We start from the raw sequence: 72,089 nt of genomic DNA, 5'->3' as shown, positions 1-72,089 counted from the left end.
TAGTGGGATTAAGATCATCAATAATCGCTGTTTACATGCTAGTTTCTTAATCAGAGTATCGTCTTAATCGGGTTATTGTGTCCATGTGAACGTACTGAGATTAACATGAGTTTGTAAGCAAGATACAGGACAAATTAAACCCTACAGGCTGCACAATTAACAGATGACACCAGTTTGTTCAGTCAATTCCAAGCAACATCAGGAAGAGAGAGAGAGAGAGAGAGAGAGAGAGAGAGAGAGAGAGAGAGAGATACCAACTATCTTAAATCAGCTATTAATACTTTTTTAACCTACGTTACAGTCATGGTGTCCAATGCTGAAAAAAAACCTAACATTTCCAACATGGCTGCACGTTTCCTCGAGTCGAGTCAGAGTACCTTTTAATGCCAGTTCGCATTAAAACGGAAAGTACGAGTCAGCTTTCACTATGACATCATGAAATCACCTTTCCGCCTCCCAAAGGCGTCTAAACAAAGTTCAGGCAAAGTATTTCGCCCTTTGTAAGGCACGTTTAACTCGAAACTGCAGAAACCAAACTGGTTTCTCCACAAGCAGACACTGCTACCAGCACTGGCACTCGAAGCAGCAAGCACCTGTCAAAATCAAGCTTCCTGGTGGAATAGGCGTGTGAATGTGTGTGTGTACCAAGTAATACGAGACATGACGGGTCAACGGTATTCGTTTCTATTTGTTACAAACTTTTCATTTTGCCCTTTGTTTGAGAAACATTCACAAGAGAGTGAAGCGAAACACAGTGTGTGAACTCGGTGCCTTTTTCCACATCATGCCCAGGTCCTTCGTAAACTATGCAATTATACCTCAGTTTACGACACCTAGAAGCCTTGATACAGCTTTATCTACAGAAAATGTTTCACAATGAAGTCTCAAAGGGCACTAAATGCCCTTTGAGAATGCTAATCATCTAGCTTTATTATGAGGATGTGGCTAGCTAAATTAGCTCTCGATGGGAATTCGTCATTTATACATGACTCCAGGAAAAGCTTTTCCCACCGAGAGTTTAACACATCCATTCCCAGTACTGTAACTGAAATGTAGCCGTGCCTCAGGGCCTTCAGGGTCACAATTACTGTACACTAATCAGAAGCGGTTTAGAACAATGTTAACAGCAAAGAGCCACTTCTCTTGCATCTGCACATATTTACGTCACGCGTTAAACGTGCGCTGTAAGAAAGCAGACCGTCGCTTCATTTCCTGTGAGAGTACTCTGCGTTATTCCTGTTGAATGCTGCGTGTGTGTGCGCGTGTGTGTACGTTCACGTCGACTCACAGATGTTCCTGCTTCCTGACAAGAGTTCCTGCGGGGCCTTCACTGATGTCGCGCAATGTCCTAATCACTTCTAATGGCAAATAATTGTCTCAATCACATCACCCAAAATAAACATTAAATGTTCCGTCATAGCATCGCAACCGTGATCACACTCCTAATGACATCAGTCACAGCAGGAGATTCAGCAAAACGGATGATATTTTATGATTTCATGGCACGGTCGTGTAAGATACGAGTTGCAGTGGCCAATGGGGGGGAAAAAAACAAAAAAACCCTAACCAACAAAATTTAATAATGATCTACGCACTAAAAAGCAATAAGTCCAATACAAACAAACATGTAGCTATTTAAGGCAAACGTGCAGTGGGAGCACTGATCAAGCCTGAGGATCTGTTATGGGATGTCCATTCTGCAGCCATAGGGGTGAATAAACAACATGCGCGCTCACACACACACACACACACACACCCTGCTGATAAAAATCTGCTGCACACTTGCATATCTAAATGGATTGTGACTATCCCTCAACACAAAGACCTGTGTAATCAGTAAGGATGAACCGAAATTTCAGCAAGGTTTTTAGTCAAAATAAGAAAAAAAGGCAGAAAACATGAGTCAAAAATATATGCCCCGCCCCTCAGTGCTCAGATTTCACTCTCGAACTAGCCGACGGTTATCACGCCGCTAGCCGGCAAAGGGGAGTCATGTCAGCGGTTTGGAAATACTTCAAAGTTTCTGATAAAGACCTCAAATCTGCCATCTGCAGTGTTCATTTCAGTATGCAGAGTACAGCAAAACAACAACAACAACAACAACAACAGAATAGAGGCCCTCTGCCATTCTGTGTTTGGCCTGCTGCTTTCATTAAAATGATTGTGTAGCATATTTAAACTTTCTGTATTTGCAGGATGCCTCGAGCTGCTGAGTTCATTACTGGACTGCCGTTTTGCAGATCATAATAGTTAACGTCACATTATTTGGATAATTGGATAAAAAACATCTTAAATTTGACTGTTACAGAACTGAATGAAGAATATTATTTAATATTGTTTTTGTTTGTTCATTTCAATAAAAATGTCATCGCTTTATTGGTTTGTAATTTTTCAATTCAGATTCATGAAACGAATTAAAAAGTCATCTTTATTCATTTTTGGTTTCCGGCTAAGTACGTCCTGAATTTTCGGGTTCGGCCCAGAAGTTTCCTTGCGGTGCATCGCTAATAAACCGGCAAATAACAGCCTACATGAGAATGTAGTGAGAGAATAAACCTAAGCTGCTTCATTCAAAGATCCCAAGCCACCCAAGCACAAAACCCTTCATTGTATACCCCACAACAGACTCTTTTAATAAACAAACGAAACTGAAAGAGAGAGATATTAAGTAAAATGTCCTATAATCAGATAGAGAAAGCAGCGTGTTTGAATCCTGAATTTAAAAAAAAAAACCATCTGGCTGAATTAACCAACTGCCTTTCTGTCGCCAAACGTGTTTCCAGCAACGAGCTCATGAGCACACGAGCACAGCAAACTGATGCTGTTAAAAACCCCTCCCCTCTAACCGCAAACTGATTTGCAGTGCTGCAATACCAGGAAATGGCAAGTTCAAAACAAGCCATGAGTCACAGGCAATCAATGGCACTAGGAGAATGCACGGGGCCTGGCACAGAGCCGGAGGGGAAGATTACCACACCTGTCCCAACGTACAGCCGTGGAAAATAAAAACACCCTGCCCTGTCAGTGCAATGTGGTGTGATATGACAAGGTCAAAGCGCTGCAAGATCTCTGTTGACACACTGGCCTGGTTTGGGTGAAATACAGCCATGGTGCCATGGGCGGCTGAGCAACATACTGTGATTTTCAACACGGAACGGTCACGGTGTAACTCCTGCACTACCCTGACGTCCTCCTCGGTACACGGCTCAATCCCACATACGTTTTATGAACCGCGGACGTCTTAGTTACCAACATTACCGTGTTGTAATACAAATGCAGAATTACGTGCAATTCAGTGACGGCCATCCCCGTAGATCTAGTAGCAATGTACTGGGTGTCTGAAAAGTCAGGGACAAATGAGAGCAAAGTATTTACAACCTTACACTCGAGGCATTTCCCCAGCTGCTGCATCGTGGTCCTGCGGATTTTACTCAAGATATTCTGGTCGAAATATTGGCTCGACGCATTTCCATTGGTTCCTGGCTTTTCGGACACCCTGTAGAATAAACGTTAGTGGTAGACATCGCATACACCAGCTAGACCACCAGGAAGTAAAAGTCCAGTCCCGCACTTTAGTTGCCTAAAAAACTGACTAGGCAAAAAATAAATAGCTAAAATAAACTAATATTATACCGTATGGTGATCTAGTTAGCTAGATAAGTGCATTAATAAAGGGAACAATGAAAACACAATCGTCACCCTCTTCGAACTAAACGTGTTTGAGCCCTTAACAAAACCAGCAAGTTATTGGTGAATGCTTTGACTGAACCATATCCATATCTCCAAATCGCATTTAAAAGAGATTATTCGAGTCTAGCTAGGGCCTTCATTTTCTGTCGACCGCACGGCGACTGCTGGCAGGAGAGATTTCTGCCACGTTTTACGCGTACGCTAGGAGCGGTGTCCTGTGCGCGTGACGCAAATTGCATCAGCAGCAGAATACGTGCGTATTCTGCGCTTTCCTTCCGATTTTCACACGCGCATTTAATTCTTTTGCACTACTTAGTTGTTCCACAAGGTGGCAACAGCGACCCAAGGTCATCGATTCCCAAGGTAGTTGAAGAAAAAAACAGACAAGATGGAAACACTCATCAACCGGATCACACCTCAGCCGATGTACGTAGTGCAGCAGGTCGTGGGATTCGGAAGCACACGCCGCCGTTACTGTCGAGCTGTATTAAGTTTAAACACCGCTATCCAAATATTCAACTTTTTTGGCATATCGGTGACCTCTGTAATAAAATACATTTTATTCTAATATTGTAACAATGCTGCCCCCCAACAAAAGGTTTAGCAATTACAATCATTTGAAAATATAATAAACACCACGTTCCTGTCCATCAGGGAAATCAGTGCGTTGGTGTTAGTATCCAAATCTCACATTTAGGTCATTGTTGTAATATAGAGAACGCAGATCAGACCAAAATCCTCCAGTGAAAATTCCCTTCTGTGCTTTGGATTTTTCTGCATGAAGCAATAAAACCCCCAACTCCCTTCTCGTCCCCAGAAAAGTGGGAACCTATAAATAACAGACAGGCATTAAGAGACGGCCGAGTGGCACGAATGGAAGGGAGGCACTTTAAGCCTTTGTGCTATGCACTCGGCAGAGAGCCGCTGAAAGACAATGGAGTGTCAGAGGCCTGCGGTGGCCGTGCTCCCTTTGCTCTTTGGTTAGGTGGGCTTTTCAGTCACGCACAGCGCCTGGGACCCCCATCCCCCCTTCCTGTCATCCGCGCATTTCAATGTAAATGGGCCGAATGAATGGCTGCAGCTGCCCCATCAAAAGGAGAGCCGTGCTAAAGGAGCCAGGGATTGAGAGTCAGCCAGGCCATGCTCGCCTTCTCCAAAATGCCCCAAACCCCCACACCTCATCAGGGGGGGGGGGGGGGGGGGAGGCCAAATCAACAGGAAATTCTGCTCTACGTTCTGCGTAATTATAAACCGTAATGCAGAGACAGGTCTGCGCTTTTACTTTGGTAGGGAGCTTGAATTTTCATGCCACTACACACTGTACATAGTCATATACAACTGAAAAAGCCTATATACCTGTGTAACTATACCCTGTAGTCAGTCCTGGGTTTGACACGATCATTACAGCAAATAAACCATCATTACTGTAGCTCTGGTGAGTTCTGCAGGATTTTGTAAACACCGTGCCAAAGCCAAAAAGCAAAGAGTTTAGAAGTAATAGAAAGGCCTTTCTCGGAGAGTTTGGCCTACACTGCAGTGAGAGGGGGGGGGGGGGGTTGGGGGGGGAGAACATGGCCGAAGCCACCTGTTCCTCTGCTGTAAAAACACACAATTCCTCTGTAATGTGTGTGTGTGTCTCTCTCTCTCTCTGTTATCAGCTCGCTTCAAACACCCAGAGAGCCACACATGGATAATATATCACTCCTCGCTCAGCACATCCAATCATAACAACTGCTGTCTCCAATCCTCCCTCCTCCTGCCCACTCACTTCAGCCCACACAAGTGAATCTGCAGTCTTTGGCTGTGGCGCGAGCACACACGCACGTACACACACAGCTAAGATTCATAGGATAAATGGAAATCTAAAGTACAAGAATACTAATATACTTTGCCCAACAATCACAAAATCTTTATATAGATCAATATACAATATATAGTTTAACATTCATATTATATATATATATATATATATATATATATATATATATATATATATATATATATATATATATATATACACACACACACACACACACACACACACACACACACACACACATACATATACACACACACGTATAATTTCGTTTTTGTGTGATCCAGTCCTCCGAGGCATAGTGTGATTCATTTCAAAAGGGCTTACTGCAAAAGATGAAAAGACACTGGGTGAAAGCATCTCAAGCAAAAACACTGCAGCAAACGCAGAGCAGAGCAGAGCAGAGAAGAGTATCTCTTTTTGATGCATAAAGATTCAGCGAGATATCAGCAGCACTGCAGTGGGAGCACATCCTGGGCCAGAGGGATGAGCATCCCCCTGTAAAACCCTTCACAAGTCCGAATCAAGTACAAATGACCACTGCAGCATCGGCGGTAGGAGTGAAAGACCCAGGCCGGGTTTATACCTGCTGTCGCATGCATCATGTGTGCATCCATGGTGCACGTCTGAAAATAAAACTGATGCTCAATGTATGCGTGATGCAATGACACATAACGTAAACGTGACATCCGCTACAGCCTGAACAAACTACAGAGCTGTATCTCAAACTCGAGAAGTTACTGTGTTTAGATTTGTTTATAAACCTCTGATGCAGCCATTAAATCTCCTACATCACCTGGCTGAGTGAAGACTTTTATAAAGTCACAGTTTTCGATTTGAGACACAGTTCATGACGAAACCGCAGCACAAAGAGAAACTAACCGAGCTCGACTGTGTGTTTCACGTGTTTTGTCTCGGCTCCGTCTAATGGATATTGTTCTTAATCCTCCAGATGTACATGAAGTAAACAGTATGTGAAGCATCAAATACGACCCCAACCTTTTGTGTGTGTTGGTTGCCAGGGAAAGACATTTCAAAGGGAGTTTAAATGGCATTTGGCTTCCAAGGAGGGGCCTATAAACCATTTAGACAGAAAGAGAGAAGCAAAACAGAGGCAGGAATGTTCCTGTTCACTGATGCACCAAACACACAGCGCTGAGGAAAGAGGATGGACAGAGGAACACACAATGACCAATACAAAAGACACCCTGCTCTGAACTGAATTGGTATGAAAAGGGAATAGAGCAGACATGCAGCTGACACACACACACACACACACACACAGTCTATAATCCATCCCTCCAGGATTTTCTCCATCGCAGAAATGAACGCAAAATTAAGCAAACTCTGTAATATTTGCAGTTTTGCAATTTTTCTAAATGACGGATTACAGATTTGGGCGGAGACGTGTCACGTGACGTCATCACGACGTGCATTCAGTCAACGCCATCGTCGATTCACGTGCGTCGAACAAGAGTACAGCTAAAAAGTCTCATTTACCAACAAACGTCACGGTGAAAGAGCGTGCAAAATGATTTCATCCAACCGCAATTTCACCAATTCAGGTAGTTTCCAGCAAAAATAAATAAATAAATAAATACATAAAACTTTTTAAAAGAGCCGCAGCAAAATCGAGCATTTTTGGCTGCAACAATCATAATACGACTCCACTAAACCCGTACAGACTGTACATATTCCCTGGCACATCACTTCACACATGATGAACAGTCCACATTTACCATTTTAGTGAAACCATCATCACTTATCTGACATTTAGGCCCCTCCTCCCAAAGCTGGAAGGCAGAACTGTAGAAGACAGCTGGAGGTGATCTAGAGACCTTCACACAGGTCCTGGTTCAACCTACAGACTGGAGCTCGTCTCAGGTGCGAGTCAAACAAGAAACAAAACTCGTCAGGAGCGCTCGGACACTAGACGGCCTCGGTGTGCTTCACCAGCGCATTTTACACACACAGACACACACACAAAAATCCCTCCAGGATTTATTTTTACAGAAAACATACAGGATTTCTGCTTAAATGAGTGCCGCGTGTAATGGAGGTCATTGTTACAAGACAGACTGTTATTGGATCTCTCACTAGCCATGCTACCAGTGTAACCGTGGCAACCAGCAGTGAGGTAATGACCAGTTGGTTTGGGGGGGGGGGACGCGCAACGACAATGCAAATTTCATTCTGGCAGAACTGTTTATCAAAACAGAAAGTCTAAGCATTTCGGGCTTTGAGGGACTTTTGTCCAGTGACCAAATGTTTGTTGTTGCTTTTGTCTGAGAATTTTACACACACACACACACACACACACACACATACACACATACACACATACACACATACACACATACACACATACACACACACACACACACACACACACACACACACACACACACACACACATACACCAGTTGATCCAAAATAAAGAACCCTAGAAAACAGTCCTCAACTGGAGCATGAGCAGTCTAGAAATGTTGCCGGTATAGTCATCCACCTTCTGGATGGAAAACTACATTAACAAAATGTCTCTCACACACACACACACACACACACACACACACACACACACACACACACACACTTCCACAGCTCTTGCTACAGGCATCAGGTTGGGGGTCATATCACATGCAGGGTAAAGACAAAATCCGACTCTAAGACGTAAACCCAAAACTGTAAAAACACGCTTCTTCCGCGGTGCGCGTCAACTCACACAACGAGATGCTTCTCGATGATATTCTCACAGCTGAACCACAAGCACTGAAGCTAGTGTGTGTTTAAAATCACAGATTTGCTCGATTTGACCACGAAACAATAAAGAGGTCAGCAAAACCGGCTGCCTATAGATATGACAAACAAATTCAACTTCCCACGACGGAAACCCGTAACCGTTACGAAACCTAACCCTCCCACCTTACAACTACCTTCTTTAAATACAAACTACATCCAAAACTATAAACCACAAACAGATGCTTTGTTTTTGTTCCCATTTAGAAAAATGAAAACATTTCACAAACTCTCAAAGCCTTTCTAGTTCAGTAAGAAGTAAATCCTGAGGATTGTTCCCATATCGCGCCACCTCGAAAACGTATCCAGAAACCCTTCCAGTCGTGTTCAGCTGAACCCCTCTGTCGCCTCCCACGCCAATGCTCACGTAGGATTACGCGTTTTCACAGGGCGCCGAGGTTTGATTTATACGTGATGCGGCTTCTGAGAGGAGCAGATAAAAACACGCGACTAACGTCGGGTTCACGTCTTCGCTACGCAGAGAAAAGGGAAAAAAACCTCAGACGTTTATCCAGCCATGAATCACAGGCTTCCAGGGATGATGTGCAGATTATTTTTCTTTGGAACCGGTCCAAGGAATCTGGCAGAATAAACGTTTCAACTTAATTAGAGAACCAGATGTCACCTGTTAAAATGGGCTGCGCCAGCGAAAGCGTTCTCTGTTGCATTTAATATCGTTCTCGGTAAAAACATCGATCTGTGTTAGCTAGTCTGTCTCGAGCTATTTACAGTCTGTGAAAAAGTTTGAGAGGAACTGGCCTCTGTGTGTGTGTGTGTGTGTGTGTGTGTGTCCCCTCCGAGGCTTCTCCCTGAATATTAGCAGCCTAATCATGTGAATTATTATGCTGCTTATTAGGCGTGTGCCAAATTCCAGTTTCACTGTTTCCATCGCTCCTCCTTAATGAAAACAGAGCTGGTGAAGTTAATAATATTGTTCTTAAACAAACAAACAAAAAAATCCTACAAAATACATCAACAATCCTATTTAGAAAAAAATCCGTAGAATAAATACAATAATAAAATGTTATGCAACAGTACATTCTGATTCTGTCACAACCGTGGGAAAGCACTCAATGGCTTAACTAGTTCAAATGTTATGCAATATCTACAGATCGCACGAGTCAGACGCTTACACACACACACACACACCTACACTGTCAAGCAAAAAAACAACGCCACAATCTCCAGACTGTTCTAGCATTAGTGTCACTGACCACGTCCACTTTCCAAATCAAAGAGGTACATTCCCTTGTTCAAATGTTTCAGTATTAAACGCTCACGTTTACTTTCGAATATTCATGTGCATGTGTTCTCTCTGAAGCGGGTCTTAACTATAAACGAACAGCAGCGCGGACGAATTTCACCAGAAAAGTAGACGTCCATCACCGTGTTGTACTCCGTTATGATCGCTACTAAGCTTCAGCAATTTCTGGACACACCGTCTCCGCTCTCACATTCAGAAAGCACGAATCAATAAAAGTGAGGTAAAGCCGGTGTGACGAGAAACTCCAGTCTTCAGTAACAGCTCATGACCCTGCAACCTTGACCAGGACTCCATTTCCTGTCTCTGCTTCACAACGTGGAACCAGACGACAAGACGGGCTCCATCTTGAACGTGACACACGGGAGGGACTGAGAAACGGACGCTTAAAAAAAACAGGAGACGCAACTGCCATGACACACATTGAGACAATATATGGACTCGACTTCCCTTTACACTAATAATCAGCGTAGATCTGAAGAACAGAAATATCGGTCTGCAAATAATAATAATCAATGCAATTACAGATCCTAAAGTCAGACTGCATGCTGGGGCGTAAACTATCCTCCAAATCATAGAATATAAACAGGATGTAAAAATGTAGACGTAGAAATGCACGAGGGGGAGAACAGAGAACGATTACAGTGGCAAAGTTTAAAGAGATTTCTGTCGATCGGATTTATGTGTATGTTACATATAAGCCAATACAAAAGTTCTGTGTGTCAGGAGCAAGGTTTAGCACCAGTGTTACCATAACAACAAGGATAGCTCGGGTCTGGTCGGCGCGTTCAGCTTGTGATCACGTTGCTCGAGTTTTACATTTCCATCACAACAAAACCTCGTCCGAGTGTGAATATTAAACACACAGCGCGAACAAGAGTTCCCATTTGCACCAAGTTCAGGAACGATTGGTGCACCGGTTGTTGAAAAGAACATGAAATGCACACCAACAGATTTACCACCGTGGTGTATAACACCTTTACTCCTGATCTTCTAGTGTAACAAAACATCAAAAAGCCACTCTTTGGGGGGGAAACCGGACAGGAAATAAAGGGTTGCACAAACCACGCGTATGTACCATGTCCTCGCTGACCGTCAGGTGAATTGCAAAAACCGGGTCAAACTCATACTGAACCACACATGTACTCAAAACCTTATTTTTAGTACCCACCCGACTGTACAATTCATTTAATATACATATACACACACATACACGCACACATTTCTTTTGCACAAGGAGAGCCTCATGAGCCAAATGCACAAGTGCAGATTCCTCACAGATGCCTACTACTCTTCTATTTAAAGCGCACCTATTATGGTTTTTGAAATGTGCCTAATTTTGTCTTAAAAGGTCTCATACAATAGATTTACATGCATCCAAAGTCCAAAACACTTTAACGTGCTGATGATTCGTTCTAAAGGATTCATTCCAAACAACTCCTTTCAGAGAGCATACTCTGCTCTGATTGGTCAGATGACCCATTCTGTTGCGATTGGTCTACCGCTGTCAGCGAGCAGCCAGTGAAGACCAGAGTCGGGGATTTTTGTTACAAACCTTCGTAGTTAGTACAGGACGTAAGCCTGGAATCACTAACGACTCGTTTCAGCCGTTCAGAATCGATTCCTTCTTTCGGGAGTCAATAACCGTTTGTCATGCGCTTTGATTTTTTTGAAACTTTGCAGACTTTTTACATTCGCAATGAGCTCTATAACACACTACATGAAAGGTAATATTTGAAAAAACATAATAGGTGCACTATACAATTAATATAATATATTGTAGCGCACAAGCATTACCCGCCAAATTTCCTTCCTCAATCGGATGACTATAATCCGCCAGTGGCGGTGGAGATGTAAAGATGAAGGTTTTTATCCTGATTAAGCTAGGTATATAATTGTTAACAGATTATTACACTGCATGCAGGTCTGTGGTGTGGTGTGGTATGTAGGTCCTGCTGATCTTCAGAAAGCTCCAAGGTTTTTCCAGGGCTTGAATATGTGCTGGGAATTACAGCAGGTATCTTCTCTGCAGTGCAGTGCACATTTCTGTTCACTGCACCAAGTGAAGCGTTCCCGTCCTCCAGTCCTCCCCGAGTGAAACCACCAAACCAGCACAGAAACTAATGAACCTCGTCTATTAAAGCGTGAAAACCGGACTGCCTCAGGCCATCATCTTCTACAGCAAAGCTCACTTGTAAAAACTCATTCACCCGGATTCATGAAATGCAATAAATCAGCAGGGAAAATGAGAACTCCATTTCATACAGCACTCCCCATCATACAACAACAACAACAACTCAATCCATGCAGCTGTTTGTGTACAAATGAATCAGTCGTTTGAGGAAGATCTAAAACACTTTTCAACCCATCACCAAGATCTCTGATGTAAAAATTTTTTTCAATTATTTATTTATTTGAGAGAAAGAACTGCACTGACCAGTAAACAGGAGTCATGTAGTGAATCTGTACAGCAAGCTTAATCACAAGAACATGCTCTCTTCTAAGCAACAAAACAGTCTACATATCTAATATTTCTAACTCATATTCTCAGAGGACCTCAGAAGGGATATCCACCTGAATAATCGAGGCTCGTTGTTAGTTTCTACTTTGTCTAGCTTTCTAAGCTAACCTAGCTAAAACAACAACAACAACAACAACGCGACTGAAAAACGGTGTATTCAGTTTACACTCTGCCCCGTTTTCACCAAGCCTTTCCCAGGTAATGTTGCTAGTTAAATACATATAATAACATATAGACATGAAGCAAAAACAGTCCAAAAAAAAACACACCAGGAAAACGACTCGCTTGCATGTAAAAGTGCACTGCGTGCTCAAGGGAAGAGAAAACAAACTCACATTAGCAGCTCTGCTAGCGTGTGTCCGTCCTTAACTTTAGCATTTAGCAAGGTCCTTAAACGCAGCTAGCGCTTACAGCAGAAAAGGAAATTTCGCAGACGATAAAGTGCATTGAGTTTTTAAATAATAATAATAATAATAATAATAATAATAATAATAATAATAAAAACAATAGAGCTTTACTGCTTACCTTCGTCCAAAATGTGAGCTACATCTACACAATTATACTTGATATTTCCCTCCCGACGCTTGATTTTCCCATTTGAGGCCTTCCCAATCAGCGGGCTAGAGTTCGAGGGTATCCGACAAAGGCGCAACACATCTCAGTCCCGGGCTCACGAGAAGCCGCGGTGCACACATACACAGAGAAAGAGGGTGAGAGCGAGCGAGAGAGAGAGAGCGAGAGAGAGAGAGACAGAAAGAGTGAGAAAGAATGAGAGAGAGAGAGAGAGAGAAACACGCACGCACACACACGCCAGTTAAAGATGAGGTAAAGTTAATTCCTCGCTTTCGATCCGACGAAAATGTTTCTCCAACTGACTCCAGCAGGCGACGGAGAAGAAAGATCATGAAAGCTCCATGATTTTGTCCAGGCGACCTGCTTATTACAGTAACCGCGTGTCGGTTTTCAGGTTCGGTTTAGAGATTCAGGGCAAATAAAATCCGCTCCGAGCCAAAATAAATCCCCCTAACGTCCGTCTTCTTTTACGAAAGCGTTTCAAGCGGCCTTTGACTCGCACTGCTGACGAAGAGAGGACGCAACCAGTTGAAACATGACCTGCGATAGGCTGCTGCAGATGGGCGGTCACTTGGGTGCTCCACTCAGGACGTGAGCTGTGTCCCAAAATGCCTCCCAGTCGGACATAGTGTGCACTAAGAAGGGTGTAGTAACCAAACATTCACTCCCTAAATAGTTTGGCTCTATAGGAAGTAGGAATCTATTGAGGATGCCGCCTGTGCACGCGCGCCATTACGGCGCATACGTGCAAAACATTTCTGAAGTCAGTAGCATTAACTGAGCCGTAATGGCATTGAGGGACCAGGTAAACATGCTCGAGAATTTTAAGCAGTTCATGATTTTATTAGAAATTATTTAGAACATACATCTTCTTATTAAAAATGATAGAAATGACAGAACAGCAGCTGTAGTATTTTATGATGCAATTCGAAAGATTAAGATTTCAATTTCGTTCAGCTCAGTATTTATTTATTTATTTTGTTTGTTTGTTTGTTTGTTATTCATTTATTTATTTATTTAAGCATAATGGCGGCATAACATTATTTTCACTTTAATTTATCCGTACCAGTGAAAAAGTGGGAAGGCTGTTCAGGACTTAAGCTCAATGTATATGTTTAGACTATTCATTGTTTTCGAATTTGAACACAAACTGGTCGTGCTCACGATTTTAAACATCTTAAGTTAAACGAATATATTCATAAAAACTTCCTACTGTCCTTATTAAACTACATCATTTTTGCTCGTGTTATTTATTGCTGCTGGAATGGCGCCATCTGCTGTACAGTGCATGAAGCACAACCTAACACTGAAGAACTACCTGTACAGTGCCCTCCACTAATATTTGAACCCTTGGTAAATATGAGCAAATTGTCTTTATTTACCAGTCCCCTGATTTGAAACCCATAGAAGACCTGTGTGGTGAACTGAAGAGGAGAGACCACCAGCGTGGACCTCAAAATGTGAAGGATCTGAAGAGATTCTCTATGGAGGAATGCTCTCAGATACCTTGCCATGTATTCTCCAACCTCATCAGGCATTATAGGAGAAGACTCAGAGCTGTTATCTTGGCAAAGGGAAGTAACACAAAGCATTGACTAAAAGGGTGACAATAATTTTTGCACACCTATATTTAACAAACCTGTGTACTGTTTGCAAATGTTTGATATCCATGAGAGCAGAGTATTTTTGTGATCTTTTTTAACAAAAGATCAAAAGACAATAAAGACAATTTTTCACAGGTGCCAATATTAGTAGCGGACACTTTATACCAATGTAAGTCTATGGAGAGATGCAGCTTTTCCCTGATTGATTTGCCTGTAACTCGCTTTGCGGTAATAAAAAAAAAAACTGTTTGTTGTTTTGGTTAATTGATATTTAATGATTCACAACCAAAATCTGCATATTAGAGGTCCTCATACGAAGTAGAAATATGCAATTTAAAAGTGTTTAAATTGAAAGTGGTACTGCTTAATATATTAATAACAACGTGGCGCCATCTGCTGTTCAGGGCGCAGGAAGTGCAACTTTGAGCAGTGCATTGGAGCCATAACCAAGGAATTCTTTCTCGAAATCACATACTGTAAAGGTTTTGAACGCTTATTTTGCAATAATGAAATTATTTACCTGCATTAGGTAACAATGTCCACAAACTGAAGGTGCGGGTGTGTTGTGGTTGTGTGTTTGCTCCGACATCACTTACCCCTGCTCTCTAGTGCAACACAGATGCAATATGCTGCACATACACATGTGCAACACATATGAAACAGTAGGAGTGGTGTGATTTTAATCTTAAAATTTTTAACAAAGTGATATTAACGGTGGGGGCAGGGTGCCTTAATGCTTAGTACATTTGCCTCGCACCTCCAGGGTTAGGGGTTAGAGTCCCTCCTCTGCCCTATGTGCATGGAGTGTGCTTGTTCTCCGTGTGCTTCAGGGGTTTCCTCCAGGTCCTCCAGTTTCCTACCCCCGGTCCAAAGACATGCGTTGTAGGCTCACTGGCATCTCTAAATGATCTGAGTGTGTGAGTGTGTCCTGTGATGGGTTGGCACCCCATTCAAGTTGTCCCTCGCCATATGCCCTGAGTTCCCTGTGATAGGCTCCAGGCTCCCCGTGACCCTGTGCAGGATACGCGGTACAGAAAATGGATGGATGGATGGATGGTATGAATGGTGTTTCTTGTAGAGAGTTTGATTTTCAGTTACTAAAGAAGTATTTTTTCATTCATTCATCTTCAGTAAGTGCTCAGGGTGGTGGTGGATTCCAGGGAACACTATGTGTGAGGAGGGAACACACCCTTCAGGGATGCCAGTCCATCACATGCATACACACATCCACACACTCAATCCACCTACTAGCATGTTTTTGGAGGTGGGAGGAAACCAGAGAACATGAGGAAACCCAAGTGAACATGGTGAGAGCATGCACAAAAATTCCACACAGACGGCCCAACTCAACCCCAACTCAGGATCGAACCGGGAACCCAATGCTACCTGCTGTGCAAAGCAAAAAAAAATAATAAATTCTTAAATCTCCTTTAAAAAAAATGTAATAGTCATTCTGAATACAAACATCTTGTGGACTAATACAGATACTTCAGTTTTGTACTCTGTATATGTATCACTGTTATTTGTATTCTTTTAGAGCCAGTCTGGCAAGGGATTTAAAAAGATCTCCAAATTATTTTAAATACATCTTTCCACTGTGAGGAAAATCATCTACAAGTGGCGCAGATTTCAAATGACTGCCAATTTGTCTAGGACTGTCCGTCCCAACAAATTCCGCCCAAGAGCAGATCATCTGACGCAAAAACAAGTCTCCAGAAACCCCCAAATTTCATCACAGGATTTGCTAGTAAGCCTCGCAACTGTTGGTGTCAAAGTGCATGCTCCCCAGTGAGCGTATCTATGTTCCCAGGGTCCCATGTTCCCCAGATGTATATGGTACATAATGGACACACGGTGATTTAAATCTGGAGTGTTAGGCTTCAGCATAAGTGAAAGCTGGGACATGTTCATACTTAACATTTTGTTCCTTTTATGGCCGTTTCTGTGTTTTATAGGCTGCAGTATGGCATTTCTTCAGTTTAGTGTATACATTAACTATTATCATGCATGAAGTTGAACTGTATGAATGTATGAATGCAGACTAGTTGATGATTAATTATTAATTAAGACCTAGTTAATTTTCCAAGTTCACAACTTTCATAAATTTCAATTGTGGATGAAGGATGGACTTTAAATGAAAGTATGTTATTAATTTAAATTCAATTCAGTTTTATTTGTATAGTGCTTTTAACAATGGACATTGTCCCAAAGCAGCTTTACAGAAATATATAATTTCAAGATCTGGATTTAAAATGTATGAATTTATCCCTAATGAGCAAGGCAGAGGGGACGGTGGCAAGGAAAAAGTCCCTGAGACAATATGAGGAAGAAACATTGAGAGGAACCTGACTCAAAAGCAGGGGTTGGGAACCTATGGCTTGCGAGCCATATATCGCTCTTTCGGTGATTGTATATGGCTCAACGGCCGGGCAAAAAATAAATAAAAGAATCACGAATCAGGGTTGGGGATTCGATTCCTGCCGTGGCCCTGTGTGTGTGGTATTTGCATGATTTCCCTGTGCTGCAGGGGTTTCCTCCAGGTTCTCCGGTTTCCTCTCCCAGTCCAAAGACATGCATGGTAGATTAATTGGCATGTCCAAAGTCCGTAGTGTATGAATGAGTGTGTGAATGTGTATGTGATTGTGCCCTGCGATGGATTGGCACCCCACCCTGGGATGGGCATCAGGTTCCCCGTAACCCTGAAGGATAAACGGTATAGAAAATGGACGGATGGCTACATAATTCACAATCGATGCCTGTTTGTCATGTATACATAAACCAATTGCAATGTGGTACAAGCTCAAATTTCATTGGACAATGTGAAGCAGAGCGGTAATTTCCCGATCTAATTCATAAATGGGTTGAAAACTCCATAGCCAGTCTGTTTTCAGTTTTTTAACAAAGGCGAAATTGCTAAAAGAACAAAAGACGTTCGTATCATTCTTCCCAGTCCGAACTGACAGAAGAATTTTCATATTTGGAAGTTGCATTAATGATAAGTAGTGTTCCGTTTACTCTGACTTACAAATGGCATCTTTTATTGATTTACCATTTGATGAAAGGATCATAGTTGGTTAAAGAAGTCCAAGTGCCACCTACAGGCCCATTATATCAAGTACAGGCTTTTAAGTTGAGAACACGCAAAATGTGAAATGACATTCGTTACATTACCACTTTTTTTTTTTAAATTATATTTTGTATACTACATCGTCAAATAGTGCAAATTCATTACAATTAAATGTGGTTTGGTGTTTAAAGTTAAAAGTTTAATAGAGCCCTGGGAAAATGAGTCCTGATTACATAAAACCTTTGGAAAAGTTTACTTGATGTGTGTTAACAGAATATTGATTTGGGGAACATTTTTTATTGCAAGAAAAGAAAAAAGTACTCCACTGAAATACAATAACATAGAAGAAAAAGGGGGGAGGGGGGAGAAATAGCACCTCAATCAGTAAGAAAAATAATTATAATTATCATAATTCTTCAGAGATTTTACAATAAGAGAAATCTCAGCAAGAAAGACATCAAATCTAGGCAAACTGTTGAGAAATTTGTTTTTGTGAATAAAAAAATGTACAATGCAACATAAAGAAATTAACACCAAGATCAATAGCATGGCCACTGCCAGAAAAATAATGAAATATATCTTTCAATGAAAATTAGAAATCATATTTTATAAAAGAAGATAAATAACAGCTCAAGTCCTCCCAAATATATTTTAACTTGATTGCTAGGGTAGAATAAAAAATGAAGCAAAGTTTCATCCCATCTGAGGAACATAAGACTGACCTCCATGGGCCATATGACGTCACTGTCCACCACGATGAGCGGTTAATGAGGTGAAAGTTCAAACAAAGATTTATTTCTAAAATGTTGAAGGAAGGATATTATCTAAAACATAATTCGCTTATAGAAATATAAAAAATATATTTATATTAACTGAATAATGATTTAAATCAATTATGCTAATAGTTTAGGTTGCTCAGACATTCACGCATGCGCAGAAAAATGTTTTGTTTTGTTTTGTTTGTTTGTTTTTCCACAAACGAAAATATATTTGTCTCGTCTGCAGTCAGTTATAAAGCCTGACTAACAAAGCAGTGCAAAGCGTACAGTTTTTAACTGGCATAAAGTTGGTTTGATGTTGGATGTTCGATATTCGATATTCGCAGATATGTGGAAATTAAGGGACCGTCTCTAAAGTTACATACGACATTGTTAAACACGTTTCTAACTTCAATAGCATTTGAAGGGAATGACTTACAGTCATATAACCCACTGTAAAGTGTTCATCTAGGTGTCAGCTATAATGCACACCTCTTAGATTTTTGATATTTATTCAAATAAGCTATTAAATCACATGTAAATTAGATATGAATTTCACTACCGAATGGGCCCATTCACAAAATATACCATTATTTAAAGCTCAATAGCATTTGAAGGGAATGATGTACAGTCACACAACCAACTGTAAAGTGTTTAACTAGGTGTCAGGTATGACGCACAACTTTTAGATTTTTGATATTTAACCCTAAACCGCATGAACTAAAAAAAAACCTTCACGAATGCATAAAGGGGGTCAAAATGACCCGTACTGGACTGAATGATTTTCTTCAAAAAAAATACAGTGGCAAGAAAAAGTATGTGAACCTTTTGGAATTTCATGGTTTTCTGCATGAATTTGTCATAAAATGTGATCTGATCTTCATCTAAGTCAAGGGTATTGACAAATATAATGTGTCTAAAATAACAACACAAAAAAAAAAATTCTGATCATTCATGTCTCATAGTGCTTCTTCTTCCAGTGACCAGTATGAGGAAGTGTGAGAGCAATGACACCTAATTTAACACACATACTCCCCATTCACACCTGAGACCTTGTACCACTAACAAGTCACATGACACCGGGGAGAGAAAAATGGCTAATTGGGCCCAATTTGGACATTTTCACTTAGGGGTGTACTCACTTTTGCTGCCAGCGGTTTAGACATTAATGGCTGTGTGTTGAGTTATTTTGAGGGGACAGCAAATTTACACTGTTACACAAGCTGTACACTCACTACTTTACATTGTAGCAAAGTGTCATTTCTTCAGTGTTGTCACATGAAAAGATATAATCAAATATTTACAAAAATGTGAGGGGTGTACTCACTTTTGTGAGATATATATATATATATATATGTCATACATATTCATACATGTATCGTCATAGCTGACACCTAGATGAACACTTTACAGTGGGTTATATGACTGTAAGTCATTCCCTTCAAATGCTATTGAAGTTAGAAACGTGTTTAACAATGTCGTATGTACCTTTAGAGACGGTCCCTTAATTTCCGCATATCTGCGAATATCGAACGTCAGTCCGACTTTATTCCAGTAACATTTTAGGATCCTTTAACCGAAGTGTTTAAATGTTTACACAAACGACGTCATCGAAACAAACTGAATCTGAAGTGACTCTTCATAACTCTTCACAGCCCCTACATAAGTGCACTACATAGGGTGTAAATGAACGGTTTTACAGCTTGATGTAGTGCACTTTGTGCTCAGTAGGAAGAGGTTTGGGATTCACCCACTCAACAGAGAACATGGCGGCGCTGCTGCAACATGGAAGCCGCTACAGTAAACACATCAACGGCGGGCGTCTTTGGTCTTTGTCGCCTCGTAACATTCATTTACACTGTGGAAGGAATAAAACACTTTCCGCTACGAGTTTAGGGAATATCCCGGTATGCAGTAAGTGTGCTGGATGGCGGATTATCGTGCAGCCCAGGCGGGGTGTGAAGTCTCAGTTCATTCAGGTCAGTTAAGTAACATCAGCCTGAGAGTTTACAGTAGTAAAGTGAGTTGATGAAATTCAGGACCGATCATGACATGGTCATCATGTCCGATTCGCCATCTTATTAGTTATGTAATGAAAATCGTGGGAACCAGATCATGAGGTCATGTCCACGACCTAATGACGCCAAAGAAAGAGATCACGGCCACAGCTTGGTACCATAAAGCATAGTGACTCCAATATATGAGCATCCACCAAGGAAATAAAAAGAAATCAATTCTCTCTTCATTGTTGTAGAAAAGCTTCTCCTCTATGTAGGTCTTCATGCCTTGTGTAATTTCCTTTCTGCTTGGACAACACAGTGATCACGCTTTATCATCACAGTGGCCACGACTTACAGTTCCCTCTGAAAGTATTGGAACAGCAAGACCAATTCTATTGTTTTTGCTATACATTGGAGACATTTGGGTTCCAGATCAAAAGATGAATACAAGACGATAGATCAGAATTTCAGCTTTCATTTCCTCGTATTTACACCTAGATGGGTTAAACAACTTCGAACATTGAACCTTTTGGGGGTTTTTTTAACCCACCCTATTGGAACATGTGACGGATAGGTGCTTCATGCCGTTCAAACCGATTGTTTAAAGAATGAATACTTCTGAATGTCTACTCTTGGTTTGAGCACTTTGTTTCGCTTGTGAAGACTGACTGCATTTGTTGTTAAAAAGGATAAACCAGCATGAAGACCAGAGAGCTGTCTATGGGAGAAACGCAAGCCATTTTGAAACGAGAAAAGAGGGAAAATTAATCGGAGCCTTTGCAGAAGAATTGTGCATGGCCAATACAACAATTTGGAATGTCCTGAAGAAGAAAGAAACCATTGGTGCACTCATATGCAGATGTCAGACAGGTCGGCCAAAGAAAACAACAGTATTTGATGATGGAAACATTGTGAGAGCTGTGAAGAAAAACCCAAAAACAACGGTTCGTGAAAAATCACCAACAACCTCCACAGGGCAATGGAGAAGGTACCATGAAGACGACTTCATGTGCAGAAATATAGAGGCCATACCACATGATGCAAACCATTCATCAGCAGTAAGAATCTAGAAAGCCAGATTGGAATGTGCAAAGAAGTACAGAGACGAGCCACAAAAGTTCTGGAACCAAGATTAACCTCTACCAAAGTGTGGAGAAAGAAAGTATCTGCTCATGATCCAAAACTGAGAAGCTCATCAGTCCAACATGCTGGAGGTAGTGTCATGGCTTGGGCTTGCATGGCTAATTGGGAGGAATTTCATCATGCAGCAATACAATGACCCAAAAAGCCCTGAAAACACAACAAAGGACTTCATCGGTGGGGAACATGGAAAGTTTTAGATTAACCAAACATCAGACCTTAACCCAACTGTGCAGCATTTCACCTCTTGAAGAGGAGACTGAAGGGAGAACAACAATGGAAGGAAGCTGCTGTACAAACCTAGAAAAGCATCATAAAAGAAAAATGTTTGGTGATGTCAGTGGGTCACCAGCTCGATGCAGTTATTGCAAGCAAAGGATATACAACCAAGAATTAAGTGTTCTTTACTTTTATTTACTTTAAGGCTATCTGTTCCTATACTTTTACTCACCAAAAAAATTGGTTGGTCTGTCACCAAAGGTGTCATGTTTTAAGTTGTTTAACACATCCAGATTTGAATATCAGGAAATGAAAGCTGAGATTCTGATCTATTATCTCATATTCATCTTTTGATCTCAAACCTAAATGTCTTCATGTGTTACTATGTTGTAGCCACACATTTGATTTTTTATTAAGGGATATTACCAGTAGGGCGCTGTATAAGTATTAAGTAGATGACGTCTTTTTTATTTAATTTAATAAATTTATTTATTTTTTACAGCAAATCCTGAACAGACCCCTGAGTCCAACATTTCTAGGGCTGAGTAAATTGATCTACAGAAACAGTTTGCTAACTGATCCAGTGGGATTGTGGAGGAGTCTTGGTAAGTAATAAATGAAACAGTAATGTTGCATGTGTGCACTTCTTGCATTGATCAGTGGTCAGTTGTTTCTTGCTGTAATTCACCCATTAAACCTAATACATTTGATGACTAGATGAGGCACTATAATGTGCAGTGCACAAGGACTGAGTAAACTGCATGAAGAAACTGAAAAACAAACCTGTTGTAGGTTTATATAATCAACCGCGGGGTGTTGTCCAAGTGGAGTTACAGTTACCACCTCAAGGTTGATTAGTTTCCAATAACAGCACATCCCTACGTGTTTTATTCTTCTTATACCACAGCAGTTTTGTCAATGCTAACACTTGTAATTTATTAAGCAATGGCGCACCATACATTTTTTCTATTTAGTTCCGTTTAATGTTGTAAAACAAGTTAGTTTTCACTGTTTTGACTACAGTTTTTCACTATTAACAGTCGATCTCTTACCATCCTCTGTTTCTTTCTCTTTTTAAGATAATAAGACAAAATGTAACTTAAAAAAACCAAACCCTAGCTTGCTATGTTACCATGAAACCTCAAAGTGAAAAGCCCTTTGTTCTGACCACTTTCCCATGTCAGAAAACTTTCAACTTTAGCAGCTTTACCAGTTGTATATCTTTACACATTTCTATTAGGTTTCATTTGTATGTAACTTAACACAGTGAGAACAAAGGTATTGTAAAAATTGCCTTGTAATCTCTCTAACTCAACCCCTAGATAGGGAACCACATGAGACTTGAGGATGGTGATGTACGCATTCAGTTTCTCCATTTTTCAAAGCTGGGTGTTTTGCTGATAGCAGATACTGATCTGATCGTGACGTCCAGCAAGCCTCTGGAGCTATGTTATGCGAAACGTCAGATGAGTTTGAGTCCTGTTTTCACGTGCATGATCGGTGTCAGTCAGTGTCACCTGTTTCATGCCAAGTATCGGATTGGTACCTCCTGACATAAAGATCAATATATGAATATTGTGATTATTGTGTTATTACATTTATTCGATCACTGACTATTGATAGATCAATTGTTAAGCTCCTGAAGTAGTGACTCAAAGGTTATGGGTTTAGATCCCAAGGCTGCTACTTTTGGGGGAAAAAAAATATAAAAAAAATATCCCATCCCTAAAATGTTGTATTCTATCTTGCATTATGTAATTATTATAGTTGTTATTATTGTTATGCCTTCCTTTTGTATACTTAGAGTAGAATGTGTTTACTGACTAGATGAATAAGAAATAAGATGGGGAAGCTCACAGACAGACATAAAAAAGCCGAGTGGTTGAAGTGCTCACGAAATGACTTATTTAAGATTCACCACACTGTCTCAAATCTGTTTATGTTTATGAGGAGGAACATAATCCTTCTAGAGAGCATTAAACAGTAGTACACTCTCTCTCATGCTAAGATGAGTCATCAGTATTTTCCAACCAAGTCACAAAATATTTATATATACTGGAATATTGTTAGGACATGCACACAAAAAGGGGTGAAATGCCCATTGTGAATTCATTGGCTCTTTTGAGTTCATGGCCAAGTTCAAGTTCCAGGAGCTATACTATGGCACCACCTCTGATAATTGATAACTAAAAATACTATATATATGGCGATTTGTTGGTGTTTCTTTATGTAAACGAGTGTCGATTGTGTAGGATTTCTGTAGCTCCATTGCGTACAGCTGCGCGTATGCACATGTTGAATACCAATTTTCTACTGTGTAATGCTTGGATTAGATTCTGTGTCAGTTGTAAAGCAGGAACATGAGAACTCTAATTTAGTTTTACACCAATTTTCAGCAGCGTTTAGAATGCTAGTACCTGTACTACCTGGACCCTTCCTCATCATTCATTCTTCTTCCAATCAGGTGATGTCAATTATTTCAGCACATCCTCTGATAGACAACAGAAGAAAGATGGACCGAACAAGAAATCGCCCAAAGAAGAAGAAGGTATCCTGGATACATTTCTTCTATTCTGTTTGGAACAAGATTTGTTTCATTGCTTCTTAATGTTGCATAATTCTTAATTGTGTGTTTTTATATTTCTTTCAGAGGAAAAGAAGAGGCGCGAGCAGGAGAACCAAATGTACAAGGAGCGCCTGCGCATTCTCTTTATCATCGCTGCTTGCATGAGCCTGCTGAACTTGTTCACCGCCAATGGCGGGAACATCTCCTGGAACGACTTTGTAAATGAGATGTTGGCTAAAGGCGAGGTGGCACGGGTGCAGGTCGTGCCAGAGAGCGAGATCGTGGAGATCGACCTCCTTCCTGGGGCTGTGATTTTTGGCAGGCCTGTACGTATTCTCCTCAGTGTTTGACCTGGCCAAGTCAAAGGTCGATTGATGAATCCGTGTGCTAATTCAAAGCTCAGTTTAACACACCACTGAGTTCTCAAATAAAGCCATACTTATTTTGTAGCTCAGTGCTGTGACATTCTCCAGTCTGATTGGTCAGAAGCTGTTGATTAATGTTCTCTGACAGCAGTTCCAGCTGCATGATCGATTCATATTAGCACACCACGTTGTGTTTTTATTCTTTACTTAGCACACTGACCCTAGAAAACCCAAGCTCCATATCATCCTTCATCATTCTGACATATTCCTCCCCCTTCTCTGTAGCACCAATGTATGGTTGTGTTTTCCAGAGACTCGCCCTGACATACCGCATGCAGGTGGCCAACATTGACAAGTTTGAGGAGAAGCTGCGTGCTGCAGAGGATCAACTCAATATAGACCCCAAGGATAGAATTCCAGTGTCCTACAAGCGCACAGGCTTCTTTGGGAAGTGAGTAGTTCAGCATGAGACTGCAATAATACTGGCTCTTAGCAGGTTTTTAAAAAAATTCTAATTTAATATAAAAGTTCAGAATACTTGCTAACGATCATTTAAAAGATGCATTATATGGCCAAAAGTTTGCGGACACCTGACCATCACACCCATATGTGATTCTTCCCCAAACTTTAATGTAAAGTTGTATAGGATATCTTTATATTTTGTAGCATTACAAGTTCCCTTCTTAGAGGTTCCCTTCCCTTCTTAAAATATAAAGATATCCTATAACTTATCCTATAACTTAGAGGCCCAAACCTGTTGCAGAATAACGATGCCCCTGTGCACAAAGCGAGCTCCATGAAGACATGGTGTGCCAAGGTTGAAGTGGAAGAACTCGAGTGGCCTACACAGAGCCCTGATCCTCTTTGAAACAGTGCCCTATTAATAAAGTTGATCTGTTTGAACAAAACCACAAGCAAAAAAAAAAAAGCTTTTTCAATCATTTATTCAACAGAAATATCAATAGATGTGGTATTCTTCTGTGGAAAAAGTAAGTACACCTTTGGACTCAGAAGCCAGTATCGCCCCCTTTAGCAGAAATAACTTCTTGTAAGCATTTTGCATAATTGTCCACCAGTCTCTGACATCAGCTTGCTGGAATTTTTGATCAGTTGCATAGTGTTTGAGGGTTTTCATGTATGTGCTGCCCGTTTCAAATCCCCCCACAACATTTCAGTGGGATTCAAATCTGGGCTTTGACTAGGCCATTCCATAACCCTCCATTTCTTCTTTTTGAGCCGTTCCTTGGTGGATTTGCTATTGTGCTTAGGATCATTATCCTGTTGAAAGGTCCACTTTTGGTTCAACTTTGGGACAGGTGGCCTCACATTATTTTCAATCACTCTTTGATATGATGCAGAATTCATAGTTGAATCAGTGAATGCAGGCTCTCCGGTCCCTGAAGCAGTGAAGCAACCCCAAACCATAACATTTCCACCAACATGTTTCACAGTTGGTATGAAGTGCTTCTCCTGAAAAGCTGTCTTTGGTCTGCGCCAAACATGTCTGCTGTTACTGTGGCCAAACAACTCTATCTTTGATTCGTCTGTCCAGAACACATTATTCCAAAAGGCCTGGTCTTTGTCTATATGCTTATTGGCGAACTGTAGTCTGGCAAAGGCTTTTTCCTGGTACGCCTCCCATGCAGCTCAAATTTGTACAATCTCTCTCCGATTGTAGAAGCACGCACTTTGACAGCAACAGTTGCAAGACTTACTAGCAGATCCTGTGATGACATTTTGGGGTTCTTGGAGACTTCTTTTTGTATCGGACGTTCTGCTATTGGGCTGAATTTGCTGGGACGGTCAGTCCTGGACAACTTGCCAGTCGTTTGAAATCTGCATCATGTGTAGATTATTTTCCTTACAGTGGAATAATGTATTTAAAGTAATTTGGAGATCTTTTTAAATCCCTTGCCAGACTCATAGACTCTCCACAACCTTCTTTTTCCAAAGGCCTTACAGAACTCTTTAGATCTTGTCATGATGACCCCATACACCTCAGTAACAAAGGGAACACCAGACACTCGATATGAGAGGTTTAAATAAGACAATAAATGTAAGGGGTGTACTTACTTTTTCCATGTGACTTTTTATTTTTGTTTGTTGTTAATTTGAAATGTTAAAATTACTACAAATTGTCAATTTTATATCATTTGATAGTGTATCAACTTTATTAATAGGCACTGTTTCAAAGAGAATCAAATGTTTGCTTGTCCAGATATGTCAAAAAAGCCAACAATTTCCATAAGGTGTACTTATTTTTTCACATGACTGTGTATACAATAAAATTTGCTGTAGTCTAATAGTGATTTTTTGTTTTTACAGTAAAGAGGAAGAGTATACACACTTGGGTGAACTGTAGTAACCGAATGATTGTGCTTTTTAAGAGACTTTCTTAACACACTTTAAATCTGCATCCCGGTAGCATAATTGCTGCCTCTTCAATTCCTCGATCCTACGTTCAGCTTGTAACTCGGAGTTTGATCAAAGCCTGCCACCGTTTAAGGATATATTTTTTTTAAATATGTGAGGAAATAGGAGGCTTCTAGATCAAGTATTCACAATTACTTCTGACAGAAGTTTTTTTTTTTGCTGCTACATCCTAATGCTAACAGTGTATATTTGCTCTTCACTGCTGCAGCGCCCTCTACGCTCTGGGCATGGCTGCTGTCGGCGTTGGAATCCTGTGGTACATCTTCCGTCTGGCAGGGATGGGTGCAAGAGAGGGTGGATTCAGTGCTTTTGTAAGTTATGACTCTTTTAATACATTCCTTTTAAGGCAGCAGTTTATCCAAATATCAAAAGTATGTGACCGTATGCAACTTCTCCCACATATACTCAATCAGTCAAGATATGTGTGGTGTTTAGGTTTGCTTGTTTCCTTTTGTACTGTAATTCTATTAAATAAAGACGACATGATCATACAGCTTGCACACAAAACTTTAAAATAAAAAAAAGAAGCATCTGTATTACAAAATTAAATATGCAAATCGGATTTGAACTGTATATGAATTCTAACATCTAACCTGTATTTCACCTTCAAACTTCCTCCCTCAGTGTGATGCTACTGCTGTTTTCAGATTTGATAAAATTCTTTTGTCCATTTTTGTAGAGAACGGTGTGTCATACATAGTCCGAAACCATATAAGCAAGTCTATTTGGGATTACTTAATAATATGAAGTGAAGTGGTTGTGTAATCTAAATTTACATCCGGATTTTTGTAAAGCTGCTTTGTGGCAAAATCTATTGTTAAAGGTGCTGTACAAATAAAATATAATCAGTGAGCCCATCAGAGGCAAACAACTAAAGAAGCCAGCTTCAGACGACAAGCCGTTTTGGCTCCTTGACTGTATATGGAGTAAGTTTCCTTTTCTTTTCTTTTTGGTTTATTTGTTTAGTGATTGATTGATTGATTGTACCTAGAATCAGTTAAAAATGGCAAAGTTCACCATCGTTGACGGAAAGTCTGGGAAAGGTGTGAGCTTCAAAGATGTAGCCGGGATGCATGAGGCCAAGATGGAGGTGAAGGAGTTTGTGGACTATCTGAAGGTATAAACACATTAATGTATTTTTTGTACAAGGTGTCCTAAAAGCCTACACACATAGGGGACTGTGTACGCCAGCACTACATCTGTTCTGCCTTCCTCGGTGGATATCCGTGGACGTCCACTTCTCCATTGGTCCGCAACACTTCCAGTCTTTTTGAATTTGTTAAAAAGTTTAGCAGGAATGTCATGTGTGTGTGATGTGCTTTCAACGTTTCATGTTAAAGTCCATCACAACCTTGCGACAGCTTCCCGATCCAGCCATGAGAATGATTTCAGTACATTTACCTTACATTTATTCATTCAGCGGACGCTTTTATCCAAAGCGACTTACAAATGAGAAAACACGAGCCGAGCGATATCAGGCAGAGAACAATACAAGTAGTGCTACCGTACAAGATCCATTAGTTGAGTTCCAGAAGAAGCAAAGTACACAGAGTAGAGGTGTAAGTGGCAGAGTAAGTTTTTTTTATTTAAAAAATAATAATAAAATGTATGGGTTGATTAGGTGTTCACGGAAGAGGTGGGTCTTTAGCTGTTTTTTGAAGATGGTGAGAGATTCTGTGGTCCGGATTGAGGTTGGGAGTTCATTCCACCACTGAGGAACAGTTAGTGTGAAGGTTCTTGAAAGGGACCTTGAGCCACGCTGAGTAGGTACTCTTAAGCGTCGGTCGTTGATTGATCGCAGATTGCGTGAGGGAACGTAAGCCTTCAGGAGAGAGTTGAGGTAGGAGGGTGCTGTTCCAGACAAGGTCTTGTACGTGAGCATCAAGGCCTTGAAATATGTTCTTCTTTTGTCAATGGCATTCTTAAAGGCTATCTGAATATGAATAAATAAAAAAATATATAAACTAAGTACGAAAAATTTTGGAAGACATTTTGCGGAAAAGTGTTCATTTCCCCTGTGTATAGAGACTTTTGGGACACCTTGTAGTATTGGACATAAAAAACATGAAAATATCAATCCCAAAAAGAAGCTAGAGAACTGGAAATGATGGAGTATTTGTATTTGCAGAATCCAGACAGATACTTAACCCTAGGAGCGAAGGTACCCAAAGGCGCGTTGCTGCTCGGGCCACCAGGCTGTGGCAAAACTCTACTGGCTAAGGCAGTCGCTACTGAAGCCCAGGTGCCCTTCCTTGCCATGGCTGGCTCGGAGTTTGTGGAAGTGATTGGAGGTGAGACTTCAGCTTGGTGTTTGGCCTTCCTTCACTATGTCTCAGAAGTCAGGTTTGATGTAAGCTTTATTTGACAGATCAAAGCATATGGAACAGAAATAGTCTTATTTTCCCCCAGATTGACACAGTGCTATGAGATCTCATATAAGCTCCTCTTATTGATTTAAAAAAAAAAAAAACCCCAGCTGTGATAGAATTGGTCCTGTTCACAGTAAAGCACCTTCTCTGTAGCGAGAATTAAAAGTTTCGAGGATAAAAACCCTGACCCCGTTCCTACAGCAGAACCGTGCTGATGCAGAGCAAAGGATTATGAAACATTGAAGTGTTTGTGTTGGATTTTATTCTGCATTCGCTAAATAACGCAGTACTGCTCTGTGCTCTATGATGTGTATTTTTAGCCCTGTAGTCACTGTTGAACATTTTTATATTGACTCAGCATGCAGAAATACCTTGATGAAAGTGTTTGTGGCCGTGTGTGTGCGTAAAGCCGATTGATTCGATCTGTTTTAGGCCTTGGTGCTGCGAGGGTGAGGAGTTTGTTTAAAGAGGCGAGAACGCGGGCACCCTGCATTGTCTACATCGACGAGATCGATGCTGTGGGTAAAAAACGGTCCACTAACATGTCCGGCTTCAGCAACACAGAGGAGGAGCAGACCCTCAACCAGCTACTTGTGGAAATGGATGGTATGAAGGAGATGCCGGATGCTAGAAATTATAGATTTGTATCATTTTGTATAGATTGCTATTGGATGTGGATTTTTCATTTGGTCCAACCCTCATTGGGATTTTATTTTTTTATTTATTTATTTGGGTAGGAGCTAAAATTCTGATATTGGCTAATATGGATGGATAATTTTGAGGTCATATTTGAGGAGACACCAGTATTATTGGTTAAATGTGGGCTCATTGATCCGATCATTGCTCTCGCAAGGCTGAATTCTCCAGAAGCTAATATAATATACGCTGTTTCAGGTGTAGTTGTCCAGTTGTTGGAATATTACAAGGTCAGATGACTTTCTGCTTGTAATTATTGATTTCTTTTAAATGTTGTTTAAAAAAAAAAAAAAAAAACATTACGAAGGTATTATCTGTGGTTTGTCTGTGTACTTTTCAATGATTACTGAAAACCTTAACATCAACCAATTTTATCAAGCAACCAGTGGATCAGTCCCTAGTTTTCACACTGTTTCTGTCTTTCTTACAGGAATGGGTACCACCGATCATGTCATTGTCTTGGCGTCCACCAATCGAGCAGACATTTTGGACAATGCACTGATGAGACCAGGCCGTCTGGACAGACACATTTTTATTGACCTCCCCACTGTCCAGGTACTGTATGTGAGATGGTAAGATTATATGAGCTTTTTGGAGACATGGAATAATCTCTGATGGTTCTGATGATTCTAGGAGAGAAAGGAGATCTTTGAGCAGCACTTGAAGATCTTGAAGCTTTCCCATCCTGCAGTTTTCTACTCCTTGCGTCTGGCTGAGCTCACACCTGGCTTCAGTGGTGGGTTTCGTGGTTATAGTAACTATAATTATAGTCATCCCAAATTTTCTGGACAGAAGGCTGGTGATGAAGCTTTTTAGATGAGTTAACAGTACAATACACAGACAGACATCTGTATTTCTAACTATGTCTTTTGGATGAGACGTTAAACCGAGGCCCTGACTCTGTGGTCATTAAAAATCCCAGGACACTTCTCGTAAAGATTAGGCGTATAACCCCGGTGTCCTGGTGAAATTCCCCCATTGGCCCTTCTCTATCATGGCCCCTTAATAATCTCCATCCCTGAATTGGCTACATCACTCTCTCCTCTCCAATTATAGCTGGTGTGTGGTGGGCGTTCTGGCACACTATGGCTGCCGTCACATCATCCAGGTGGATGATACACACTGATAGTGGTTGGGGAGCCCCCCCCCCCCCCCCCCCCCCAATTCAATGTAATGCTTTGAGTGCCTGAAAAAGTGTTATATATATCTAAGGAATTATTGCTATTGTTACTATGATTGTTTTTGTTATTATTATTATTATAATTATTATTATCATTATAACTACAAGACAAGATGTTATTTAGACATGATTTTCCTCTCCTGGAGCATTTGCTCGGTTTTTCAGAAACCTAATTATAATCAGGCTCCTTTTGCATGTTTGTATCTTTCTTTTCCCAGGTGCTGACATTGCAAACATTTGTAATGAAGCTGCTCTTCATGCAGCCCGCGAAGGCTACAAGTCCATTGATACCTTTAATTTTGAATACGCTGTTGAGAGAGTTATTGCAGGTAGTACAGCATCCTCTTACTCACTGTTCTCTGTAGACCGCAGACATGCTCATAACATGCTCACCTTGATTCTGGTTGTGATTTGTGTAATGGGCAGGCAGTGTGAAGAAGAGCAAGATCTTGTCCAAAGAGGAGCAGAGGGTAGTGGCCTTCCACGAGTCGGGCCATGCTCTTGTCGGCTGGCTGCTGGAACATACAGAAGCCGTCATGAAGGTACAGAATACAGTAAATATAAAGTTGTTTTAATAACACGGTGCATAATTGTTAATGCTCTGTATTTGACTGGATTTGGCTTGCTTGGTAGGTCATGTACAGTGCTTATGGAGGTATTTGTGTTCTCTGTGTGGGGGTTATTGCCCCTGGTAGGTGTCAATAGCTCCCAGGACCAATGCGGCTCTAGGCTTCACCCAGATCCTGCCGAAGGACAACTTCCTGTTCACCACAGAGCAGCTGTTTGAGAGAATGTGCATGGCTCTAGGTGGAAGAGCCTCTGAAGCCATTACATTCAACAGAGTAACCACAGGTATGGTTCATCCACATGCTCACAGATGTGTGTTTAAATACACAAACTGTAAAGTTTCCCAATGAAGGAGGCGTGGCTTCTGTGCCTATCAGCCCCAATGAAGGACATGTTGCCTTTGTGCCTGTCAGTCCCAGAGAAGGCGGCATGGCTTCCCACTATTTAAAGTTAATATTACTTGCATTGTGTTGTATTGTGCTTATAATGTGTCGCATCAAAATGTTGGAGCTCAGAACCCCTAAAATATACACAACACAGGAAATGACATCTGGGAAACACTGCATGAAGCTAATTTTATTAAAAATTAAGCTCCCTGTACCCAGGTGCTCAGGATGATCTGCGGAAGGTGACGCGTGTTGCCTATGCCATGGTGAAGCAGTATGGCATGGTGCCCAGCATGGGTCAGGTGTCCTTCCCCGATACCGAGGAACAGGCTGGTATCGGGCGCAGGCCCTTCAGCCAGGGTCTCCAGCACCAGATGGACCATGTGAGTGAACACACGCGTGCACACACACACACACACACACACACACACACCAGTCTATGATTTCATTTACGGGTCAGTAACTGAATGATATGATGAATGATGGATTGTGATTGCGTTGTTTTACAGGAAGCTAAGATGCTAATTGCACGTGCATATAGACACACTGAGAAACTGCTCCTGGATAACAGGGATAAACTTGTACTGGTGAGTCACGTTCAGAGAAATATCACAGTCTGTATTTATCTTGCACTGAATCTTTATCTAATTAATACAGTTGTAAGTAATGCTTACACATGGGTACATTCAAAAGCCAAGACTACAGTTTCCTAAAATGTTTTTCGCATGTGTATGATAAAATATCATGACATCATAAACAGAAAAATATGGCAGAGTAACTCTGATCGTGCCAAGCTTCACTGGCAGAACTCATGAATGATTAATAAGCTGCTCCTCACTGCATGACAAGACATAGTTGAATAGTAAAGCTCATTTTAAACTTTAACTCTTTATTATTTTTTTTTTTTTTATTATAATTTTTGTTATCCACAGTAGTGGCTATTGGCTCTTATACCACAGCACTGTTGAATTCTCGATTCTGATTGGCCGACAGACGTTCTGAGGTGTGCAGTTATTTCTCAGTAAATGTACAGCTAAAGTAGTTCCAGTGTGCTCTTGACCGTATTATGGTTCCGTATCATGTCGCCGAATTAACTGAAATAACGGCAACGTTAGCCTACTGTCCACCCCAGCACACAGATCTAACAACAGACAAAATGACAGACAATTTAGATTTTTCAGAAATAAGTAAGAAATAATTGACGACGGGCCGTTGAATGATTAGAGAAATAATGTGCAACTGAGGGGGTAATGAGGCAAAGCGGAGACTTCAGCCATTGATATGCACTTACGAGAGAGAGGGAGAGAGAGAGGGAGAGAGAGAAGGTGGTGAACAAGTAGGCGTATCAATATTTATTTATTTATTCATTCTATTTTTATATTATCAGCATGAAACGGGGGGAAAAAACCTGTGAACTCTGTCGCCCTGCTCAACAGCAGCTAAACACAGTCACGATACTCTACACACTGAAACCCAACACAGAAATCCTTACTAATCTTATAACAGCCTTGCGCTGATAAAATATTGCACGTGTTCATACTGATTTGAAAATGTCCTATAAGTCGGTTTCCATTCTGTTGGAGAAATGGAACACCAGTGTACTGCGAGAAAGGGTTCAACTAGATGTGACGTGTCCACTGTTTCTGCATGTTGCGATGCCATGCTGTGCGGAGCAGTGTAGCTTTATAAAGCAAACTAAAAGGGAAAAGTGATCTTGCCATTTCCGTGAGCAGCATGGCACTAGAACCATTTGCAAAATACGCCAACACAAGGTTCGTGACTCGTGTGTACCAACAAAAGCATTGTGGTAGCTCTGCTGTGTCATTCTTCTAGACTTTTATAGCACTAGCATGCCACGAGTTGTGTACATTGAGATGGGAGGGAGATGCTGTTGCCAGTCATTGTGAGATCTGACACGTCCACACAGTTCAGATCCGACAGAAAACGGACCTTTTTGCAGCTTTTATTTGTAATTAAATTGTAGCTGGGGATCCTTTTTCCTTGAGTCTACCATTGGTAAATTCTTATTAACTAACTGATCTTTTGAATCACAATTTAAAAAAAATATTTTCCAGCCCATTTGACAGCCATCATCTTCAGTGATGTGGAAAAATACAAATGATTTAGATCCAGTAATTTTCTCTGACTAGTCGTGCACACTATTGCAACTTTAGTTCCTATATGCACTTGCTTCCTATGAATTGCTTTTTTTAACAGAGCTGAGCTGAAGAGAAAAATAAAATTGTAACTCCAAATAAAATTCCAGATTTGTTTCCAGCACAGACAAAGCATGACAATAGCTGGAAGTCTGGAAAGATTCACTGTTGGGTATTAAACAAAAGATGTTCACTGATGTTTATACAGTAGTCTGATATTTGACTGATGAATGTTGTGGACAGACAGACACACTGCGTTTTTGTTTCAGTTGGCCAATGCACTGCTTGAGCGAGAGGTGGTGAACTACGATGACATAGAGGCTCTACTCGGTCCCCCTCCTCACGGGCCCAAAAAGATGATCGCCCCTCAGAGCTGGATCGAAGCTGAGAAGGATAAGCAGGACACGGGAGAGGAGGAGCCTCCCATACCCCCCAGAGATCAGAGGAAGGATGATGAAGAGGAGATTGAGAACCTGGTGCCAGCCTGATCCTCAGAGTATATATATCAAAAAGGGCATAAAAAGAGAGTGCATGGGAATTGCAGGGAACTGTGGGTAATGTGTGCTTCATGGCATAAAAGGGAAGACTGATATTCTGAGGGTCAGTGTGATGTGTAGGAGAAAGCTACACAAGGTTGGTCAGTTTTAGGAAGGTAAATGTGATTGCCTGCAGTGTTTTTAAGCACACTTGCAGTTGTCTGCTTATGCTTAAGTGGATATGGACATCTCTTAAATAATTAAAATGGGCTATGCACTGTTTATTTATTATGACATGGTGTACATAATGAGGCGAAGCTTCTGTGATGAGCCATGCTTACGTGTACTATAAAAACATCGATTTAGAAATAGTCACGGATGAGGTTTAATCTGCAGAACCCCACGTGTTGCATACATCTAAAAGATGCTGTATATTTTTCTTTCAAGTGCATGTTCTATTATATAGATGTTATTTTTGTGTTCAAGAAATCCAACAGCACTGCAATTGTTCCTTTATTATGAACTGAAAGAGTTATTTTACAAAACAGGTCATGACAATAATTTGCCATTTTGTAGGAAATAAATATAAAAAAAAAATTCTTGTTCCAAAACAAGATTCATGTACAAACCGACAATAGAATTAAAAAAGGGAATTATAGCTGTGATTGTGAGTAAAATGTTTTATAAGGCAATAATGAACACTGTCCTGTAAATGATGTTTGATAAGGTGGCAAAAACTGCAAATCTATATACAATCGTATAAAAGTATCACAAAATCCATTAAATACATTACATGTTACAACTACAGTTACGGTGTTCCGTTTGTGTCAGAAAACCATTTTATAGTGCCATCTGTAAAACAGGCTCTCTTTTCAGGGTTTTTTTTTTTTTTTTTTTAACATTTCTACATTATTTTACTTTCTTTTAATCCTGCAGTAAAAAAAAAATCCTGAAAATCTCTGCTTACGTTCACAAGTTCACACACTGCCTCCTCATTCATTGTTGAATCTGACCTTTTTTTTAAAAAAAAAAAATTTTTTACAGTTGTTCTCCCCATGTCCATGTGGGCTTCCTCTGGGTTCTCCGGTTTTCCCCCACCATCCAAAACCATGCTGGACTGGCTACACTAAATTGCCCGTGTGGATGAGTGTGGGTGTGGATGAGTGACGGTGTGGATGAGTGACGGTGTGGATGAGTGTGGGTGTGGATGAGTGTGGGTGTGGATGAGTGACGGTGTGGATGAGTGTGGGTGTGGATGAGTGTGGGTGTGGATGAGTGTGGGTGTGGATGAGTGTGGGTGTGGATGAGTGACGGTGTGGATGAGTGTGGGTGTGGATGAGTGACGGTGTGGATGAGTGTGGGTGTGGATGAGTTCTTACCTCGTGCCCAGTGTTCCCATGACCAGGATAAAGTGGTTACTGAAGTGAATGAATGAATGTGTTAACCCGTGTGACTCTGGAGGAGTTCTAGGAATCATAGAATGAAGTATAAGTTTCTAATTCCAGTCCTGGTAACCTTCGGTTCAGTTCGTGTTTTCTTGTAAGGTTCAAAATGAAATGTACATAATTTATAAGACACTGAAGTGAAGGTTCATAATAAGCATCTGAAGTGTCTGAACCATTACACTATAGTTCTATATTAAAGAAGCAAACTTTTGAAACCACACTGTCTTGGCTGATCCACTACATTTGGAGTAAGGTGGAAATTATATCATCTTATTTTTAGCCAGATTATTCTCATAAAATACTTGATTCAGCCTTCAGCGGCTTCATATGTTGAATCAAGTGTATTGCAGCAGGAAAATATCTACAGTCCCATACACCTAAAAATTGGATGGTCTGCCACCAAAGGTGCCATGTTTTAAGTTGTTTAACACATCTAGATGTAAATATCAGGAAATGAAAGCTGAAATTCTGATCTATCGTCTCATGTTCTTTTGATCTCAAACCCAAATGTCTTCTACGTATAGGGAAAACAATAGAATTGGCCTTGCTGTTCCAATACTTTTGGAGGGGACTGTACATTTGCAGTTACGGCATACCCAGGAATGGAATTGAGAATTATCGAGAATAACTATTCTGAATCTTTAAAGAAAACTGGGTCCTGTCACTTCTCTCTTATTAGTATGCACTGATCGCTGTCTGCCTTTGTTTTGGTGGAAGGCGAGCTGTCATGTCAGTGTGGTGAAATAGCTCACTGATCCATAACGGCACTGCGGGAGAAAAACAGCTCGAACCGTCTCTCACATGACAGCATTGACCTTTTGAAAGAACAAACCAGAGGCCAATTTGAAAAGCTTCTGCGGATTCTCGATCGATGATCCGTACACACACACATCCCATCCTCATCAGAAGTGCCTACATCGCCAACCCCAAATGTATACAATGGGGAATGTTGAAACAGTTTCTCCAGGAGGTTTTGGTAAGAAGATATGAACGTGAGAAGGTAAGAACGTGAGCTCTGAGTACAACTCTGTATGGCTATGGGGTAACTAACGTGGGCTGTACATGTTAGCCAGTTTCTTAAAGCGTGGTCCCCAGTCATTAAGGTAGTCATAATCCTGGTCCTCGTCTGTGCCAGAGGAGGCGAGGGAGCTCAGGCTGCCTGCCAGAGAATCATCTCCTTCGTAGTCATAGATCAGAGCTGTGTCAAATGGAGGCACGTTGGGGTCGTTGTCTGCAACATCCAGGCACTGCAGCGAGGACACAATAAAGAAAGGGAATGCAGTTATCATCATTTAACATGCATGCTAATTTAGTCAGAATAAAAAAAAAAGAAATTAGGATGAATTACAAAAACGTTGCCAGCCAATCAGAAAACCACTACTACAGTAGACAACAGTTTTGGGCAGCATTTGCACACTCCCTCATTAAAGGTTAATCCATTCAGAAGGCATATACTGGCATGTGCAAAATTTTAGAGCAGCATCATTGATATTCTTATAAGTAGTCCCATAATTATGTTTCCTAAACCAGAATTATAAAGGTTTTCATCAAATACAGTGGATTAAAATTGGTCAATTTTTACAATTGTAAGTGAATTATTCTCTTCTTTGTATTCTCGATCAAAAACACATCCTCACAGTAGTACAAACAAGTCAGGATCAAAGATTATGCAAATTGCATACAAATACAAAACTCTGTTAAAGAGGAGTTAGTACCATGACTATTACAAGCTTATTTAAATGCTTGGTGAAGCGGTGGGTGTTTAATCTTCGTTTGAAGTTCAGTCTTGATGCATGTCTTCCTTGTATCTAGAGGTCAAGCTGAGTATTTAGAGGTCAAGCTCGAAGGTTACGCATTTCTAATGATATAATGGGACAAAAAAAAATTCTTGAAGCGATTGTTTACATCAACACAACACGCATGCGTCGTTCTCTCATGAATGTGCATCGGAGATCTATGCAGAAGTGAAGATATTTTGTGGGTAAAGACTTAATTTTAGTTTTATCGCGCACACAAAGCATTTGTATCGTTTAATAAAATTGGGATTAAACCACTGGAGTCACTTGGATGACTTTTACGATGCCTTTATGAACTTTTTGGAGCTTGAAAGCTTTGGTTACTTGGACAGAGGGACAGAAATCTCCCAGGTTTCATTAAAATGTATTAATTTGTGCTCCGAAGATGAATGAAAGTCATGTGTTTGGAACGACATGATGGTGAGTAATTGATGACAGAATTTAAATTTTGTGTGAATCTCTAGAAATATATTTTATAGATATATACAAATATATACAAATGTAGAAATCATCTATCTATCTATCTATCTATCTATCTATCTATCTATCTATATGATTTCTACATTTGTTCCTGAGTACCTTCCTGTAGTCCAAGAAATGCTGTTTGTGCCATTAAGTGCTTATTTACATAAATTTTATTTTGATTTGATATTTTTGTTATCTCTTATTGTCTTTTTCATTTACTTGTGAAGCACTCTGAGATACTTCAAGTACAAAAGGTGCTATTCCTTGTCAGGAACAGCACCCTCCTACCTCAACTCTCTCCTGAAGGCCTACGTTCTCTCTCGCAATCTGCGATCGATTAGCGACCGACGTTTAGCAGTTCCAACTCAGCGTGGCGCTAGGTCCCTTTCCAAAACCTTCACACTAACTGTTCCTCAGTGGTGGAATGCACTTCCAATATCAATCCGGACCGCAGAATCTCTCACCATCTTCAAAAAACAACTAAAGACCCACCTCTTCTATGAACACCTAACAAACTCATAAAAAAAAAAAAAAAAAAAATGCACTTACACCTCTACTCTGCACTTTGCTTCTTCTGGAATTCAATTAATAGATCTCGTATGGTAGCACTTATTGTATTGTTCTCTGCTTGATATCGCTTTGCTTGTATCTTTCTCATTTGTAAGTCGCTTTGGATAAAAGCGTCTGCTAAGTGAATAAATGTATATAAATGTAAATGTAATGCTATACAAATAAAGACTCTATTCTGACGTACATCACTGATGAAATCCTCAATGTCAGTGGGCTCTCCTTGAGGTTTGCGTGGGTACGCAGGCGAGGGTAGGTTGTATGGAGCATCCTTCCGGAGTGGCTGCTTCCATTTAGGAAGACCAGATCCTGGCTGATTGAAGGCTTCTGGGGGAAGAACCATGTCATTAGGGGTCCTCAATAGATCAATGTTGAAGGCATCCTGAAAGAGACAAAATGTGGTGCTTAGACGGGAAAATGACTAGATGATTGCTGATTTAAATGTACATAAGCTAAATGTATTAGAGGTCTAAATTCATTCTTGTTTGCTATTGGCTTTGTTTAATATAAAGAACATGGCAGCTAATGCTTGTTAGTGAGCCTAGTAAGGTATGACGTTTGGAAGTGGTTTCCAAACATTAGCTATACAATCTTCTCCCTAATGAATGCTAAGGCAGTAGCTGTAGTTTATTTGCTAACTACCCTGCTGAATGCTAAACCAGTAGCTGTAGTTTATTTGCTAACTACCCTGCTGAATGCTAAACCAGTAGCTGTAATGTATTTTCTAACTAGCCTACTGAATGCTAAAACCAGTAGCTGTAGTTTAGTTGCTAACTAGATTACTGAAATCTAAACCAGCAGTTGTATTTACCAATGCTTAGCCAATAGCTGTAGTTTAGTCACTAACTAGCCAACTGAATGCTAAGCCAGTATCTGTAGTTTAGTCACTAACTAGCTTACTGAAATCTAACCAGCAGCTGTAGTTTAGTTGCTAACTAGCCTTCTGAATGCTAAGCCAGCAGGTGTAGCTTATTTGCTAACTATCCTGAAGGAAACAGGTTGAATTGGAAACTAAATTAGCTTGCTAATTTCCTTAAAAGTAAAAGAACACAACAAGCACCAATAAGATGTTTATGGACGTTATAATCACTGTTATTCATCCATTTAGTCAGTACTGGACCCTGGAAGTACTTTTAAGTACACATTAGGTTTAACATCTTGTATACTACCATAACAGTTGTCTTTAAGGGGTGGCACCAAAATAGCCATATAATAACAGGACTATTTTGAATTGATAGTTAATATATAGGTCCTAATGTGTGTGTGTGTGTTTTGTTTTTTTTAAAAACAAACAAACAAAAAAAAAACCACCAAGGTGACATATTAAAATACATTAAAAACAATTTTTAAAATGTGGACATTTAGGACAAAAGGATAAAATGCCTTTTTAAATGTCTTTGTGCTCATTATTAGGAGACTGAAACTGAATGTGCCAGCTGCATGAATTCCCCAGGCGAATTCAGAACTTCTCTGGGCCATACATGGTGTGTATCTGTGTTTCTCACAGACTCACCACACACCAGCTGCTGCTGTCCACTCCCTAGCTCTGGCTCACCCCGCACAGTTTCACACTTTTTCTTGCTCACACACAGCCCTTATGTTATATGCCATGCCTAACCCATTGCCGCAGTGAAGGATTTGTGGGATTTTGCAAAGTTTGTTAACTCTCACCTCATCCTCCTCTCCCCCGCCCTGCTCATCGTAGTTGAATACATTGTCACGCACATCATCTTCTGATTCACCAATTAGCAGGCCTCCTCCTTTCGTAACACCTCGCCCAGTACAGCTCCTCATGGCCACAGCAAGGAGCAGAAACACTGAGCAACACACACACACACACACACACATATTTTACAAAGGACACTGATTATTTAGATAAATAATGCTGTTTAAGTGATGCAGGTAATACATGACAACAGTATCAGTTGCTGACTAGAACAAAATTCAGAATTCAAACCCTTTCAGATTTTCCCTTCATCTTCCATTTTAACTGGAATGGATAAATGCACTCATGACTTAATCTCTACCATCAAGTTAAAAAAAAAAAAGTCCCCATGTACAGGTGCATCTAAAAAAATTAGAAAAATTTGGAAATAGTGACTAATGGAAATAGGTCGACATTTCTGTATTTCTGTATCTGTAATATTTCACTTTATGTGCAATGAATCTAGGAAATTCTACTTTTTGAATTAAATTATGGGGAAAAATGAACATTTCCAAATTGTGAAAAAAGTGAAAAAAGTACCCATGTATACTTACACAACAAAAGAGCAACACTGGCCATGATGATCACAAGGGCAATAAAGCTGATGCCCACTTTAGCTCCAAAAATGGCCGCAGCTGTAGCACTCATACACTGTCCAGCCCTGTCACATGGACACACCGTCACATTCACCAGTGCGTTGGAGGAGAGAGAAGGTGAACCTGAGTCCGATACAGTAATGGGGATGGAGAACTCCCCCTGGTCTATATCTATCACAGGTTGCAGCATCGCATGGGTTTCTGCATACACAGGACAGAAAGCAGACATGGCAGTTTTAAGATTATGAAGATTATGAAAGACTTTAAAAAGAAACTTTTGTCAAGAACAATTGTACAATGACAAAAAGAACTAACAGGGATAGCTTTAGAGTCACTATTTGCATTTAGTTGCATTTGCATTCAGTATACTTGAGTTTTTCATTACAAATTAAAGAAATGGTTTCCACCAATATTCTAACATGGATAATGATTAAGAGCAATTAGTATGATCTAATTTGCATGCTAACTGGTCCCTAATAACATTTATTCATGAGTAATCATTTTAGGATGGATGATTGACGGACTGATAAATTGGTTCTGCTAAATTATAAAACTTCTGGTAAACCTCTTTGTTGTTTAATATTATGAAAGAAATGCTAAGGATATGTGTCAGTTTGCTTTTTACTTAAATTACTGATAAATTCTCATTTGATGGATTGATGAAAGGATTGGATGGGGAGATTGAATGTATGTATGTCCGTATGTATGTATGTACGTAGGTAGGTATTTATGTATGTACAGTGCTCTCCACTAATATTGGCACCCTTGGTAAATATGAGCAAAGAAGGCTGTGAAAAATTGTCTTTATTGTTTAACCTTTTGATCTTTTGTTAAAAAAAAAAATCACAAAAATACTCTGCGCTCATGGATATCAAATAATTGCAAATAAAACACAGGTTTATAAAAAAAAAAACAACCTTTTGTTAAATATAGGTGTGCAACAATTGGCACCCATTGTCTTAGCCATTGTTATGAGTGACTAAAGGGAATTTGGCCTATGTGTTACCTCACGTATATACCCATGTGAAACAGGAAGTCATGGTTGAACAACTTCCTGTTCCTAGTCATCCAGGTGTACTAAAAAAATGTAAATATCAATGGGAATATACTTCAAATATATTTTTCTCATATGAATTCATAGGGGTGCCAATAATTGTTGCACACATATATTTAACACACACACACACACACACACACACACACACACACACACACACACACATATATATATATATATTTGGATAAACTTGTGTTGTGTTTGCAATTGTTTGATATCCACGATTCAATTCAATTCAATTCAATTTTATCTGTATAGCGCTTTTTACAATAGACATTGTCTCAAAGCAGCTTTACAGAAATATCAACACGGTATACAGATATTAAAGGTGCGAATTTATCCCAACTGAGCAAGCCACTGAGTGGCGACGGTGGCAAGGAAAAACTCCCTAAAAGAAAACAGAGTATTTGTGTAAAAAAAATTTAACAAAAGCTTGCACAAAAGAAAATTTTCACAGCCTTCTTTGCTCCTATTTACCAAGGATACCAGTATTAGTGGAGGGCACTGTATGTATGGATGGATGTAGTATGGATTGATGATTGGATAGTTAGATGGATAGATAAATGGATGGATGGACTGATTAATTGATGGATGCAGTAATTGGATGAATGCATGCTTGATGGTTTGATAGATGGATTGATCAATCCCATTAAGGAAATTTTTAGAATGAACAATGCATAAAAGAGCAGGATCTTAAAGGACATTTGTTGTTTAGTATTCATTAAAAGCAGAATTTTTATGGCGGTATGTGTTTTTTTTGTTTGGGTTTTTTTTTTTTTTTTTTTTTACCGTTGAGCTGTATGATGGTCCAGTTGGATGCCATGTCTCTGTCAGCCATGTCAAAGGTGAAGGGGTCCGCATGAGGGGCAAGGTCATCATCTACAGCACTGATCAGCAGGCCAAGTTGGTGTCTGTCTCTGTTACTGCACACGATGCCACTCAAAGGGACAAGCACAGGAGGGAAGTCATTGGTCTCCCATAGTGTGATCTCCAGAGAGGCCATTATGGAAGTACCACCTGCATCTGAATGGGGGAGCAGTGATTAGTGATTTGTTTTGGTTCAATTAAAATGAAAGGTTTTGCTATTCAATTTTTATGCACTCACCCATGTCTGTGACCTTTACTACTGCCCTGTACTTGTTCTTCTTGACATATGAGGAGCGGATGTTGAATTTCTTCCTGGCTGAAATCTCTCCAGTTTCATGGTTGATTGAGAGCCATTTCTCAGGATCTTGAGTAATTTCAAATCTGAGAACGAAGTAGGAAAAAATTTACTTTCTCAAATGTATTGCAAAGGTACGGGTGCACGGTGGCTTAGTGGTTAGCATGTTTGCCTCACACCTCCAGGGTTGGGGGTTTGATTCCCACTGTGACCCTGTGTGTGTGGAGTTTGTATGTTCTCCCTGTGCTGTGGGGGTTTTCTCCGGGTACTCTGGTTTCCTCCCCAGTCCAAAGACATGCATGGTAGGCTGACTGGCATGAATGTGTATGTGAGTGTGTCCTGCGATGGATTGGCACCCTGTCCAGGGTGCCTTGTGCCTGATGCTCCCTGGGATAGGCTCTAGGTTTCCCTATGACCCTGAAGGAAGGATAAGTGGTATAGAAGATGGATGGATGAAGCAAAGGTTGACTAGTGCAAATGTCAGACACCAGATATATCTAATCTGATTGATTACATTTATAGGTTATAATATTATAGATATCCAGGTGTAGTTTGATTATAAAGTTTTTCAGTAATCCAAGTCATTTTCCCATAACTGTTATTAGTAACTCAATTTGTGGTATAATCTTAAATATACATTATTTCTGATCTCATCTGAAGAGCTTCAAGATAACTCCATGATTATACATTTACAGCATTTGGCAGATACGCTTATCCAGAGCAATTTCCATTCATCTCATTTATACAACCGAGCAGTTGAGGGCGTTGCTGAAAGGCCCAGTAGTTTCAGGGCTGGGATTTGAACTCACAACCTTCCAACCAGAAGCCCATTGTCTTAACCATTAAGCTACCACTGCCCATTATAGTTAGAAAGTTAGATAATAGGCATATGTTTACAGACAAATCTGCCATACCTGAGCTTGGAATTCTCAGCATCATAAGCGATGCTGGAGATGAGGGGAGTCCCTGGTTCAGTGGACTCTGGGACAGACACCTCTATGGGGTTTTGATAAAAGCGTGGCGCTTCGTTCTCATTTAGAACTCTGATGGTGACGGTAGCAGTGCTGGTCCGTTCGTATGGAGCTTTAATACTCAGAGGGACTTCGTTTTCTGCTCTCACAGTGAGCTGGTACTCTGCCCGTGACTCGAAGTCCAGGGGCTGCAAGAGAGTAGGATAGATATTGCACTCTTCAGATCTGAGAGCTAGAGACCCCACTACAAGTTACCTTTCAGAGAACTGGGATTAATTGTCCACCACCCTGGAGATAAAACCTGCCTCTGATATTGATTCTGCAGTTATTCTTCATTCCTGTATCTGTATTTTTAAACTGTTAAATGTATGCATGGTTTACACAAATTCACTCATTAATTCAAGTTTAGATTGTTGACAAAACAGGTTTTGAATAAGGCCAGTACAGTAGTTAAGAGCCATGTCAAATGGGGTACCTTGTTTTAGTCAGCTGGTGTAAAAAGATATTTTACGCAAAATATATCATTTGCAAAATTTAAAATGAAACAAAAATTTTAACCTCTAATGTAATGTACTCAGGCAATTCTCTATTTTTGTGTTCTGGAATAAATTTTGTATCATTTACAAAATAAAAAAAAAACTGCATAAAATGTTATTTTTGTAGATGAATAAAATTACAAGAATAAACATTTTTTGGTTGATATAATGATTGATATCATGATTTCACATGTATTTAGTGTACTTAAAAATATATATTTATTTTTGCTTTTAATGGTTCCACCATTTTAACTCCAATATTCTCTTAAAAGTTATTTTAAAAAGTATGAAATCAACATAAAATGAACATAAAATGACATTAATAAGAATATAAAACATGAATTTCAAATTAGTTTCAGCCTATTTTTTTTTCTTTTATAATTAAGTGAAATTCTGAGGCTATGGCAGACCAGAAGCAACAGTCTACTACTACTACTACTACTACTAATACTACTACGTCCGATCCATGGGTATATATTGATGTAATAATGTGTTTTGAACTAATAATATTACTTGATTGAATCATTCGGACCTTTACCAGTGTAACAAGACTGTTTTGTCGGGATGTTATCGATCAGCGGAGTACTATGAGGCTTCATAGGTGAGTTGCCTCAGTTTTGTAAGTGTTTGTTTGTATGTTGGGGGTCTAATGGTCTGACAGAACCGTTCAGTGTAGCTTCTGTTGTGATTGTGTCTTGAAACGGTTTGTACTACTACTACTACTACTAATAATAATAATAGTTTTATCTTCAATAGCACTTCTAAAACTCAAGTTTGCTTTACAAACTATTCAAATTTTCATACTTTCAGTGTCAACTGCTTTTAAGCATTATTCACTAGTACTCCTTTTACTAAATTATGACATATAAATATAACATAATCCTAAATTGCCGTTACTGATGAGAGTGTACACACCTTCATTACAGAGATAATTCCCTGGTTGGTAACACGGTCTGTCCGGATATCAAAATTGCCAGAAGAATCTCCTTTAATAATGGAATAAGTAATCCTCCAGTTGTCACCATTCTTCTCATCTTTATCTGTAGCATTCACTCTGCCTACATCCTCTCCCACTTTATTCTCCAAGGCAAGCATTGTGTACTGCAAACACAGGACAGTACTCACATCACTGTGCTAAAATGGAGGTTACGTGTGTGTGTGTGTGTGTGTGTGTGTAGTGTAGATACCGTGTTAGGGTTGAACTGCGGAGCATGGTTGTTGATGTCTGTGATGTGGATGATGGCTCGTCCTGTGCTGGTCAGCCCCATTCCAGACATATCGGCCACCTGCAGGGTCAGATGGAACGAGTGCACAACCTGGGGGGAGAGCACAACAGTATGGCAAAATCCCATCCATGCTCCAAAATCAAGTGGAAAGCCTTCCCATGAAAAGTGGAAGATATTATAACAGTAAATGGGAACTAAATCTGGAATGGAACGTGGGTGTGTTTGGTTAGGTGTCTACATACTTTTGGCCATATAGTATACAAGGAAAGTGATTATCTACAAGCTCACAGGAGATTTCCACCACTCCACAACAGTATAAACCAGACAGCTAGCTGCAAATGTTTATAACCAAACAAAGCTAGTAGTCAGTGTTGCATTAGAGCAGGGGTTCTCAAATATCTTGTAGCTAGGGTCCCATTTAACTGTAAAATAACTCCTTTAAATTTTAATGAACATTATTAAACTATTCAAATATTAAGTCCATTGTTTAAATGTGAACCTTAAACTGAAAGCAAAAAAACCCCATTAGGTCCATTCTTTAACAAGTTATTGCATAACTATCACAATTTACATTATTTATAGGTCTACTTGTTTTTGAGTTGTTGATTGATTGGATTAAACCCACTGATTTCAAGTGACCATTCAAACAGGCTAATAACTACAATAACTATAATAACAGTTATTACTGGACCATAAAATGGCAGCTACACTCTGCATGATGTCATTTGAACCATTTGAGTCGATCTGTTTATCACATTTTTGGTTATTTTAAAGTAAAAAGTAAAATGAAAACTTCAGCTCATATATATATATATATATCCTTTTCACACAACACCTACATCTCGGTCCAGTCCCACATCTCGGGTGTAGATCACTCCTGTTACATTATTGATGCCGAACATGGTCTTGTTGATGCTGAAAGGTGGAAAGCTCTCCTGAGCTGTTATGGAGTAGCTCAGCACTGCATTGTCTGTGTTGGGGTCGTCAGCATCTGTTGCTGATACAGTCAACACTGAGGTACCTGAATAAATGATATTACAAAAAGTGACACCAACTGCGTTTTAGAAAAATACAACAAATAAGTACATTTATGGCACTCTGTATTGCATAACCTCCATGCCTTACTTGCACTCACACTTAATTACACAAACCTGCTGGTATAGGAGCACGAGAAGAAGTTTATGTGTCGTTACTGTTCCCCAAATACATAAATGTATTCAAAGTTGCTCATTTCAATTATTATTATCTGCCTCAGCTGCTCAAAGTCAATATGACATGAACATAATGGACATATATCCATTACTAAATAACAAACAGAACACAAGCCTGTCACTTCGTCACTTCGTCATTTTGATTGCTCCCTAATGTTGTTATACACACTGAGCTTTTCTTTTTACCTGGAATGGAGAATTCTGGCACTGAGCCAAAGAACTCCTCTTTGGCAAAGGTCGGTCTGTTGTCATTCTGGTCCAGTACGTAGATCTCGATGGTGGTGGGGTTCTCCAGCCGCTCTCCACTGGGCGACAGGGCGAAGGCTTTGAGCTGAGAACACAATTATGTTATTTATTAAGTTTTTATTTGTTTCTTTATAGAATTAATGTTTCTTTCTAAATGCCCAAGTCCAATTTTTCTCTAAAACACTTAACCCCCAAAACATGAAACAGCTGTTCTCAAACAGATTCTGCACTTTCCAAGAGAACCGTCTTTGCTATTTATGGCCCTCAATGTACCGTGAAGCTCTTATGAGTCTCTCTGTCCAGGGGCTTCTTGCTCTTAATCCATCCTGTTTTATCATCTATTTCAAATAGGTCCTTAGGCTCCTGGTCGACCCCAGGGCCCTCAAGCTTGTAGATCACCTCTCCGGTGAAAACCTTGTCTGATTTGATCTGCAAGGGGAGGAATGGAAATTGTTAAAGACACATGGTAAACACACATCCCAGATGTGTGCTAGAAACAGGTCATCAGGTCGATAAGTGAAAAAGATGAATTGGATATTTATATACAAAATAAAATCCAGGGAATAAATCCAGTGTGATCCAGTAATAAAGGTGGAGGTAGTAGAAACTGCACCATAGTATACGATTTCCAGAGAAACACAGACAACTAATATGTGATGATCCATGTTGAATATTAACTTGTTTTTTTGTCCTACAGCTTTAGAAGTGCTTTGCTTGAATGGCTGATAAAGGACTTTTGTCTAAATTGTCCTGTTTTTCTGGGATATTTGTGTACTATTTTGCAATATATATTACCATTACATTTCTTACTAAACTACTGAAGTATTTATATTCCATTCCATACTGAAGTATTGCCATTACATTCTTTACTGAAGTACTGTAGTCTTACCATTACATTCTGTAGTGAAGTACTGAAGTATTACCATTATATTTTTTATTCAAGTACTGAAGTACTGAAGTATTACCATTATATTTCTTATTCAAGTACTGAAGTATTACCATTATATTTCTTATTCAAGTACTGAAGTACTGATGTATTCCCATTATATTTCTTATTGAAGTGTTGAAGTATTACCATTACATTTCTTACTAAACTACTGAAGTATTTATATTCCATTCCATACTGAAGTATTGCCATTACATTCCTTACTGAAGTTCTGAAGTCTTACCATTACATTCTGTACTGAAGCACTGAAGTATTACCATTATATTTTTTATTCAAGTACTGAAGTACTGAAGTATTACCAGTACATTTCTTACTGAAGTACTGAAGTATTACCATTACATTTCTTATTCATGTACTGAAGTATAACCATTACATTTCTTACTCAAATACTGAAGTACCTCCATTACATTTCTTACTCAAATACTGAAGTACCTCCATTACATTTCTTATTCAATTACTGAGGTATTACCATTATATTTCTTATTCTAATACTGAAGTATTACCATTACATTTCTTAATCAAGTACTGAAGTACTACCATTACATTTCTTACTGAAGTACTGAAGTACTACCATTACATTTCTTATTCAAGTTCTGAAGTATTACCATTACATTTCTTACTCAAATACTGAAGTATTACCATTACATTTCTTACTCCCCTAAAGTTTGCAACAGCATGAAATAACTATTATACAAATCAAACATTATACAAAGAAAAAATATACAAAACAAATATTATACGAATAAAGTTAATATCAACTGGTTTTACCTCATGCTAAGATACAAATGACATTTATAATATCGTATGTGTATTAGTTTTCTTCTTGGTTTTGATTTCCTCTCCTTCTATGTTAATTACCTGGACTAAGTACTCAGGGACCTGCTTGCTGTTCTCAGACACACGGATTGGTGGAATAATCCAGTCTCTCTTTACGCGGCCCAGACCTGCAGTCTTCGTTCTCCAGGGATACAGCACATCTGGGTTCAAGTTATCTCTCCACGACTGGGGGCTGCTCATAACCTGCAGTGCATGTAAATGGCATTTTTATGGACTGACCAAAGTCTGGAAACATCATTTATACCGAACGTATACAGATACAGATATTTTTATCCACACTAACACACGAAGATTAAAACTTCTTCATATTTTGCCGCCATTTATTCAAACACTTGTTGTAAGAATTCGCACCACAGTGAGACTGTGGTAATGTGACAGAAATATGAGGGCTGTTGACTAATTTTCATCTGAAGCCCCTTTAATGCTGAAAGTGAAAGGAGAAACAGTATGCTGAGCCCCATTCTGAAGCATAGCTAATGTGGAATCCAGCATCTGAATGCTCTTACTCTATCCTTCTGTTCCTCTCTCTGCACACTAATACACACATGCCACATGCACACCACTTGTCATAGACACTCAAATCTCAGCAGTCACATGGATTTCCTTACAGCCAAACACACACACACACACACACACACACACACACACACACACACACGCACGCACGGTGCAGTTGGCACAGCTGTCTCCTAGAGGAATGAGTTCGATTTCCCCATGCACAGCCTACCACACTGATACACAAATTATTCTGTACTCTACACTTCACCTAACTGAGGTCACAGGTCAAACTCTGAATCTGCAGCACTGACAGTAACCCACACACTCGCCCACAAACATATTCCCTGACACTACAGGCTGTCTTCACCTGCTTGGAAAAGTCTTGACCGAGCAGTCAGAGAGTGTAATCCCTGAGCTAAAAATACAAAAAACAAAATAATAAAGTCATAAGTAAGTTGAGATTTTTTGTGTGTGTCCTGCGTCATTCTCTAATGGAAACAATCTAGATCTAACCGGAAAAGCCTGAGGTCTTGCAACGTATACTTAATTAATATAAGCACTCAGTTAATATAAGCAATGTTTCTATGAGTCTTTAAACAGGTCTTTAAATACAAAGACCTCCTTAAAATTCTACTTATTTACTGTTGTTTAGTTGTCACTGCTAGTGATTAAACTGTAATAAAGCATAAGAAAGTGCAGTCATATACTGTATATAATATTATTTTGGGAACTTAAAACAACTACAAAAGATTGCATGTCCATTTTTCAAATAAATACTTTGCTTTTGATTAATTGATTGGATTTTCTGGCATGACTGTCGAAAATGGAAAGATGTCAGAAGGTCAGAAGTTGTTGCTGACCTCTGTATTTCACTTGAAGGTCAAAGACCCAAGAGTGGAGTGTAGGAGGCATAGATGAAACTCAACACTGAGAATAGGAGCAAACATGTAAACTAGGAATAAATTAGAGAAATGAGAGTCTGGCTTCATGTTTTTCAACAAAATTTTGTTATTGTGTAATCTGTTCACTTCTTTGTCATGGTAATAAAAATGTGTGAATCAAACTTTAAATTATTTCCTTTAAAAAAAGGAAATAATTTTGCTTTTATGAAAAAGTAAAAATGAACTGCAATCCATTAAATGTCAAAGTCAAAGCCACATTTTTCCCCCCATTGATTTGTTTAACTTCAGAGCCTATCCTATGAATGGGATGCCAGTCCACTGTAGTGCATCACACAGCACTCGCACACTCATTCACCTCTAGGAACAATTTAAAGTTGCAAATTGACCTACTAGCATTGTTTTTCAAAAGTGGGAGGAAACCAGAGAAACCCATGTGAACATGGTTAGAGTACGTGATACTCCACACAGACAGTAACCCGAACTCAGGGTCGAATCTAGGGCCCAGCACTGCTCTGCCACCTCAAAGAAACATCATTAATATTGGCTGCCATTATTTGAAACCATCATGGAGAATTTTGTCGAGTACCAGTGACTGTATAACAGCTGTGACTGTAATGGTTGACTGATATATTTGAAGCTAGTGGCATTAGAGGGAACTTCTGGCACTATGGCATGCCTGAGAGTAGCCGCTACAGAATGGCAGTCATGCTAAACACTCACAGGCTGAGTTAAGGCACACTAATCTTAGCCCATTCTGCATTCCTTTGTGCTCTTGTACATCTAGTCTATCATTTGGGAAAACCCAAATCAGCTCAGCTTCTGAGTGGCTCCACATGCAATTATCAGAAACATTTCCAACAAACACAAAAACATTTCATCTGATCAATTACCAAATCAAATCCATGAACCTTACTTCAGTGCCTCATGTGCTTGCTCTAAATCTCCAGCAAGGTTCAGCCATAATTTTTTTTTCTAATTATATATATATATATACAGTGAGGGAAAAAAGTATTTGATCCCCTGCTGATTTTGTACGTTTGCCCACTGACAAAGAAATGATCAGTCTATAATTTTAATGGTAGTTGTATTTGAACAGTGAGAGACAGAATAACAACAAACAAATCCAGAAAAACGCATGTCAAAAATTTTAATGAGGGAAAAAAGTATTTGACCCCCTCTCAATCAGAAAGATTTCTGGCTCCCAGGTGTCTTTTATACAGGTAATGAGCTGAGATTAGGAGCACACTCTTAAAGGGAGTGCTCCTAATATCAGTTTGTTACCTGTATAAAAGACACCTGTCCACAGAAGCAATCAATCAATCAGATTCCAAACTCTCCACCATGGCCAAGACCAAAGAGCTCTCCAAGGATGTCAGGGACAAGACTGTAGACCTACACAAGTGTGGAATGGGCTACAAGACCATTGCCAAGCAGCTTGGTGAGAAGGGGACAACAGTTGGTGCGATTATTCGCAAATGGAAGAAGCACAAAAGAACTGTCAATCTCCCTCGGCCTGGGGCTCCATGCAAGATCTCACCTCGTGGAGTTGCATTGATCATGAGAACAGTGAGGAATCAGCCCAGAACTACACGGGAGGATCTTGTCAATGATCTCAAGGCAGCTGGGACCATAGTCACCAAGAAAACAATTGGTAACACACTACGCCGTGAAGGACTGAAATCCTGCAGAGCGCGCAAGGTCCGCTGTTCAAGAAAGCACATATACATGCCCGTCTGAAGTTTGCCAATGAACATCTGAATGATTCAGAGGACAACTGGGTGAAAGTGTTGAGGTCAGATGAGACCAAAATGGAGCTCTTTGGCATCAACTCCACTCGCCGTGTTTGGAGGAGGATGAATGCTGCCTATGACCCCTGGAACACCATCCTCACCGTCAAACATGGAGGTGGAAACATTATGCTCTGGGGTTTTTTTTCTGCTAAGGGGACAGGACAACTTCACCGCATCAAAGGGACGATGGACGGGGCCATGTACTGTCAAATCTTGGGTGAAAACCTCCTTCCCTCAGACAGGGCATTGAAAATGGGTCGTGGATGGATATTCCAGCATGACAATGACCCAAAACACACGGCCGAGGCAACAAAGGAGTGGCTCAAGAAGAAGCACATTAAGGTCCTGGAGTGGCCTAGCCAGTCTCCAGACCTAAATCCCATAGAAAATCTGTGGAGAGAGCTGACGGTTCGAGTTGCCAAACGTCAGCCTCGAAACCTTAATGATTTGGAGAAGATCTGCAAAGAGGAGTGGGACAAAATCCCTCCTGAGATGTGTGCAAACCTGGTGGCCAACTACAAGAAACGTCTGACCTCTGTGATTGCCAACAAGGGTTTTTAAACCAAGTACTAAGTCATGTTTTGCAGAGGGGTCAAATACTTATTTCCCTCATTAAAATGCAAATCAATTTATAACATTTTTGACATGCGTTTTTCTGGATTTTTTTGTTGTTATTCTGTCTCTCACTGTTCAAATACAACTACCATTAAAATTATAGAATGATCATTTCTTTGTCAGTGGGCAAACGTACAAAATCAGCAGGGGATCAAATACTTTTTTCCCTCACTGTGTATATATATATATATATATATATATATATATATATATATATATATATATATATATATATATATATATATATATAAAGCAATTCATTTGAGCACTAGACCAGGCACTAGTGACTACCTAGGTGGTACACAATGGAGGTCTGCTGATGTCTTTAGCAGTAGAGGGTTCTGTTACTTTGCAGTTTTATCAATTAACCATGCCCTTTAGGCTAAGTGACAGGCCACACTTGCTCACTTTCCTTAAGATTTTATTGCCTGTGACTCAGGATTCCTTGCTGCCTGTAATGTGACCCTATGACCGGCAGCAGTGTTTGAACAGTTGTAGGTAAGGTTGAGGGGGAGGATATTATTTCTCTCTTAGTCTCTGTACTAGATGAAATGTTTTCCAAAACTATATTTTTATGTGGCAATTTTCCTTCGGAATGAAATACACTGACATTTGGATGGTTGCAAAGAATTCCATCACCTGTCCTGATCACCAAAATAATCCCTCCCTCAATTAAGCCTGTCAGAATCAGTGTTGGCAAGCTAGCTACGCTGTCTTTTCTATTTTGTAATATGTCTCACAAATTTCTGGGGCCTGTGCAAAAAATTCAGCCCATGCAAAATCCCCTCTTTTTAGTCCAGGCCAGTTAAGGGTCCAGTCCACCTAGGGACCCTGGGTAGTCAGAACACCATTCTCCCAACAGTGATACCCTGTTTTGCTATCATCATTCAGTGAAGTGATGTTTTCACACTGTTGGATTTACATTTACAACATACCTCTAGCTTCTGTTATGTTTCTGTTGGTTTTTTAAGACAAGTGAGATACAATGGTACAATGCCAAAATACTCTGATAGTAGCATACTACTTGAGCCAATCCAGCTTGGTACCTTAAGTAATAAGTAAGTCAAATTAGCCAATAAGTCAACCACCATACACTGGAGCTGAAACACATGCCCATTATCCCAGGAATCTAGGTTAGCATGCCAACCCTGAATAACGTCAAAGTAACACAGAAAGTCAGTAATGAACCATTACATAATGCTTAAATGCAAACTGGACAACATCAGGACAAAGAGCGTGAAGAGGATATATAGTGTATATAGTAAAGATTGGACTACTTGGAATGAGCAGACAATATATTTAAAAAATAAAAAAAAAATACAAATGCAGAGACAAATATAAGGCACACTGTTCTTTTTTTTGGAACTCCAGTGGAGTTCCAGCCCAAAGTTTGAGCAGCGATTTTCCCTGGCCTCGATCTTCCATGTACACATCCACCAAAGTGTGGAAAAGAGGTGGGTCTTTAGCTGTTTCTTGAAGATGGTGACAGATTCTGTGGTCTGAATTGAGGTTGGAAGTTCAGTCCACCTCTGAGGAACAGTTAGTTCGAAGGTTCTTCAAAGGGACCGTGAGCCACGCTGAGTAGGCACTACTCAGCATCAGTCATTGATTGATCGCAGATTGCGTGAGGGAACATAAGCCTTCAGGAGAGAGTTGAGGTAGGGGGGTGCTGTTCCAGACAAGGTCTTGTACGTGAGCATCAAGGCCTTGAATTTGATGCGGGCGGCTACAGGAAGCCAGTGGAGGGAGATGAAGAGGGGTGTGACATGGTTTCTCTTGGGCTGGTTGAAGCCGAGGTGTGCTGCTGCATTCTGAATCATCTGAAGGGGTTTGATGGAGCTGGTTGGGAGGCCCGAGTGTAGTGCATTGCAGTAGTCCAGTTTTGAGATAACAAGAGTCTGTACTAGTGAGATATGGTCTGATTTTCTTGATGTCGTACAGAATGAACCTACAGGACCATGCAGTTGTTGAGATGTGGTCTGTAAAGGTCAAGTTCTCATCAAGAATCATCCCAAGGTTCCTGGCCGTCCTGGTTGGCTTGAGTGTGGTTGAGCCGAACTGTACATTGAGGTTGTGGTTGATTGAGGGACAGGCTGGGATGACGAGAAGCTCAGATTTTGCCAGGTTGAGCTTAAGGTGGTGTTCTCTCATCCAGACTGAGATGTCCGACAGGCAAGCAGAGATACGTGCAGAGACATATGGATCGTCAGGCTGGAAGGACAAGTAGAGCTGTGTGTCATCAGCATAGCAATGATATGAGAAACCATGAGACTCAATCACCTGCCCCAGAGATGTAGTGTAGAGAGAAAAGAGCATTGGACCCAGATCTGACCCCTGAGGAACCCCAGTTGTGAGCATCAGAAATACCTCTCCTCCACAATACCTTGAAGTATCTGTCTAAGAGATAGGATTCCACCCAGCACAGAGACATTTCAGTGATGCCTAGGCTGGCGAGAGTTTACAGGAGGATCTGATGATTCACAGTGTGAAAAGCACTGGTTTTGGTCTAGTTTCTGGTGTTCCCTGTTATTGAGGTGTGTGGTGTAAGGCAACAAGTGGTGCAGATTTCAAACGACTGCCAAGTTGTCCAGGACTGGCCGTCCCAGCAAATTCAGTCCAAGAGCAGAACGTCTGATGCAAAAAGAAGTCTCCAAGAACCCCAAAATTTCATCACAGGATCTGCTAGTAAGTCTCACAACTGTTGGTGTCAAACTGTATGCTTCTACAGTCAGAAAGACATTGCACAAATTTGACCTGCATGGGAGGCATGCCAGGAAAAAGATTTTTCTGTCTATAAAGAACATTAAAGCAAGACTACAGTTTGTCCGTGAGCATTTAGGTAAAGCCCAGGCCTTTTGGACAGACATATTAACAATAGAGCTGTTTGGCCACAGTAACTGCAGACATGTTTGGTGCAGAACAAAGACAGCTTTTCAGGAGAAGCACCTCATACCAACTGTGAAGGACGGTGAAGGAAATGTTATGGTTTGGGGTTGCTTCGCTTCCACAGGGACTGGACAGCTCGCATTCATTGATTCGACTATGAATTCTACATCATATCAAAGAGAGATTGAAAATAATGTGAGGCCATCTGTCAGAAAGTTGAAGTTGAACCAAAAGTGGACCTTTCAACAGGATAATGATCCTAAGCACAATAGCAAATCCACCAAGGAACGGCTCAAAAAGAAGAAATGGAGGGTTATGGAATTCTTAGTCAAAGCCCAGATTTGAATCCCATTGAAATCTTGTGGGAGGATTTGAAATGGGCAACACATGCAAGAAAACCTCAAACATCTTGCAACTGAAAGAATATTGAATGGAAGAGTGGTCAAAAATTCCAGCAAGTGTGATGGACAATCATGAAAAACACCCACAAGAAGTTATTACTACTAAAGGGGCAATACTAGCTTCTGAGGCTAAGGGTGTACTTACTTTTTCCACAGAAGAATCTCACATCTATTGATATTTCTGTTGAAAAATGATTGAAAAAACATTTTCCCTTGTCGTTTTGTTCCAGTATATCAACTTTATTAATAGACACTGTTTCAAAGATGATTCAAACATGTTTGCTTGTCCAAATATATATATAAAAAAAAATAGCCAAAACAGCCAAAAAGCCAAAAAAAATAAATAAATAAAAATCATTACTTTATGCATTCATTGTACATGTTTTTGTCATTCTTTGTCATCATTAAATTAAAATATTTAACGGAAACGCATTTGGTCACTGCAATTCATATGTTGATACGTATTGTGTTAGTAAAAAACACCTAATTTTTCTCCAGCAACCCTGTTGTCCCAGTGTTTTCCAGCTTGCGAATATCTGGAGCACTAACCATATATATATATATATATATATATATATATATATATATATATATATATATATATATATATATATAGCAGCTGCAGATAATAAAAGATTCACTGATGAGGAAACACTCACTCAGAATCTGCTCCTGAAATAAACAGTCTGACCTCTAGACTGTAAATATGACAGATTCAACCATCTTGAGCAGTGGTTTAGCTTGCACTTAACCTGATTTTGATTTAACAAACATTCTGATGTCCTTCTCATGGAGGAAATAGAAGGATATGGAAGCACTCTGACTGACATGACTTTTGGCATGCAGATGCTCCCACAGTGAAGATAAATCCTGCCTCATCCTCTGTGTGAATATGTGCCAGCCTACCGGTCTCGCAGACGCCTTCTTTCTGATACAGGATACAGTGAATGAAAGCTTATCACACAGCACAGGGGTCTGCTTTAAGAGTCGCTGGCTTAGATCCCAGACACAGTTACTGGCACTCGAATGGGCACTAGGGCGAGGAGAAACCTCACTTTAGTTGATTTATTTCCAATCCTAGGCATGACATACTTCCTCATGGTAACTAGCTAATAAGTTGAATCAGGTGTGTTAGAGCATTTTTTATTTTTTTCATGGTTCATAAGCAATGCTATCAATAACCCCCAAAACACATAACCTACCACTCATCACATGTTTACCCCATGCACCTTGTCTTACATTTAACCCCTTTTACCCCTACCGTTACAAGAGTCAGGCATTCCAAAGGAGCCACTTTTATCACTGTCAGTTGGCCCATACCAGCTGGGAGGAGGCTGCTTGAATTTAAACGAAACTAATAGGACATGATATACTGCATTTTTGGGGCAAATGGATGTAACTCAGGGAGAGACTTTCTATAGTAATAACTCATTCATAGGGACTTGTATGGTGGAGGCTGCATGTAATCTAGTAAGTCTAATAATAAATGGATTTACAATATGTTGTTATTCCACTAAGATAAATATATAGTCATTGATGCAATGAGGCTTTCTGTAAGGAGACATTTATTTCACATTTATGGAAGGAGTCTCCAGTGTCAGTGCGTTGTAATAGTCAGAGGTAGAGCTGTTCCTTTCCATTTCTTTTACACCACAGGAAGGTCTAGAGACATAGGATGCTGAGCGTGGCAGTTTCTCAGTAACAGGCTGTATAACTTTGTCTTATTAACTTCAAGCAAAAGTGTGGGAATGACTGTTTATAGCTGCTGTAACAAAAGTGATAACAAGAATTAACTTGTTTTACACATGTTTGACAACATTAAATGCAATTATAAATGGATAAAAAGTATGATGTGTCGTTCTTTAACTAATAAAGAGATATAATTCTTGGCAAACTGCTATCTTCCTATAGCAGCATGCCCCTCATTTAACAGCAGATCTCTTTCCTCAGTCACTCTCTGGTATCACCGCAGATGATATTTCAGATTCCAATGAATACTGACTATGTTTCGGTTCTGGAGGCATCCCAGGAAGCTGAACTGTGACCTACATATATAGTTATTTATTTATTTTTGCTCTAAGGTAAAAGGAATTTATTAATCAGTGGAATATCAGTTATTTGTTGTTTGCATGAGCATGACTATGTACAAAAGACTCAGAAGAGTGTCAGAAGAGACCATGGGGGACCGACTAGTGGTATTCTCCTGGTAACATCCTCTATCTTTATCTTTTGATGTACACTGAAGTTATTTCCTGGATTCTTATTGAGAATAAAACATGATAGGGCATTTCTATTATACACATTAATAAGAAGACTTGCACAACCTTTGAGTGCCGCTCTATCTAGCAGTTGTCCTGATGAGTTATGCGCCTGTGTGTGAGTCCCATTGGAACCCAAGACCCAGTCAGCACTTCCATCTGTACGAGGTTGCCTTTATTCCCAGTGTTTCTCCCTCTCTTTCAAACCAATCCACCATTTGTGCTTTTGTCACCGCAGCACTCCTATTTTTAGAGGAAAATGTTTCATGTTTCACTACAGCAGATGCCTGATCTTTATCATTGCCATCCATTATGAGGAGTGTCCTGTTCAAAAATTTTAATGGGAAAACAGTAACAGTTGCTGCACTATGGAATTTCAGTAAATGCTTTGGGAAGATTCCACTAACAAGGCGTTTCTTACACTCTTGTGCATATTTAACTGATACATTATTGGCACTCTGATTTCTTTCCCTTTACCTGAGAAGCAACACAGCTGGTGAAAAACATGTTATATGTAGGTCACAGTTCAGCTTTCTAAGATGTCTCCAGAACAGAGACATATTCACTATTCATTGGTATCTGAACTTCTGCGGTGAGACTGGGGAGGGACTGTGAGAAAAGAGATTTGCCCGTAAATCGAAACCCTCCAGCTGTCTGGAGTGATTGTTTCCAATGAGCATGAGCTCAACACTGGCTGCATTATAGACCGATTTGTCCATGATTTCACGGTCTCTGGGTGCTGGCTTTCTCTTTCCGCAGTTGGGATTACTGTGCAGGACAACCGGCATCAAATAAACGCATCTGGGAACAGCTGCCATTTGTCTTCACCGGCTCTCAAAGAGCATTCACTGGACAGACACGAAAGCCCACTCAGTGCACCTTTTACTCTGTAATATTCCCATGGAAATGGTGCCTTGTTCTGAGATTGGTGCTTTGTGAATATGCAATAGCCATGTCTAAACTTCTGACATCTGAAGAGGGGATGTAAGCACTCCCAGGTGTTATAGTTGACTGATAATTGCAACCAGAGTCTTCATGATCAAAATAAAGCATGCTGAAGGATGGCCAATCTTGAAAGAATAAAACATTTTTAAACCAAACCAAAAATAAATTACAATCAGTGAAAAAAAAAAACCCTGATAAAGTAAAATGCTGAGTAACTGGTCAAGGATGTGGAAGGTTTAAGGGTATCATGTAATGGCATGCCCAGTGCTGGAATGCTTTGATGTATTTTTGCCACAGGACCAATCATATATTTCAAATAGACTCATCCATGCCTAACTCACAGATGACACGTAAATAGACTCAAACGGTGACAATACATTTACTTATTACCATACCTATGATGAATAACTGGAAAATAATATCGTTTTGCTGTACTGGAATCAATCTATGAAATAACTGAAAAATGAAGGCCATCTTTAAACACAAACACACACATTTGTTGGAGTGTCCATTTTTGTCCCATTAAAAGGCCTAATCATCACAATATGCTGTTTGTTTCTGTCTTGTTTATCCAAGAAAAGATGGAGGCCTCTAAGGATCAAGACTTTCATTACTTCTGAGTTCCACTGCAAATACAAACAATGCCAATAACTTGATTGTAACTGATGTTCATGTGTTTCTCTTCACATGATAATTATTGTTTTTTTCCCCTCATGTATTCATTTTCTCCCAATGGCAATGCTGACAAGTTGGAAGGCCCGTAAACTATATTGTTAGAACAGAACACAAATCATGAAATCTGCTATTGCTATTACTGATTAGCTGTCATCATCCTTTTAATCAGCAGTGTTGCATATTTGGATCAAGCACCTCAACAGTTTGAGACTGCTAGACAGCTAATGGCTGACGTCAGGTTGCTGAACTCAAAACAAAGGAAGTTAATAATCCATTACTCTGACATGAGGCATAATGTGTAGGTATAGATGAGTTCAGCAGCTGTGGCCTGGGGCTAAAAGCACCTTCTAAACTCTACATCACTATATCTATTCCAAATGAGTCCGCTCCGATAGCATTATTGTTTGGCTTATAGAGTTACTTTAACTGAATTCAATAACATTTCAAAGTAACAAATAAAATTGTTCATAAAAAAATATAAAAAGATTCAATGTTTAAAGTGAAGTTGAACTTCATAAAGGCATTTTAAACTTATAGCTTATGATATAATGCATCATGACTAAGCTGGTCAGAGCCGAGTACTAGACCCTGATTAACCTCAACACTTATGTAAGAAGGAATATATATATATATATATATATATATATATATATATATATATATATATATATATATATATATATATATTTATTTATTTATTCTTACCTGACCCAAAGATGCCACCAGCACACACACTCCCACCAGCAACTTGTCTGCCATTCTCTTCGAAGACCTTTAGACCCCAGTAGTTACTCTGTGCCCCTGGTCACCAAGAAAGGACCGTCCTGGACAGCAATATGGTTGTTAGACCGTTTTCTGGTTGAGGATGACTAAACCCTGCTGAACCCCTCGGTCCTTCTCTCTCTCTCTTTCTCTCTCGACTGTGTGTGGGGGGGTATATGAGTGACAGCACATGTGGTGGTGAGGACTTGCCTGAGGAGGCTGTAATCCTAGCCCCCCTTCAGCTCCCCAGGCTTGGACACACCCCAAAGTTTTTAGCCCAGGAAGGTTAGGCCATGGCATGGAAGTGCAAACTCCTAAAGACCATGGACAAAACCATTTTCAACAGTTAATATTCAACCAAATGCTGATTTGAGTTTTGCTCCTTGCGTCTCATCGCCTAGCATCATTTGAATAGAAATAAATAACCACTAAGATGGGTGTTCATATTTTTGTATTATTTGGTTTAATGAACAACTTTTGGAGGGAGGGTAGAAAAAGAGGAAAATCAGTGAAGGGCCAGAGCAGATGGCTCTGTAATGCAGAGAGCTATGTGGAAGGTCAAATTTCAGCACACTATTGGTTGAATATCATACCTTCTGACCCTGACTTCCTCATTACCAGCCACCACCTGTGTCTCAGCTTAACCTTTGTCACAACTTCACAAAACATTCATAATAACCACAAATTCGGGTAAAAGGTTCTAGTCTTCAGTGTAATGCTATTCATTGTTTATGATTAGTGTTTCATGCTTTAGACCTTTTTTAGCCTTAAGGATTATAATATACAGTTCCTTAAAGCTGATTCTATTGTTCTCACATTATTTCTGTTACATTCCAGTTTCTGGACCAGGAAGTTACATGTGTGTCATATTTCAGCATAGTTGGGTCTTGTTAGTTGTTACTATTTCCAGAGGATACTGTTACTCTGATAGGGTTTAGGTCATTATTATGGCATGCTTTTATGCAATTTTGGATGGTAATTATTACCATTATGTCACGAAAGTCAGATTATGCTTACCTAAATCTAAGATTAAATATATATTAGTGTGACTAAGTGTGAAATGTATGTTCTTCTATTTTATTCTGCCTTGCCTGTGTTTTGGTAGTTTGCTAAAAGCCCATTTTGTCACAAACCCAATTTATTCCATCATTTGAGTAAGCTGGATAAAAATCTGTTTACAAATTTATTCTCATTTATAATTTATTGTTTATTGTTATGGCTTTATTGTTCTTCTTAGTAGCCATTTTTGCTTAGTCATGATGCTCTCCGAAATTAATGAAACTATATTTACATTTACATTTATTCATTTAGCAGACGTTTTTATCCAAAGCGATGTACAAATGAGGAAATGCAAGCAAAGCGATATATCAAGCGGAGAACAATACAAGTAGTGCTACCGTACAAGATTTATAATTGGGTTCTAGAGAAGCAAAGTGCACAGAGTAGAGGTGTAAGAGCCAGAGTAATTTTTTTTTGGGGGGGAGGGGTTGCATTTTAGGGGTTAGTTAAGTAAACTAAAACTAAAAATCTCTATGTGATACTGTATTGAACGTACATGCACAGTGGCTGCATGAAAATGCCTTCTGATTTGATTTTCATAACATATATTTTGTAAATCCTCATTGTGTAATATATATATAGGACTACAGACATTTACAATATGTATGTATAGTTATTAACGTACTTCCTACTGTACCTTCCCCCTTCCGCTAAAAACCAATATTTCCAAACAATGTATAGGTTTTTACCACAAATACTAATACAGGAAACAGTCAAAAAAATATATAAATAAATAAATAAATCTAAAGATTTCTCTAATTTGATTCCCAGGTTAGAGAGCAATGTCTGAAGGAAGCAGTGATTGTGCAATAGGGGATACGATTTCAAAGCTGTAGGACAAAAATTTTTCACAGGATTTTGCACACCCAGGTAAGTCAAAATAAATCACTTATTCCATTTGAATAGTTCCCTATGTCCTCGACCTGAATTTTGCGCCTTCCAGTTATTAGAAAATTTGCTTCAAACACTGTTTCATGAGCATTACAGTTGCATGCTGGGAATTCTGCTGTCACACAGGGATGTCCAGGCCTCACCATGATTAATGTCCTAGGTGCCCTAGCACATAGTGTCCTCTCATGCACATACAAACATGTAAATGATGCTTCATGAAAATCCTCATTCATCTGCTTTTCTGTGTTTCCTATAAATAATCTGATTTACTTGCTGTCAACAAATTAAGAAACAGCATCTTTATCTGTGTGTGTGTGTGTGTGTGTGTGTGTGTGTGTGTGTGTGTGTGATGTATATTGGCTAGAAGCTCCACCCTGGGTGACCCTGAGTGCTAACAGCTCTGTTTGCTGATCTGAAATGAGGAGTGTGTGTTCTCAATTGTTTGGGTTAGAGGAATTCAGTTCAAAGCCCTCTGTTCTCCAGACATCTGATCAGTTTCTACCTCCCACACTGTGTGTGATGAATGATATCTTACATCCATAGATGAGGGGCCAGAATATTCTGCATGACTACACTCTTAATCTTAATGTTTCAGAGGTTAGAGATCAAATGATGAAGCAGTGCTACTGAAACACAACATCATTAGAGTGCAGCAACGGTAATGTAATACAACAGTATAATGGAGCAGTACAGCATTATAGCAATAAAGCATTTGTTTAAAGAAAGAATTGCCCAAATAACATTATAAATATTGATCGAATTCTGCAATATTAGCCTGAACATAATACAAGCATACCCGAGTTTAGATTAGTAGTTAAGTACCCAACCAGCTAGCTACATTGCTAATAATCTAATAGTTACTAAGTTTCATGAATAATTATAGTGTAGTGACCAATTGAGATTGGATTGACAACAACAGCATGCTTTTGCAATTTTTACATTCACAACATATAAACATCAACTGACCTCCAGGCATCAGTAATCAAAATTATATATATATATATATATGTAGTATCTCACAAAAGTGAGTACACCCCTCACATTTCTGTAAATATTTGATTAGATCTTTTCATGTGACAACACTGAAGAAATGACACTTTGCTACAGTGTAAAGTAGTGAGTGTACAGCTTGTGTAACAGTGTAAATTTGCCGTCCCCTCAAAATAACTCAACACACAGCCATTAATGTCTAAACCGCTGGCAACAAAAGTGAGTACACCCCTAAGTGAAAATGTCCAAATTGGGCCCAATTAGCCATTTTCCCTCCCCGGTGTCATGTGACTTGTTAGTGTTACAAGGTCTCAGGTGTGAATGGGGAGCAGGTGTGTTAAATTTGGTGTCATCGCTCTCACACTCCCTCATACTGGTCACTGGAAGTTCAACATGGCACCTCATGGCAAAGAACGCTCTGAGGATCTGAAAAAAAGAATTGTTGCTCTACATAAAGATGGCCTAGGTTGTAAGAAGATTGCCTATACAGTGACACTGAGCTGCAGCACGGTGGCCAAGACCATACGGCGGTTTAACAGGACAGATTCCACTCAGAACAGGCCTCACCATGGTCGACCAAAGAAGTTGAGTGCACGTGCTCAGCGTCATATCCAGAGGTTGTCTATGGGAAATAGACGTATGAGTGCTGCCAGCGTTGCTGCAGAGGTTGAAGGGGTGGGGGGTCAGCCTGTCAGTGCTCAGATCATACGCCGCACACCGCATCAAATTGGTCTGGCTGTCGTCCTAGAATGAAGCCTCTTCTATAGATGGTGCACAAGAAAGCCCGCAAACAGTTTGCTGAAGACAAGCAGACTAAGGACATGGATTACTGGAACCATGTCCTGTGGTCTGATGAGACCAAGATAAACTTATTTGGCTCAAATGGTGTCAAGTGTGTGTGGCGGCAACCAGGTGAGGAGTACAAAGACAAGTGTGTCTTGCCAACAGTCAAGCATGGTGGTGGGAGTGTCATGGTCTGGGGCTACATGAGTGCTGCCGGCACTGGGGAGCTACAGTTCACTGAGGGAACCATGAATGCCAGCATGTACTGTGACATTCTGAAGCAGAGCATGATCCCTTCCCTTCGGAGACTGGGCCACAGGGAAGTATTCCAGCATGATAACGACCCCAAACACACCTCCAGGATGACCACTGCCTTGTTAAAGAAGCTGAGGGTGAAGGTGATTGACTGGCCAAGCATGTCTCCAGACCTAAACCCTATTGAGCATCTGTGGGGCATCCTCAAACAGAAGGTGGAGGAGCACAAGGTCTCTAACATCCACCAGCTCCGTGATGTCATCATGGAGGAGTGGAAGAGGACTCCAGTGGCAACCTGTGAAGCTCTGGTGAACTCCATGCCCAAGAGGGTTAAGGCAGTGCTGGGAAATAATGGTGGCCACACAAAATACTGACACTTTGGGCCCAATTTGGACATTTTCACTTAGGGGTGTACTCACTTTTGTTGCCAGCGGTTTAGACATTAATGGCTGTGTGTTGAGTTATTTTGAGGGGACAGCAAATTTACACTGTTACACAAGCTGTACACTCACTACTTTACATTGTAGCAAAATGATGAAAAGATATCACATGAAAAGATATAATCAAATATTTACAAAAATGTGAGGGGTGTACTCACTTTTGTAAGATACTGTATATATATATATATATATATATATATATATATATATATATATATATATATATATATATATATATATATGTATATTATCTTGTATTTGTAAATACAACATGGTACAGAGGAAGCAAAAGAAAAGGTGCAGAGCTGAAACTTTATGTGTAGTTTCAGTTTGGGGAGAACGACGTTTGAACAAACGGTACATAATCCTTCCATTTGGGAGAAGATTTTTCAGAACGTTTGGAATAAAGGTTCCTCTGTCAAAGCGGCATTTGGTGACTAGAATAAACGTCGAGAACGAATCGACTACTTAAAAAATATAGAGTGCATTCGCAAGGGATTAGTTTAACCTGGGATTATTTTTACAGGCCATTTTATAGAATCAAAAAGAAGAGGCATAAGAGGGTGGAGGAAACACTCTCAGATCAACACTTCAAACACCTGTTAATCCATTTCCGTCCCATGCCTGATCCAGAAATACAACCCAGACAGTGTAAAAAAAAACGAAAAAAAAACAAATAGCTCTGTATTAATTTGTACTAAAAAGTCACAATTTACTGGATATTGACGTGTGAACTAAAGGCTGATTATGTGTAAAAGTATGAATGTGTCTATTTGTGTGTGTGTTCTAAGGGATAAAGACCCACCACCTGTCTCTGTCACGCTGGGCAGCAGCTGGCTGAACCCCCAGCCAAGCATATACCACAGCAACCCATTCCCATGAGCCTTCATTCCTGCAGAAAGAGGCAGTGAGAGAGACAGAGAGAAAGAACTCTTTCCCCTGCTGACTCAGCCTTCCTCGATGACCATATTCAACAGCTTGAAAGAACTCAAAGTACTCAGCAAAATGCAGAAATTCAAATGGGAAAACATTAACTCTGATCTCTACCTTACTTATATTTAATCAGTGACAGGTGTTTAGCAGGACAGCAAATATGACATTTAAATAAAAAACTAACTGTGGCAGGATGTGTATCTAAAACCTTTTTATTTATCCTTGTCATGCTTGTGGCACAATGACTTACTGCCTCACACCTCTTTGCTGGGGGCTCAATTCCTGCCTCCGTCCTGTGTGTGTGGAGTTTGCATGTTCTCTCCGTGCTTTGAGGGTTTCCTCTGGGTACCGTGGTTTCCTCCTCCAGTCCAAAGACATGCATGGTAGGTTGATTGGCGTTTCCAAATTGTCCGTAGTGTATGAATGGGTGTGTGAATGTGTGTACTATTGTGCCCTGTGATGGGCTGGCACCCTATCCAGTGTGCCCCCCACCTTGTGCCCCGAGTTCCTTGGGATCGGCTCCAAGCTCCTCATGACCCTGTGTAATATATGTGGTATGGAAAATGGATGGATGGATGGATGAACCGCTCATTTACACTTTTTGTTAAATGTGTCTCCTGTGATCAGATTGAAATCCAATTACCATAATGTGTGTAATATGCAAATCAGCTAAAACATGGCCATGTTGACACCAGAATTGGCGTCCAACTACACTTCCCAGAACTCAATGTGGCATACATTCATAGCCGGCATGAACTACAACACCCAGAGACTTTCACTGTCACACTCGCCAGATTGGTGTTCACACACACCTGGACTCAATCGCAATCACTCGCCACTCTCACAGTGTAAATAAACTCTCAGTTCTCACACTCTTTGTGAAGTATACGCGCTGTGTCTTTTGTACTAGTTGGTTTTGAGTTGTTGATTGTTTCTCTGGTTTTGCTTTAGTTTTTTCTACTCACATTTTTGCTCTTGCCTTCCCTTGTTTATGTTATTTGCTCAGCACCTGACCTTTTTTTGGCCATGTTTTTGATTTTTGTTCTATACAAAAGTTGCCAAGTAAAAAAAAATTGTGATTTTTGTGTTCAATTTTATTAAACACAATGTATATGTTCAGGGGGATAGGTGTGGTTGTCAAACATCTTGGACAGACAGGTGTTTATCTGGGTATTTATCTGGCTAAAATGTGAAGTAGTTCTGGAAACTGGCTTTAAATCTGCTATACGTCTATGAAGTGTAATCGCACCTGCTTTCTTATGTGGACTATCTCTACTGGATACAATCCTGATACTCAAGATGCATGAAACACTCAAATAGAGTGTGTGGGTAAAATGGTAAAACTATTTAAAATAGATTCAGTCAGTATGTGAGTCTAGATTAAGTTACTCTGTGGCAAGAAGACAAAAAATGCAAAAGAGGAAAAGAGAGTCAGTCGTAAAAAAGATGATCTGAATAGTATAGCATTTATAGCATAGTATAGTATTTTAGCATCTATAACACTACAGTGCATCCGGAAAGTATGCACAGCGCTTCACTTGTTCCACATTTTGTTATGTTACAGCCTTATTCCAAAATGGATTCAATTCAATATTTTCCTCAAAATTCTACAAACAATACCCCATAATGACGACATGAAAGAAGTTTGTTTGAAATCTTTGCAAATTTATTAAAAATAAAAAACAAAAAAAAGCACATGTACGTAAGTATTCACAGCCTTTGCCATGACACTCAAAATTGAGTTCAGGTGCATCCTGTTTCCACTGATCATCCTTGAGATGTTTCTACAACTTGATTGGAGTCCACGTGTGGTAAATTCAGTTGATTGGACATCATTTGGAAAGGCACACACCTGTCTATATAAGGTCCCACAGTTAACAATGCATGTCAGAGTACAAACCAAGCCATGAAGTCCAAGGAACTGTCTGTAGACCTCTGAGACAGCATTGTATCGAGGCAATGATCTGTGGAAGGGTACAGAAACATTTCTGCAGCATTGAAGGTCCCAATGAGCACAGTGGCTAAATCATCTATAAATGGAAGAAGTTTTTAACCAGCAGGACTCGTCCTAGAGCTGACCGCCCGGCCAAACTGAGCGATCGGGGAGAAGAGCCTTAGTCAGGGAGGTGACCAAAAACCCGATGGTCAGTCTGACAGAGCTCTAGCGTGTCTCTGTGGAGAGAGGAGAACCTTCCAGAAGAACAACCATCTCTGCAGCACTCCACCAATCAGGCCGGTATGGTAGAGTGGCCAGATGGAAGCCACTCCTCAGTAAAAGGCACATGACAGCCCGCCTGGAGTTTGCCAAAAGGCACCTGAAGGACTCTCAGACCAAGACCAAGACAAAGATTGAACTCTTTGGCTTGAATGGCAAGCGTCATGTCTGGAGAAAACCAGGCACCAGTCATCACCTGGCCAATACCATCCCTACAGTGAAGCATGGTGGTGGCAGCATCATGCTGTGGGGATGTTTTTCAGCGGCAGGAACTGGGAGACTAGCCAGGATCGAGGGAAAGATGAATGCAGCAATGTACAGAGACATCCTTGATGAAAACCTGCTCCAGAGCGCTCTGGACCTCAGACTGGGGCGAAGGTTCATCTTCCAACAGGACAACGACCCTAAACACACAGCCAAGATAACAAAGGAGTGGCTACAGGACAACTCTGTGAATGTCCTTGAGTGACCCAGCCTTGAACCCAATTGAACATCTCTGGAGAGATCTGAAAATGGCTGTGCACCAGCGCTCCCCATCCAACCTGATGGAACTTGAGTGGTCCTGCAAAGAAGAATAGGAGAAAGTGCCCAAAAATAGGTGTGCCAAGCTTGTAGCATCATTCTCAAAAAGACTTCAGGCTGTAATTGGTGCCAAAGGCGCTTCAACAAAGTATTGAGCAAAGGCTGTGAACACTTATGTACATGTGCTTTTTTTGTTTTTTATTTTTAATAAATTTGCAAAGATTTCAAATAAACTTCTTTCACCTTGTAATTATGGGGTATTGTTTGTAGAATTTTGAGGAAAATAATGAATTTAATCCATTTTGGAATGAGGCTGTAACAACAAATTGTGGAACAAGTGAAGCGCTTTGAATACTTTCCAGACGCACTGTACATAAACAGCTTGATGTGGTGGATATGCAAAAAAAAAAAAAAGAGGACATTAGACGACAAAGGCACATAGGCACCAACAATTTGAGCCTTATCAGGAAATCTAAAGTCTGTGATTATGTACATTCCTGTCAGTCCACAATGCATTTACATCAGTTTATGTGAACAATGACGTGATACAAAGCATGTTTTGGCTTCATACCTGACCACTACCATTTTAAAACCAATTCCCATTGTTTCAGAAGACAGAGCATAATTAGAGAAATGAATATGATCTTAATTAAAATGAGTCTGTTTATTCTATTCAGAGACTGGAGACTCTGTTTGTTCTGAGGCTTTGTGCCCTCAGTCTACATTTTGGAAGACACCCTTATCCAGTGCGACTTACAATTATCTCATTTATACAGCTGAGGGTTAAGAGCGTTGCTCAAGGGCCCAGCAGTGGCAGCGCTGGGATTTGAACTCACAACCTTCCAATCAGAAGTCCAACATCTTAACCACTGAGGTACCACTTCTCTAATAAATTGTGAATTGGAAGTAAATTGAAGCTCAGTGGGGTTCAAGTTGGATGAATTACTCGACTATTCAAACTATTTTTTTTTTTTAAACAATCCAATAAGAGTAAACTTTGAATAGTAGGCTTAACATTTCTCAATGTGTTGATTTATCATAGGTAACCAATTTGATCTGGTCAGTATCCTGGAGGATTAGGAGCCTATGACAGGTACAGGGATAAAGCCTGGATGCCAGTCCATCACACACACACCAATGCAAAACATGCAAAACAGAGAGTAACCTGAGCTCACGATCAAACACTGGACTCTGGAGCGGCCTTGTACGAGGTATGCGCCCACTAAATTTATATTTGATTTGCTTCGCATGTCATAGTTCAGTGTCATGTACTTTGTCAAAGTTATGTCAGGCATGCCAAGTACATTTTTATACATCTATGAACACAAAAACTGTATAATGAAAGAACGTCTAGGTCCATGGTACAACATACAAGACAGTCTTCATTTTATAGATATAAGAGCTGCTGGAAGCTGAAGAAGTTAAGCAATAAAAGACACTTGACACACACCAAAGGAATGAGCCCACTATCTCTATTTTTATAATAGTAGTATTGCTGCTCCACAGTTTCAGGGTTCCTGTTTCAATCCTGAGTGTTGCTTACTGTCTGTTTGGAGTTTTGTGTGTTAGAAGGTGATAGACTTTATTGTCACATATCCAAATATAGTACAGTGGAAATGATTTCTTCGCCGTCCAGCTTGTTTGGAAGCTGGGGTCAGAGTGCAGAGTTAGCCATGACATTGCACTCCTGGAGCAGCGAGGGTTAACCAACAGCAACAGCATGGAAGTGCTGGAATATGATCTCATGACCTTCTGACTGGTGGCAGAGAACCTTAACCACTCAGTCAGCACTGCCCCACTCCCCTTGTGTGTGTGTGTGTGTGTGTGTGTGTGGTGCCCTCTGGTGTACTGGTTTCCCACCAGAGTGCATTCCTGACTCAATTCCCAGTCCTGACCAGGACTGTGTGTGTAAGGCGGCCTTCACACTGTCAGTTTAGTCTGAGACTGAGCATGGCTTGCATGAAGAATCGGTCATGTGAAAGCTGTCATGTGAAACAGGAAGTGCACTGCGGTACCGAACCCAATACCTGAAGGAGGTGGTTTGAGTTCGTTTGCACTGGAACTGAGCCGCGATTCCTGTGAACGTGAATGCGACTCGTACTCGGGTCCACACTTGTTCAGGAAGTAAAGTAACCTGCACGTGTGTTTTAGCCGATGATGACATTAGTATCCACAACACACGTGTACCATGAGTGGCAGGTGAACGTTGTGTTCTCTGTTTGTAATGACGTAAGATGAACGCAAACGCACCGATGTTCGACAGAATCAAAGGAGTCTGAAACCAGACCAACAGTCTGACTACGTAACTGGACAGCAGTAATCTAATTATTGACCTTATTCTGAATAAGGCAATAGTGTGATTAAGGTGTTTACATGTCTATAATACACGTCGATAATGCGACTAAAACAGGAGTACTCCACATGTCTTAATTCGATTTGTGTTTACTTCGAGTGTGACTTTAGTGGGATTAAGATCATCAATAATCGCTGTTTATATGCTAGTTTCTTAATCAGAGTATCGTCTTAATCGGGTTCATATCGGATTATTGTAGTCCATGTATACTGACTGTGAGTGGCACCGGGAACAATCACACTCAGATTCGGACCGCAGCAAAGGTGCCCAGTGTGAAAACCACCTAATATTAATGAACGCATGCATGAATGAAAAAGATTTAACAAACTAAATACATTTTAAAAAATGGTACAATTACATTTACATTTACATTTATTCGCTTAGCACACGCTTTTATTCAAAGCGACTAACAAATGAGAAAAATACAAGCAAAGCGATATCTCTAGCAGAGAACAATACAAGTAGTGCTACCATACAAGATCCATTAATTGAGCTCCAGAAGAAGAGAATT

At 40.1% G+C, this 72,089-nt stretch overlaps 3 protein-coding genes across 4 annotated transcripts in view; 1 reads left to right on the top strand and 2 right to left on the bottom strand.

The window, feature by feature from the left end:
- Positions 1 to 13,164, bottom strand: part of ankrd11 (ankyrin repeat domain 11) — a 134,670-nt gene extending 121,506 nt beyond the window's left edge. For both annotated transcript variants that reach the window (XM_017458534.2, XM_053676746.1), the window contains exon 1: positions 12,610 to 13,164. The gene's annotated coding sequence lies outside the window, so the exon portion shown is untranslated. The remainder of the gene's footprint in view (positions 1 to 12,609) is intronic.
- Positions 13,165 to 19,821: 6,657 nt separating this feature from the next.
- spg7 (SPG7 matrix AAA peptidase subunit, paraplegin) lies at positions 19,822 to 35,446 on the top strand. The gene is made up of 17 exons (XM_017459298.3): positions 19,822 to 20,065; positions 21,948 to 22,050; positions 23,910 to 23,993; positions 24,096 to 24,337; positions 24,688 to 24,827; positions 27,018 to 27,120; positions 27,801 to 27,926; positions 28,938 to 29,100; positions 29,611 to 29,784; positions 30,305 to 30,429; positions 30,508 to 30,610; positions 31,273 to 31,383; positions 31,481 to 31,596; positions 31,750 to 31,906; positions 32,227 to 32,390; positions 32,517 to 32,594; positions 34,433 to 35,446. The coding sequence occupies exons 1-17, from the start codon at positions 19,853 to 19,855 to the stop codon at positions 34,649 to 34,651; spliced, it is 2,421 nt and encodes an 806-aa protein (XP_017314787.1). The 5' UTR covers positions 19,822 to 19,852; the 3' UTR covers positions 34,652 to 35,446.
- cdh15 (cadherin 15, type 1, M-cadherin (myotubule)) lies at positions 35,140 to 61,296 on the bottom strand. The gene is made up of 14 exons (XM_017459299.3): positions 61,081 to 61,296; positions 49,427 to 49,588; positions 47,896 to 48,051; positions 47,563 to 47,707; positions 47,005 to 47,186; positions 46,127 to 46,255; positions 45,855 to 46,040; positions 44,347 to 44,591; positions 43,376 to 43,518; positions 43,060 to 43,293; positions 41,172 to 41,414; positions 40,584 to 40,729; positions 39,100 to 39,294; positions 35,140 to 37,331 (listed from the first exon to the last, which is right to left on the bottom strand). Exons 1-14 carry the CDS (start codon positions 61,132 to 61,134, stop codon positions 37,131 to 37,133), a joined length of 2,421 nt encoding a protein of 806 aa, XP_017314788.1. The 5' UTR covers positions 61,135 to 61,296; the 3' UTR covers positions 35,140 to 37,130.
- Between the last annotated feature and the right edge of the window lie 10,793 nt (positions 61,297 to 72,089).

This window comes from Ictalurus punctatus, chromosome 27 (assembly GCF_001660625.3).
Source record: "Ictalurus punctatus breed USDA103 chromosome 27, Coco_2.0, whole genome shotgun sequence".
NCBI classification, from domain to species: Eukaryota; Metazoa; Chordata; class Actinopteri; order Siluriformes; family Ictaluridae; genus Ictalurus; species Ictalurus punctatus.
This window is presented reverse-complemented; position numbering and strand designations above follow the sequence as displayed.

Coding starts and splice junctions, on each gene's coding strand:
- spg7 (XM_017459298.3), top strand. CDS start 19,853: ATGGCGGCGCTGCTGCAACATGGAAGCCGCTACAGTAAACACATCAAC. Junction 23,994..24,095: donor ATCGCCCAAAGAAGAAGAAG/GTATCCTGGATA, acceptor TATTTCTTTCAG/AGGAAAAGAAGAGGCGCGAG. Junction 30,430..30,507: donor TTGACCTCCCCACTGTCCAG/GTACTGTATGTG, acceptor TGATGATTCTAG/GAGAGAAAGGAGATCTTTGA.
- cdh15 (XM_017459299.3), bottom strand. CDS start 61,134: ATGGCAGACAAGTTGCTGGTGGGAGTGTGTGTGCTGGTGGCATCTTTG. Junction 43,294..43,375: donor AGTAAAGGTCACAGACATGG/GTGAGTGCATAA, acceptor TCCCCCATTCAG/ATGCAGGTGGTACTTCCATA. Junction 41,415..43,059: donor GACCATCATACAGCTCAACG/GTAAAAAAAAAA, acceptor CTGTGTATGCAG/AAACCCATGCGATGCTGCAA.